The sequence below is a fragment of the Ruditapes philippinarum genome, unplaced genomic scaffold, assembly GCF_026571515.1.
Source record: "Ruditapes philippinarum isolate M1 unplaced genomic scaffold, ASM2657151v2 ctg2880_1_1_1_1, whole genome shotgun sequence".
In the NCBI taxonomy this organism is placed as follows: domain Eukaryota; kingdom Metazoa; phylum Mollusca; class Bivalvia; order Venerida; family Veneridae; genus Ruditapes; species Ruditapes philippinarum.
Genome location: NW_026858783.1, coordinates 1 through 57520, shown reverse-complemented (window position 1 = coordinate 57520; position 57520 = coordinate 1). Strand labels below are relative to the sequence as shown.

At 32.4% G+C, this 57520-nt stretch overlaps 1 protein-coding gene and 4 long non-coding RNA genes across 5 annotated transcripts in view; 4 read left to right on the top strand and 1 right to left on the bottom strand.

The window, feature by feature from the left end:
• The window catches only part of LOC132754265 (uncharacterized), an 8809-nt gene extending 1475 nt beyond the window's left edge, over nucleotides 1–7334 (top strand). Inside the window, exons 2-4 of the long non-coding RNA XR_009629053.1 lie at nucleotides 1907–2028; nucleotides 4026–4125; nucleotides 4361–7334. This is a non-coding gene — a long non-coding RNA (uncharacterized LOC132754265). The remainder of the gene's footprint in view (nucleotides 1–1906; nucleotides 2029–4025; nucleotides 4126–4360) is intronic.
• Nucleotides 7335–9010: 1676 nt separating this feature from the next.
• On the bottom strand, nucleotides 9011–11631 carry LOC132754266 (uncharacterized). Its single transcript, XR_009629054.1, has 2 exons — nucleotides 11081–11631; nucleotides 9011–9299 (listed from the first exon to the last, which is right to left on the bottom strand). It is a non-coding gene; the product is annotated as an uncharacterized LOC132754266 (long non-coding RNA).
• Nucleotides 11632–25922: 14291 nt separating this feature from the next.
• Nucleotides 25923–55066, top strand: LOC132754272 (uncharacterized; the record flags this gene model as incomplete). The annotated part of the gene is given in 4 exon segments (XM_060744887.1): nucleotides 25923–26040; nucleotides 53072–53702; nucleotides 54152–54310; nucleotides 54721–55066. Coding segments are annotated over 3 exon segments (1072 nt in total), but the record flags the coding sequence as incomplete, so codon positions are not given.
• Nucleotides 47692–49072, top strand: LOC132754271 (uncharacterized). Its single transcript, XR_009629057.1, has 3 exons — nucleotides 47692–48167; nucleotides 48642–48718; nucleotides 48933–49072. It is a non-coding gene; the product is annotated as an uncharacterized LOC132754271 (long non-coding RNA).
• Nucleotides 50041–50881, top strand: LOC132754270 (uncharacterized). Its single transcript, XR_009629056.1, has 3 exons — nucleotides 50041–50159; nucleotides 50383–50470; nucleotides 50737–50881. It is a non-coding gene; the product is annotated as an uncharacterized LOC132754270 (long non-coding RNA).
• Nucleotides 55067–57520: the final 2454 nt, after the last annotated feature.

The following is a 57520-nucleotide window of genomic DNA, read 5'->3' as shown; positions in this document are numbered from 1 at the left end:
AGGTTTATAAACTAAACAATCAATCCTAAAAGATTTTTGATGGTGGGCCGAGTCCACCAGTTCCAAGTTTGATTAGGGCCGAGTTGACCCTCTACTGTTTTCTTGCATTATCGTAGGGCTACTTAGGATTAAAATTACTTGCTTAGAAAACTTTGAAGCATTTCCATATGGTAATTCATTGCCATAAACTCAAAAAATACATATGTAGTAATGTACATCAAAACTATCAACTGTACAAAAAAATGCTGACCAACAATTTCTGGACTAGGTACTTTTTTCTTATATTATCTTGGAATAAGATTGCTTGCTTAAGGCTGGTTGTTATGTAATGATTTATTTCTACTAATCTACTTCACAAGTTTTTAAGTGTATTCAACAAAACTGAACATTGATTAAGTAAAACTTTACTTACTATGATTAAAATGAAACAATGATTTAAAATAATGACAACTGGTCATATGTTTACATTAGCAGTGGAAAACTGGAAACATTTAAGTGTTACATGAAAGTATGTATAAAACATACTTGGCTCTATATTTACCATTGATGGCAGCATAAATGGAATGCGCCCATCATTGACTTTTACAGTGAGCATTTTAGACATGCCCAAAATACTAGCTTTGCTTCCGTTTTCTTTTGTGATATGTAAACATAATAATGATGTTCATGCCAGCAGTCTGAACTTCCTTGTTTATAAACTCATCAGAAAAGACAAGCAGTCTTCATGTTTCTGCTTGTACTGCTTCATATTTTACTTGTAAATACAAGCCAACAAGTGTACTTATTGATCTGAAATTGTGAATTTCTGTATTCTGCAATCAAGTATTTAAAGGTACATACAATAGTATACATGTATTTGTATTAAAATTTGACTTTAACATGTTTTGTTGTCATGCTGTTCCCTCAACACCCCCTATATCGAGGCATGTGGCCCACTGGACCCTCTTTGAGACAAAGCTAGATTGAACACAGTCACTGGAATTTATTCAGTGATTTTTTTACTTTTTTCGCAACAACCTATACCCCTGAAATTGTGAATTTTTAGCGCGATAATCTGTCAAATTGTGAAAAAATAAACAAGAATATATCATCACCGGCTGTAGTCACTTTATTCATTCATTTTAATAATTATAGACATGACATAGTTTCAGCTTTCTTCTTTTTATTCCCTCAAATATATCAATCAAATTCTCAAGATTGTCATTTGTCAGTTTATTATTTTGTTTGGTACTGAAAAGCAATGCTGCCAATTGTGAATTTTTTACACATTTTTGTGAATTTTTTATGTGTTTTTGGCATTGTGAAGAGGCCTTATTTTGGGGTCAAAATCAACCAAAAAAAATCACTATTAAATTATAAACAATTATTGATGTACATGCATCAGTGAAATATAGTAAGTTAGTATCGACAATATTTGTCATGCCATATCAATATATGGTCAAATGTTCAATATCATTTGCATTTGCTCTGAATTACACTTAATTAGTTTGTAAGGGTTGTTTTCCACTGTGGCAGATACAAATTATTTGTTGCACACAATACATTTAATTCAAAGTAATATATTTACTATTTAAATATGTATCCCCTATTAAAATGTGGTTTGCCCATCATTAGCAATAGTAAAATGACATCATGCAAAAGTGGCAAGGTGATTAGAGTTTAGACAACAGACTATATACATAACTTCATTTAAGGTGTCCCTTTTTACTAGTACCCAGGAACATTTTAGAAAAAAAAAACATTGTGTCCAATGATAATGCCTTGTATTAACTTAAAACTTAGTTTAATGAAATATTGGGCTCCCATTGAGTAAGATCTGGTCTTGAAAAATTTCAATAGCTTCCTTGTATAATCTTAAAATATAATTTTTTCTCTTTTTACATCATAGATATACTTTTATTTTCAGGATTTGTTTGTTCATCCTGTCAGAAATTTCTTTTTAAAGACCAACAATGGGGCCAGGAATCATATTTGTTTGGAAGCATAAGCAAATGTCATGAGTCTTAAAACTTCTAGAATTTAGAGGAGGTAAGATGTTCACACAAAACTGCATGCTTTTGGGATATTTTGGGCACTAAATTACTGCCTCTGTTACAGAAAGAAAAATGTCCAGTCAGTGAATAAGTGACAGTGGCTTTCTTCTTTAGTCATATGAAAAAGTGACAGTGACTTTCTTCTTTATCAATATAAATGTAAAGTAATTAATATATTTGACCTTGATCTTTATATGACCTTTATTGTCAGGATCAAATATTAAAGTGAACTTTGACAGAACTTTGTTATTTATGTGCAGATTTGATTTACACTTTGGACAAAAGAACCCTTATTACCAAACTAACATGCTGAGGTATTCTGATATGACCTTTGACATGAAGAAAGGTTAAAATTAATTATTGAAATTTGCTTAAATTGTCATTACTTTGTTATTTATGTACATATTTGATTCATACTTGTACAAAGAACACATATGACAAACCTACATGTTGAATCTTTTATTTTGACATTGACATTTAATTGACATTAACAATCAAGGCAAAATTATTGAAATTTACTAAAATTGTCAAGACTTTGTTATTTGTTGGATTTGTTCATTTTTAGCTCATCTGTCACAAAGTGACAGGGTGAGCTTTTGTGATCGCTTTTCGTCTGGCGTCTGTCCGTAAACTTTTGCTTAAAATGATATCTGCTCATAAACCACTAAGCCAATTTCATCCAAACTTCACAGGAATGTTCCTTTGGTGGTCACCTTTAAAAATTGTTCAAAGAATTTAATTCCATGCAGAACTCTGGTTGCCATGGCAACCAAAAGAAAAATCTTTAAATATCTTCTTTAAAAGAACCCAAAGAGCTAGAGCTTAGATATTTGGCATGAAACATCTTCTAATGAGTGTCTACCAAGTTTGTTCAAATAAAAGCCCTGGGGTCAAAATTGGCCCCGCCCCCGGGGTTTATTGATTTTCCCTATATGCATATAGTAAAAACTTAAAATATCTTCTTTAAAAAAAACCAAAGAGCTAGAGCTTAGATATTTGGCATGAAACATTTTCTAATGAGTGTCTACCAAGTTTGTTCAAATAAAAGCCCTTGGGTTAAAATTAACTCTGCCGGGGGGGGGGAAGGTCATTGTTTTTCCTTATATGTGTAAAGCAAAAACTTAACATCATGAAACATCTTCTAATGGGTGTCTTAATTCCAAGTTTGTTCAAATAAAAGCCCTGGGGTTTAAACTGGCCCCGCTTCGGGGGCCTATATACAGGTGAGCGACCTCAGGGCCATCATGGCCCTCTTGTTGGCAAAATAACACATATGGAAAAAAACTGATATGATGATAATGATTCAAATTTGACTGTGACCTTTAAATGCCCTTGACAATCAAGCTCAATTAAAATTTGTTCAAGGAAGTAATGGTTTTCAAGGATATTGTTTACTCCCATATACTTTCTTCAATGTGTTTGACCTTAAAGATTTTAATATTAGAAAATATTGATAATTCTATACAGCCTTTTTGAAAATATAAAATAAACATGTTTTGTCTTAAAACAAAGAAGATATGTTTAAAATTCTATACACTGAAGGTGATCACAATAATAAATATGAATATATAGTGTCATTTAAAAATTTAAAAAATCCTGGCAGTTTTTTAAAGAAAAGACTAACTTCACTTGACCAGTTATTAGGAAAACACCTTCCCATACATAGTTTATTCATTCTTTTATTCAAATTAAACACATTCAGTAAGAATTTCAATAAATTGCTGTGATTAAAATACTTAACTCAAGGATTAGCATAGTTTATCTTTCAAGTAGGAAAAAGAAAAAGTCAAGCCTGTGCCCACCTGACAGTCACAATAGTTATAATTTCATGATTTTTTTAACTTAGTAAATATTAATATAGTACATGAAATGTATGTTCATTTATGTGGAAGCATCATAATGACAGGATGGCTAAACTTTCTTTTAATTAAACTACATATTATTTTATTTATATTCAGAATCTTGTGTTTTATATAACCTCTTTGTTTACAGTTTTTGCTGACAGTCATAGAGTGTGCACAACTTTGAGAGATTGGGGAAGTGTTTCTGCTTTTTCATGTTTTGGTAGTTTTGTGGAAAATATCACATACTGGTGAGTTAGGTCATTATATATGTACAGTTTGTTCTATTTAAAAGATAATTATGAATATTGTCACATTCAAGCTTCTGTGTTAAGGCTAAGTTGATAAGATGGTTAGCCACTAGGATCCAATTATTTTGAAAGTAAAAGGCATTTTTTTATGTATCACTATCTAAAAAGATTTTGAATTATCCATATCAGAGCTATTATAAATTGTTTACTTTAATGGTTCATAATTTTTCTACAGGTCACGTTATAATCTACAAGAACACAAGAGACATAGACAGTTTCAGAGTTTTTACTTTGAAATCATAGAGCTGCATATGATAGAAGAGATATTGGCTATAATTATGTATGTTTTAAAAAATTGGAAAAAGAGTGATTCTAAAATTACATGAAAAATGCAGACTTTGCTTGAGTCTATCTAAGGAAAAGTGCAACATCCCCTACACCGCCTAACACGGGCTATAGTGGAACTCAGTTCAAATCAATGATCCTGAAGGTCCAGAAAAATATAACAATATTGAAGTGAAGTTTGCGGCAACATTTTACAGCTTGGAATGTGACACCTGCTATTTTGAAGTATAAAACTGGAAAAGGACACTATCTCTCCGGAGCACTGACAACAACTTTCAGCTTGACAAAGTTTAAGTTGATTTAATAACTTGTGAAAAATGTGACTGTCAGCCTTTAACTGACTGTATTAAATCTGAAGTATTAACTGCTACATGCCCAAGCCTATCTAGCAAAGAATACATGCACTTTTACCAGTTTGGATAAAGCCATTTTCATGTAAAACATTGTTGGATTTGTATTTAAGTTTATTCTACCATACTTTTAAAGTCATTCTTATTATTGCTGACCAGTTAAGTTGCCTACCAGGAAGGGCATTCAATGTTACACACTATATTAGAACCAAAGTTCAGATACTGGTAATTTAATATATTAATATATAACCAAATTGCAACAGACATATTGAATAAAGAAAAGTGACAACTGTTTCTTTAACCGCATCAAATCAAAGAAAAACATTTTAAAACTTGTCTTCAAATATAGTAAGCATGTTTATATCAATGATTCTTGGGTGAAAATGGGGTATCTTTGGTAAAAGCTAGATAACCAGATTCAATCAAGGAAAAACCTTCTTTATATATTTATTTGATCTTCTTTAAACTTTGTTAGATTTTTGTATTTATGATATATTGGTTAGGTATAAATATTGCTTATAGCTAAATGTAAAGAAAGCTATACAGGGATTTTTTCCAGGAATTTGGGAACATGACCAATACCCATGGAATTAGGAATTCCAGCGGTGTTTTGTTAAAAAATTGAGAAAAAATGCATGACTGAAATTTTACAGTGATTAAATGGATACAAACATTTACTGTCTAAGATGGCATCTTCAAATATTTAAGGATTATTACAGTGGAGAAGCCCTTATTTTTTTTTTAAAAGATTTTAGAATTTCTATTCAATTTTTTTATTTTGTAACTTTCAATTGGGAATTTTTTCCTGTGGATTGGGAAAATAATATACTATTTTCAATTGGGAATATGACCCAATAACGGCTATAAAATAAGCCAAAAAATCCCTGGTGACAGTTTTCTTTAAAATTTAAAACTGTTTTTGAATTTGTGTCTTATTTATATTTTGGCAAATTTAGATTTTGGTAACATTTGGGAAAAATTAGGTCACAATGTCAAATCTATGAAAACAATGCATTCTTTCTGGGATCACTGTTTTGTTTGGATTTTGTCAAATTTTTAAGAAGAAATACATTTTTAAATAAATAAACAATTAAACTTGAATTTTGGTTAAATTGTCATAATTATCTTTTTCTTGTGTGGATTTGATTTAAACTTGGACTAAGCAAGCTTAGCTTTCAAAAAACATTGAGTAATTTAGAAGTGACCTTGACCTTTTATTGACAATCAAGATCCGATTTATGAAGTTCTTTTTTTCCCTGTAACTGGCTATAATTCTGTGATTTATATTCATATTTAGACATAACATCTTTTAGGTCAGGACCTTCATCTATACCAAACCCATAATAAACTTTTAGTAGTGGCATGGCCGAGTGGTTAACGCATTGGACTAGTAATCTAATTATCGCTAGCTGAATGGGTTCACACCCTGACAGGGGCAAGTCTTTGTTTCCTTGAGCAAGAAACTTTACACTCACTGCTCAGTACTGGATAGTTCCAGGAATGGATTCGAAAGTGTATTTGTAAGCTAATAGCTTCCTACACAATCGAACTAAAATAAATTCTGTATAAACCAAAACTTGAAGGTCAAATTATTGAATTTCACTGTGTATTTCTATGATTTACTGTACATGGCAATCAATGCATTATCTGCATACTTTGACAAAACAACCTTTTGGACAAGACCTTCAAAAAGGTTGAACTGAACTTAACCTATAATTGACCTTCACCGTCAAGGTCAAATAATTGAATTTGTATAATATTTTCTTAACTGTCATTTATTTATGGAAAAGAATTTCGGGCATATTATGTTATATCCCCTGGCGTCCGTCCGTCTGTCCGTTAGCAATTTGGTTTCCGGAGCATAACTTAAGTTCCATTTGGCCCACAATATTCAAACTTCATAGGATGATTGTCCATATTGGGTAGAAGACCCCTAGTAATTTTTAGGGTCACAAGGTCAAAGGTCATGGTCTTTATTACTTTAAAACTGAAAACAATTATTAGGGCATAACTTAAGTTCCATTTGGACCACAATATTCAAACTTCATAGGAGGATTGTTATTTGATTATTTAATTAATTATTTTATTCCAATGTCTAACAATGCTTTCATCTTTACTAAATAAAAATCATTTTCGGGCATATAATGCTCCGCCTAGCGGTGATCTTGTTTTTAATTTTCTAGTTAGAGGTTTGTTTAAACAGTTTGTTTGCTTTTAGAAAAGTAAAGAAAAAAGCTTAGCATTGCAACCACCTGGCAATGGCTCATGTTAAAGTTTGATACACTGTTTATTTGCATTTTCTTTTTTACATTTTTTAACTGTTTGTTTAAAACTGTTTATTTGTTTGAATTTAGAAAAAGTTAGAGTGTTGCCTCACATTGCACTGGCTTCTGTTTTGCATATTATTAAATTTTAATTGTTATTTGAAAATTAAAAATATTTTTAGCGATGCAACATTATATTTCTTTGTGATCAATAATTCTCTGTGATAAATACATATTTATGCAAGCTAAATGTGTTTTATTTTGCCAAAAACTATGACCTTATTACTTTGGTCTTGTTACTCTAAAATATTTGAACAGGAATTTTTCCGCCTTCAAGGACAAAATATGAATCATTCAACAGATTTGGCTAATTTCTTTCTAAAGAATATTACAAAGAGTTATCTGATGAATATTTCTTGTTTTTGAAAAATGCAAATATTTACAATGATTTCCCTTTTAAAATCAGAATTTTACTTAAGATTTTTAGCTTGTCTACCTCCAACAAAAAGTCGAGTAATTTTGATCACTTTGGCATAAATTTCATGCAAAAATTTTAATTATGCTCACAAAGAAGTGTATAAAATTTCAACTTGTTTCAAAGCAAGATGTCAAAGAAAATATCTGAGGTGGTATGCTAACTTTAATGTAAATTATAAGTAGAAAAAGGGGCATAATTTTGTCAAAAATGCTTGATAGTTACCTCCTGTCTACAGGTTGGGGTCATGATGGTGAACAAATGTGCAAGTTTCAAAGCCATATGTTAATGGACTTTGGAAATATTTGAAGTGTTACAAAAACTTAAATGTAAATTCCAAGTCAAAAAGGGGCATAATTATGTCAAAATGCTTGATACAGTTACCATCTTTTGTCTACAGGTTGGGGTCATGATGGTGAACAAGTGTGCAAAGTTTCAAAGCTATATGTCAATGGACTTTGCAAATATTTGAGGTATTACAAAAACTTTAACATAGGTGGTTACGCCGGCGCTCGGGTAACTAGTATAGCTCTACTTTTTCTTATCGAATAGTCGAGCTAAAAATGAAAATAAAAGCATTTCAGAGGCATAAAGTGCCTTTAAAGGTCAACAAATTGTCTAACTTGAAGGTCTTGTTCTAAAGGTTGTTTTGCCAGAGCATAAAGAAAATACATTTTGAAATTTAACAAAAAGATATGACCACTTTTAAAGTTATCAGACAGCAATGACATAACTGTAGCAAAATATCAAATTTTCCATTTAAAAAAAAAAAGAAAATTCAAAAAGGAAATGAAAGACAGAAAAGCTAACTCCAATAAACAATCTTCAAATATACCTTGTGTTGGGGAAGTGGTAATAAGAGAAGCAATATTTCAGATAACAAAAATGATGCCATGAAATACTAAAACAAATTTAATATGTAAAGAAAATTGCACTCTCCATATGTGTTTACAAAATATAATAAGTAATTGGTACAACAAGAACAAATATATATAAAGTTTCATTCAAACACAAAAAATATCTGTACATTATAATTATACATGTTTATCAAATAACATGACAAGAAAATAAATGTTAGGAAAAAGTCCATTTAAATAAAAATATTTTAAGTTATGAAAGTAAAATGTACATTTCTTGATCGATGATTACACTACTATGTTCTTACAAAGCAAGAATGCAAATACATGATTTTTATGTTATTTCTAGTCCTTTTATTGTAATTGTATGCTGGTGGGGGGGATTTACATTGTAATTGTTTATTTATATTCTGAGACGTCCTTGAAATTATTATTATACTAGTCACTGAAATACACTTAAATTTCCTATATGTAGGAATTCTAATAAATATGTTTATTACTCCTTGGCCTCTTCATTTGTTACTTTATAAAAAGACATAACAGAACTTTTTGCAAGAGGATTATCGGTATACTGTTATTGGCAAGGTGTTCTGAATGTGTCCCCTCATTCAAACTGAATAATCAACATAATCTCTAACAAGGAGATTCTGAATCCATTTGTTATGATTCATAAAAAATACCATAAACTTAAAAAATGTCAAAATCACTATAAGCCTTTGGTGTATGGTACAATTGATTCCTTGCAGAAATGTCTGACAGGAGGTTGTAAGTTAAAGTATGTGTTAATTAAGCAATTTTTGTTTTGTAAAGTCTTCATCAAGTTGCACATGTCTCGAAATTCTTGGATGATATTAACATCCATCCTGGCCCCTGAATTGGGTCCCTGAAAAATACAGAAGAATTGGTATAAATGTTAAAATTCTAAACAAAATTGCAATAAACTTTTTAAGACACAATATATTTCAGACATTCCAACATATTGTAAAAAAATGCACTCTTTTATCCACTTTTGATATATATCCAATACCTTGGTACAGATGATGACCATAATAAGTCATATTAGTCATAGCTACATTGTGATCCAAAAGGTTTAAATCATAATTTAAAGTGACTGCCCATCCAAGAAGCTCACATGAAAATTACTACATTTTGTCACTTTTGTTTTTCAATTTTATAATTGATCTCACATAAATAATCAACAATGGCTATGTCCATGAACTTCTTTAAATATCCTTCTCAGTTGTTACAGGTTATGTTCAATTTATAAAAAGAGGGGGGCATTTTTTCATATTTTAGGTAGTTTTGATATTTTTTCATCAACATTTGTCATTATCATTTATAATTCAATCACCACAACCATAGTAAGTCTTTTAAAATATGGAAATATACTCAGAATTGAAATGACAATTGATTTCCAGTGGAATTAATATTAGCTTGATTTAAGTTTAAAACTTTAAAATGCTTTTCAAATTTACATGTAGTTAATAATATACAATCAAGCATTCTGGAAAAAAAGCAACAAATTATTGTCACAAGCTATTGCTATAAACCTACATCAAACAATAACAAAAATTCCAGTCCCATCACCTAAAACACAAACCTAAGTGGAGTCCCTTTAATTTTCTTGAATACTCTACATTATTTCGAATAAAAGGTTTTTTTTTCTCAGGAAGGGGAAGGAAACTTCCCTTTAATTTGTTGGAAAAATAATATGGTGAGAGCTTCACCCTTTAACAGACCCTGCTACAGATGGGAAAAATCCCAGTATCAACCTGTTTGTTTTTTTTTTTTTTGGGTTTTTTTGTCCCCATCGACACAGTAAAAGGTCATATCGCGAAAGTTCCAGCTTTAAAGGTGAGGGAAAACCTTTAGGTGCCCTCCCTGCAATTTTTTCAGGCCCCAAAAAATGGGGAATTTACCCAATAAATTGGACAAATAAATTGGGAGAAAATTTATTTTCAAGAGACAGTGCCCCTTTTCCCTTTGTCACCTGATCAAAGTGTAAATTGCAATCCCCTGAATTTAAATTCAGTTTTCACTTTTGGGAAAAGGGTTTATATTCAAAAATGAGGGCAAATCTTTAAAGTCAAAAAAAATGTTTAAAGAGAAAGCCGAGTAAATGTAAATTAATTTATCTTTAGTTATAAAGTACAAATAGCAGATGTTGTAAATATTAATGTTAACACCAAATACATATGTTCATATTAACACTAAAACAAACATTGTTCAAAACAGAAAGAAATAAACACAAGTATTTCCTTAAATATATGATCATTCAACATGTTAAGCATTTTCGCATTTACTTTTGAACCACCACATTCTCTTTTTATTTGTTTTTATTTGGTTTTACATCACACCGACACAGTATAGGTCATATGGTGATGTTACAGCTTTACTGGTGGGTTACTACTCTTCCGTGCATTATTTCAGGAACAAACCCATACCCGAGTAGAACCAATAACATTCCATAAGCTAGCTTGATAGCTTCCTTACATGAGAGAATTCAAAGTCCCTGTCGGGACTCGAACCCACAGCGGTAAGGGGCAAGTGGTTTTGAAGACAACAACATTAACCACTCGGCCACGGACACTCATACCACATTCTCTTGTTACAGAGGAAATTATCTGAGAGGACATCTTCCTTCAAAGAAAAATTACGACATACCTGCTTCACTTTTACCTCCACAGTTCCCACAGTACAAATGACCTGCTGGTAAACCTCCTTTAAATTTGCTGTATATCATTTCCCCCACCATTCTTGAAAGAAGTTGCCGTCACATATGTAGGACCTTGCATTGTACACAACACATACTTTTACCTGTGTTTAAAATTCAAAAGTTAAATATCATTAGCATTACGCAAAGAATTTTTAATTTGTAAGAGAATTGCTCACCTTGAACCTATTTTGATTCTTCAATGCAGATGTATATGTAGGTCATTAGGTCTAATAACATAGGGATATGGGCTTTGAAGACTTTTTATCTTTTTATGGTCTCTGTAAGTAATAGTGCAATGCCATCATGTATCATTTAATTTGGACCAAATATGAATGCCATGAGTATTGAATATAATACTTATATTGAGTGTTTGAGTAATGAGCAACAGTATTTGCACAACAATGCCAGTAAATTGTTCATACAAGTTAACTTATTTTTCCAAAAAATGACAAGCTATAGATATGCAGAACATACCATATAAGTGTATATATAATTAGTTATAAAGATCGTTGACAGGTTATATGGCCCTATATAAACGGCTATTTGTAAATATAAACCCAAGCCTTAGGCAAGGGTTATATAGCAAACAGCCGTTTATAAACGGCCATATAACCTGTCAACAATCTTTATAACAAATTTATATTACAGCAAGCATCATGTTTATAGAGAAAAAGTAAGATTTCTGCATGAATCAACAGCAGCCGTGTATATAAAACTATATAAACGTCACGATTATCCAAAGAAAAAGGACGTTATAAACGTGCAGCAGTCTTCGACTTAACCCACTCGACCGACGACCGAGTCGAGTAAATTTACGGGTGGTCGAGTGAAAATTCCAAGCTGGTAGCCCGTCTGGTCGAGGGCTTTTTTCATATCCAAATTAAGAAAATGTTGGAAATATTCAGAGCTCCAGATAGCAATGTTTTGGCTTTATGAAAATACAATATATTTCTACTGAATTGGATGGAAAACTAAAAGTACTATTGTCAACACTGCTGTAAGTTGAAAACGAAAGTAGCAGGAAGTGACATCGAGTAAAAAGGGAAGGTAACTCTTGGGAGTTTCTGGAATGAAATTATTGATAAAGTTAAATTTGGTGTAATCATCGTAGGACTTAACCTAATATTCAATGGGTATAGACATATATTATAATGTTTTTGCTACAAAATAAAGAAAAATGTGTTGTACTTGCCACTTTATCTATTGGAAAACATATTTCTCCCTTGCCATCTGCAGTTTTGTACTCACTATTTTCGTACCAAGTTTACAGTTACGGACAATTTCCTCAAAGACTAATTCTTTGTGTATAAAAGTTTTTATTCTATTATATTTATTTTTCATTAATTCTAATTTCAATTATAAATAATCAAAACCAAAGAAAACTAAAATGTAGTCTGTAGAAATAGAGTATGAATAAAGCCTCATGCTGACCATGTAGCTGATTGGAAAAGAATGTGACACTTTCAAACAACAACATGTCAGCAACAAAAAAATGAGTCTTGTCATTAATTTGCTGTGTAACCTAAACAAACCCTAGTCTAGGGAAGCCTGTCTTAACAGAGCAAGTTTTGTATTATTTCACATTGAATCAATATTTTATTATATAAGTCAGTCTGATTTATGTAAAGAAAGGAACTTTTTAGAAGGCAATGAAATTTGATAACAAAACAATGCAAATTCTTTTTATAAATTTTACCCCAGAATTTTCATTTTACTCTAGATGTTGATGGGTAAACCACCTTGGCCCTAAAAATTATTTGCAGCTTTATTGAACTTAAAACGCTCATGAAATATTATTGATTGTTAGACATTTATTAGGCGTCATCTCATGCTTCACAATATGTCTTTTCTCTTGTATTTTGAAGGCACTAAGCCAAAAAGGAACACACCAAAAAAAATAAAGGTTATACGAAAAGGAATATAAATATGTTGTCAATGCGTGCATCAGCCGACATGGTTACAGTAAACGAGGAGAAGAGTTTTTTCAGTTTTTAAACAATTTTTTTCAGTGTCTGTGGACAATGCCACAGAAATATTTAAATATATCTTCTTTCATATGTAGTTTAACTCTTCTTATTTAAATAATGAAAGGAAGAAAAGTTGATTAGTTGCTATTTTAATAATGTTAAATGGTATATAAAACATATAGAAAGTGTTATTTCTGTACAAAATGTATGCAAAAAATACCATTTTGGTTCGGGCTAGTTAAAATGTGTTCGGGCTAGTGAAATTTGTAAGCTGCTAGCCCGACTGGGCTAGTGCTGATAAAAAATTAAGGCGAAGACTGGTGCAGTATTGTAAATATACATATAAGATGCATATATGGCATGAAGGACCAGAACCAGGGTTTCAGGTTCGATTTCATGTGTACCGAAATTCATTATCAAATCTTTTACAACCAAGGCAGCATTTATTATAGTCATTCAATAGATTTACAGACAGTTCACCCCTCAGACACTTCATCCTAAGCCATTTTTTACAGACACCCCAACCTTTTTTGTTGGAATTTGATTGAAAAACTTCAGTCACCCCTCATTTTTTTAGTGTTTAACATACATGTTAATTATAAAGTGAAATATGGAGATATAATCAATGGTGATTAAAAAAGGTAATTAAATATAATTTGAAAGACCCTGTGTGCAGCAACAAGAGCAGCACTACCAAATCACAAATGAACTAGTTATTTAGTTTGCTCATTGCTAGGCCTAATATAATATGACCTACATGTAATATTCTCACAGATAACGCAATTGTATTTTGTCTGGGACTAAAAATACAGTATTTTAAGTTCCAGATTTTTTATAAAACTTCAAAATAATCGTCATACCCCACCCACTACTTTGGTTCATTTTTAATTAAATTAAGCAAATTACAAATAAAGAAATTATGGATACTCACTTCCTCATGTGTAATAGAGCAAGTGCTTCTATTATCGACAGTCTATAGTTATCGACAGTTTTATTATTTTTCATTATTTAAAATTTTCAAATTAACTTGTCAAACACATTTGAGGTAATCTTTTCCCTGAAACACTATCTACACGTTCCTTTTGCTATTTTGCAAAAGTCCACGGAGTTTTGTCAAGTCAAATTTGCATGCATTTTATAACCGTTGCATCAATTTGTTTACTAGACAGGACAGCTTACGTCACAGGGTAAGGCAGTCAGTTACGTAATATCTGAAAGTTGTGATTTTCGCTTTATTTTTCCGAGAGTTATTCCACTTTGTTTAGTCTTATATTAGATGTGTATGGGTTGCAGACCACTAAATATGCAATATTAACGGTATTGATACAGTTGTAGGGGGGTGTCGATAACTACGTCCAGTAAACAGAAAGGTCTACAGTTATCGACACATTGCAATTTTTAAATAAAAATTTATGTTTTAAAAAGAATTTTATTGAAGAGTATAAAAATAATGTAACTATATAGAATATTAATGTTTTATTTAATTATCCATTCACATACAATGTTCAACAGTAAACATTTAGTTCTACCTCAGACAAATTAAAACCTTTAAAGATGATAGGTTTCAGTACAGTCATGAAAGAATATTACTCCTGTTCTAGACGTCATCTCAAAATCATAAGAGGGTCCAATACTTGCCACCCAAAATGAGTGGAAGTTAAAGTCAACTATGAGATGTAATGGGATGTCGAAGGTAAAGGCTGCCAGGCTATATGGGGTTCCAAGGACCACCCTTTTAGATAACCATTTGGGAAGAGTTCCTGAAATGCCAACAAGGCCCGGACTTCCGTCAGTTTAGACTCCTGCTAAGGAGAAAGCTCAAATAAACTATGCAAATCTGATGGCAAAAGTTCTATCTTGAATTTTGGAATATATACTCTGTTGAAATCGGAAAACAAAAATTATATGCTGAAATAATCTATGAAGTGCACCTTTTAATGATGTTATGGTTCATGTATTTCAACTACAAATGTATGTAATTTTGATAACTTCTTAAATAAAACGTTGCAAATCAAATTTCCTATATATATTAATAGGTTCTTCATCTATTTTAAACACATTTGCCATGACTATGAATCTTTATTTTATATTTCAGGTTATTCACTATCCAAGAAAGAGATTTTGACTAAGTTTTTTATGTGATCAGTCCTTTTCCCCTTAATATCTCCTGAAAGCAAGTGGGTCCATCTGACTCTGAGCTTATAGTAGCAACTACATGTACTTCAACTGTCTCAGACAAGTCTTCTGCCTTTAATAAACTCATTATCCCTGAAATAAAGAAAAGAAAAGTCAATTTCATTAGAAATAAAATCCCAAAAGTGTTGTAAGGTTCTGTTGCTTTGAATTTGTTAATGTGAGAGAAAGTAAGAGAAGACCAGAAGAAGAGGAGTAAGAAAGACAGAAAGATAAAGCAAGAAAAGTGAGAGAGGAAGAGAAAGAAAGAAAGGAAGATTTGTAAAAGATAATTAAGAAAGAAAATAAAATTGATAGAAAAGAAAAAAAGGTAGAGGCATATATATGCCAGCAATACCTCTTCTGAGGAAAATATACCATACATGGATTCCGATGATGATGATGGTGGTATTCAAATGTAATGGTTTGTTGAATTAACTATGTCAGTATGTTATCTTATACTTACATTAAATGTATGTTACCTTATACATGTACTTACATCACAGTGTTTACTATCTCTGCTTACATCAATATATCTGAATAAAAAATTGAAATTGGTTATTGACTTATCATTTTTCTTAAAATTTAGGGGTCTGCAACTTGGGTTCAAAGTTCAATTCAATTAAAAAAATAAATTGCAAACACATGATTTATTAATTTAAGTAAATACTTTTTGCAATATAATGATTGTCATGATATTATAAAACATAATTATTATCAATATGTCCATTAAAAAGGATTAGTGTCCTCAATTAAAAAGTACCTGTCGATAATTGCGTCCAAGTGTCGATAACTACAGCCTTAGAATTAGTAGTTACTACCGAGTGTCACGCTGTGTAAAAATAATTGGAACCGGGAAATACCCTTCTAAACAACCAATCAACGATTGTTTTACATAGTAGAATTCAATCAAATGGAAATAAACAAATCGATAATTGTACGATGGCTTTTTTGGGTTAACCTGTCGATAACTGTAGCACTTAGTTTTAGAATAAAAAAAACTTCTCACTTCCTCATGTGTAATAATTAAGAAACTTCTGACTAGATGTTTGACAATTCCCTAACAATTCAGATGCTGGCTTGTTGTTGTTGTTGTTATTTATAAATGTGACATTTGCATTGACCAATGAAAACATTTTACAAATCCCGCTCTTTGGATATGAATATTAATGAAGCTAACGACGGAAAATTGTTCAATTCAGTTCAATTCTGTCACTTCACCGGTATTGTTACTATTTTTAGTAACTTTCCGGCCGAATGAAAGTTTTCATTCGGCCGGAAAGTTACTAAAAATAGTAACAATACCGGCGTAAAAAAATCCGATGAAGTGCATATTAGAACAGAACAGAACAGTTTTCCGTCAGAAGCAAAGAGCGATTCGGCGTAGTGGTTTAATCGATTTTACGGTAGTTTATCTTATGGCGGGTTTTCTAAGGGCGGTATAGCGGAGTAGTGTTTACTTTACATTGTAACGGCGGGTCAATTCGGCGTTAATTAATTGAAAATTAACAGCGGATTATGGATATATCTAACGGCGGGGCGGGTATTTATAACGCCGGGGCGGGTATTTAAACGACAGATTTCCGTCAGTTTCATTTTAACAGCGGAATCTTTCGGCCGGACAAGTATACCGGCGAAATAGATAGCTTATGGCGGAGCGGGTATTTCTAACGGCGGATTTCCGTCATTAGAAATTTACATTGAATTATATAGTAACGGCGGAAGGGTCCCATACCGCTTTCCATAAATAACATCTTTTCTGCCCTCCAAAAAGGGGCAAATGCATCGCTTGTTTCCACCATTATAGGGAATAATTGTGAAATACTCTCTTAAGTATGTGATGGTACTGACTCTGGCGAACAGAACTTTTTTACAGAGGTATGTAATAGTTATAGTTCAGATTTTAAAAAATATGGAATCTATTGCAAGCGTAGCATAGCGGAGCGCAGCAATAAGTTCTATATTTGTTAAAATATGAACTATAACTGGCTTACCGTTTGACCCACTTTCGATGAATAAGTCACGTACGAAGCGTCGGTACTGCGTTTGATGTAATACGAGTCCCGTCCTTACTAGTATAGATTGACAGGACAACTCATGGTCGGAGTGTTACACTTGCGGTTATATGTATTTTGCATCATTAGTCATCATGCCACAATCCTGCGATCAGATTGTGTTTGACATAATGAATATAGCAAGAATAATATTTTTGAACCATTTCATGTGGTCACGGTTGCTTGGCTTGATACGCAGGTTTTATATGCAGACACAAGCAATAAAAGACAATAGCTCAGGTAAATATTTTATAAAAAATTATTCTCGAATTCTCGCAATATCTAACTTCATCATTATCTGAATGAAAATACAAATTGGAACATGACCAGCGCGCAGGTTTTCCACGCCCAACTAGTATCGAATCTCAAAATTGATGACATAAATTATTCAAACATAACATGGTTTATCTGCCTTAAATGCCGTTGCAATCATTGAAAAATCATATTTAAGTGATTTCTTTGATATTTGCATTTTGCAGGCCGATTTGAAAAGCTTTTGTCATCTGATGAAACAGAAATACCAATAATACAACAAAAAACAACAACTGGACAGTGCACGGCTTGAGGAAGTTGGCTGAAAACCGCAACCTACAACCGGAGACTAAGCAAGAGCCTGGTTATCCTATTCCCGTTTTTAAAAACAGAGCAGTTCTGTTCATGTGCAAAAAATGGATTTTTGGTCGCAACAATTCACGTGAAATTGAAAGGAAAAATGGAGAATTCTATCCTCCAACAACTTTACTAAACATTGCTGCAAGGTTAAAAGGGTATCTTCGAAATGAAAAATCCATGCACGTGAACTTTGTTAAAACTGAAGATTCTTTTTTTTAACTTCGCAGAATATTGGATCCACGCATGTGCGAGTTGTCTATAACGAGGGTATATGAGTCGAAGTCAACTGTTAAAAATGTGGAGTTTTAACAAAATGTGGAAAAAAAGTTTGTCATGTAATTATGAAAAATGGATATTCTGTATGTTTTTTTAAGATATGTGTTAGTTTTGAAAAATGGATATTCTGTATGTTTTTTTTTTAAGATATGTGTTAGTTTCGAACTTAGAGATTTCTCTAATTGAATTACTCCATGTCTATGATTTTCAGTGATCAGCCACAAACTGTTTTCTAATGTTTGAATTATAACCATGACGGTATAGCGGGAAATGATTTTTTTCACATTAAATAGTCTTTTCACATTAAATAGTCTTAATTTTGTGTATGTGATAAACAGAATATTTAATTCGTGTAGGTTCATCACTGAATTTATTGAAATCGTTGAATAAAAATAACTTTCCAGCTTAACTGGTGGAGGAAACCACCAGGTGCCCCTCCATAATTTTATTTAGACCCGAGCTGGCACCTGAGAAGCACCACCGACGTCCCCGATTATTCCCTATAAAATAAACATAGAAATACCGAAAATTTGTGCAAATATGACGATCTATATTAATACATGTGACGTAACCATTAGATATGCGACGCGCTGTAAATAAGTCTGGAAACAAATCAGGCTAAGTTAAGCTTGATATAAAGAACGGCAGCATTTATTTATAGTTCGTTTTAGAATCAAAATGTTTTATCCGAAGCAATCAATGTTCATGATCTATATTATTTCTTTATAAAGTGTACATGGTTGAATATGGAAAACGGTCAAGGTAACAATGAGTATACAGGTATCTATAGTTGATGACATTATCTAGAGATATAGATAACAGAGATGAGCAGGTCCTATATACTCCATATATACATCACCCATTACTATCAACAAAGTGAACAATATGCATATTATAGCAATTTAAACATAATGAATGCAGATTTGATGCTTTTATAGTATGCACCATTTGAAAATTAAATCTTTATGTTAAAATATTGGTAACTGGTTATGCCTTTCACTTAAAGCCAACCTTTCGTCATATGCATAGTTATGAAACATGAATTAATTAATTAATATTTCAAGAAATATCTGTGAAATTAGCCAGCCTCCTTATCAATTATAATAAGGAAATGGCACATTTTATAGTATGCCCTTCAATACGAGGGCGGACAATTGTTTGCCCTTTCTTGTAAGAGAAGGGGAATCATGTGATGCGTGTAAGTAAGTAAGTAAGTAAGTTAATATTTTATTAATGTGTCATATGTAAACATACAAGCAATGAACAAACAAGACATGTATAAACAATAGTATACACCCGGCCCAATGGGCCTATAAGACACAAACAACATGAAGACAATAAATCTGAAAACACGTGAACAACATAAAAGGTATGTTTAGATAAAAAAAATAGTCATGCAAGCGAAATCAAGATCTGCATCCGGTTATGATATGATCCCGTACGCTGTAATTAAATTTCCTAGCATAATAGCGGTCTTGCAGCAATTATTTCAACTAATTATGGATACTGGAATTATACCTTCACCCTGGAGAAAATCAATAATCTGTCCCATTTTGAAAGACTCAAATACTGACGCACGATTACCTATGAATTATAGAGGGGTCAGTCTACTATCATGCATTAGCAAGTTATATAGTGCATTCATTAACAAAAGAATTACGGTTTATTTGAACGAACACGATATTTTAGCCGACGAACAGAATGGATTTAGAGCAGATCGCTCATGTGAGGATCACATCTTTACATTAGATAGCATTATAAGGAATAATACGTCCGTAATGACAGCGTTTATTGACCTCAAGAAATGCTTTGATTTCATCGATAGAGACATGATGCTATATAAACTACTCTTGAATAAAATTGATGGTAAAATATATAATTCAGTGAAAAGTATATACAATTATTCAACGTCATGTGTGCGCATTAATAATAAACTCACAGACTGGTTCATTTGTTCAAAAGGTGTGAAACAAGGATGCAATTTATCGCCGACAATTTTTGCTATCTTCGTTAATGACTTAGTTAGGGAAATCAACGACCTTGACCTAGGAGTCAAGGTGGGGGACACATCAATATCAATGCTACTATATGCGGACGATATAGTCTTGATTGCCAATTCTGAAGAAAATCTACAAACAATGTTGAATACAATGCACGACTGGTGCAAGCGTTGGAGAGTCTTGATTAACTGCGAAAAATCCAAGATAATACACTTCCGGAAAGGACGAACGAACCGCAGTGATTATCAATTCAAAATCGGAGCTAATTATCTTGAAACAGTCGACAAATATAAATACCTTGGTGTTATTTTCCATGAAAAACACGACTTTAACTACAATTGTGAAACACTTTCAAAAAGCGCAGGACGGGCTCTTGGCAGCCTTATTTCAAAAGTACATGGGCTAAAACATTGTGGATTTAAAACATTTGAAAAATTATATTACTCATGTGTTGTTCCTATTTTGGATTACTGTGCTTCCGTTTGGGGTTTCAAACATTTTCAAGCGGCGGAAAATGTACAACATCGTGCGATTCGTTACTTCTTAGGCGTTCACAGATTTACACCTAAATTAGCATTGTTGGGAGAAACAGGTTGGATACCGTGCGCCTATAGAAGATGGATTTGTATTGTCCGATATTGGAATAGACTGGTTAAATTAAGTGATGATAGGATTACTAAACGAGTGTTTAATATGGATTACGATAAATCAAGCGCAACAAGTAACTGGTGCAGTGAAGTGAAAACCATTATGTCTAAGTTAGACTTATCCAACCACTTTGACAATAAATTAACAGTGAATATGGTTTATATTGAATTGAAAATTTTCGAGTATTTTGCAAATATATGGACAATCGACTATGAAAAGGTCCCTAAATTACGGACTTACAAAACATTTAAGACTCAATTTTCAGGTGAAAGCTATTTGTCACTAAATCTTAAAAGAAATGAACGCTCAATCTATGCACAATTTCGGTGTGGTATTCTGCCCTTACGTGTAGAAACCGGAAGATATATAGGAGAAGCGCCAAATCAAAGACAATGTACTTTGTGTCAATCAGGATTAATTGAAGATGAAACTCATTTCTTAATTGTGTGCCCAGTATATAATGATATAAGATCAATGGCATTTAATGACATTATTATAAATGATGTATATAACAACATGACAAACACGGAAAAATTAGTATTTCTCATTAAAAATCACCAGAACAAAATAATAAAATTTCTTGTTAAAGCATATGTGATAAGGAGAAATTTTCTGTATAATAGGTAATTGACTTTTAACTAGCCAATAGTGACAACATGATGATATATTGACTATCCATTTTCTGAAATGTGATACTGTAATTTACAGATCGAGCAGCAACTTTAATCTCATTTAAATGTTCCATTTTAAAAGATATGTACTGTTCACAGTTTGTATATTTGTATATATATAATAAGGTGACTTATAGGTCCAATGGGCCGGGTGTTTTTGTATGTATTCTTATAATGTATGTGAAATGATAAATGCACAATGTCACTATAATAAACAATTTACTTACTTACTTACTTACTTAAAAAAAAAAGAAAAAGAAGAAAGATCTTATTTATCTTCTAGCTCAAAAGAAATACTAATTTATTCTAAATAGTTTAACCACAAGAAAGTACTTTATAAGAAATTCAATGTTGTCCGTAAATATATTTGACAAATAAGAATCAAATGCCCAAAATTTACAAGTTACATTCAAGATTTGTTATCATTTGAATACGTTGAATTATTATGACAGATTTTTCATAAAATATATGTATCATGTGTATGTGGTCGCACTGTCACATTTCTTACAACATGTCCTTGATGCATGTATGTGGACGCATTGTCGAAAATCTATGATAAAATAACGTTTACCAAAGTTTATTTGGTACTGAACCAGACTTTTAGCTTTTTCAATTTAGCAGTCTTAAAAGCAAAAAAGGACTTCTTAGTTTTAATTAGAAGCTATAAAAGCCTAATTCCAATTTTTATATACCATTCACAACTAAATAGGATTGTGTACTAATAATTAGGAGAAATAAATGTAACAACAAATATGTAGCTCTAAATAAGAAGTTTTAAAAACCTAATTATGAGAAATAAAAATCATTGGAAGTTGAGAAATAAAAACTTGACTAGGAGAAACTTCAAGCTGCACCACGCCCGTTTAACTCACAACGAGTGAAAAATGTCCATCGGTTAAAATGTTGTGAGCAACTTCCGTTCCTCGTTGTGAGCACCCATCTTTGACGTGTGACACGATAAACAAGGTGAGTTTTTCATAATTTTTGAAGATTACAGACATTTATGTAAAAATATCGAAATGCAGTTAGCTAGCGATGTGTTTTCTGAGTATGCACATGTAAAGATATTGCCTGTTGGGACAATTTGATGGAAATACTGTGCGACGCAGTCACTCGGGGTAGCAGGAAAACTGGAGACAACTTCTCTTTGGACCTAATTTAACATTGAAAACGTCGATTCTGGTGACGTTTTGTGCATTCTAACCTAAAACAGATGCCCACAAGTCTTCAGCGAAAATTATTATCTGAAAGTCTTCATAGAAACGAAGATATACCTTTTTTTGCTTTAATCCTCGTTGTGAGCACCATAACCTCGTTGTGAGCGAGACAAGCGCAGTGCAATTTAAAGAAATTAAAAAGTATAGTCAGTTGTGGAACCGAGTGCCCATTGTAAATGCACTATCATTAATACTTTTGTTGATAGAATTAAGTATGGAGGCCGGTGGCATCCATTTTAAAGCCTCGAGAAATTTTACCGTCAGTTTATAAAATGTCGCTGAAAACTTTTAAATCAGCGATATTGTTGTCGAAATTGTATCAAATTTTGCAGCTTATAGAAACTATCGCGTCACACTTCTGTCTTGAACGGTTGAGTTTTACGAAAGAAACCGCGACATTTTGTGTTACATAGTAGACTAACCACGCAAACAAATGCCTCATTTAGATACCCGATTGCGGTCTTTTTCCTTACGTACCTTATACAAAGTCGAGTTTTAGCATAAAGCCTCGCTTTTTAAGGCCGGGAAAATCAATATTTAAAATTTTTGATTTGAAATTTGAAACTTTTTTTTTCATTTTAAGTCAGCAGGTGTATCAGGATATACTTTAATGTTCAAGAGTTATTGCATATGTTAAGACATTTACTCAATGATAAATGTCCTTTAATACCACCAGCTTACATGAATTAGATGTTTGAGATTGTTGCTTTTTTTACGGCAAAATCGTCCGACATTTAATTAACATTGTGACATATAACGGCAGAAGATTTTTGCGACATTTAGTAGCAAATGCGACATTTAGTTGTGTAGCGACATTTAACGCGCCGCAGTGTAACTGTTACTTTAACAGGTGTATGAGCAACGTTATAGTTGTAAGAGAATGCGTTGTCGCATGTTTGAAAGAGCAATACTAATCGATCAAGTGCCTAAGTATTTCTTATAAAAAACTTTTGAATTTGAAAACATTTGCAGTAATACGTTTTTTATACTTTCTTTCGGTGTCTGAACAACCGGCCTGACAAATAAACTAGTAGAATGTTTTTGTTGTTGTTTCGTAACGAACGGAAGTATCCTTATATACCTATATAAAGTAAAAATATTTGAACACAGGTGTATGGTATGACTGTAACACTGGCCTTTTCACAAACTCGCAGTTGCTATATATATAAAAATAGGTTTTGACCAATAAAATATGACTCACTTTTATATCTGAATACCTAATATCAAACCGATGAAATATAATGTACATAGTAATATAGAGACATATTTATAATGACTTAGAGAACATTGGTATAATCAAATCAATACTGAAATGAAAACCTTACTTTTTGCATGGCACATTTGAAGTTAAGTTCAATTTTAAATAAATTTACCAATAATCTGTAGTCTTTATATACTCTATCCCCAATAATGATACATTATTCAACATTTAGAAAGGATGGAGTTTGTGTTTGTCTAAACAATTCATAGACATATGTTTATAACTCTCTTTTGGTTAAACATGGAGCAATGAATGTTGAAAAAGGCGAGTAACCGAAGTAACTTCTAACCAAGAAGCTCGATCAAAGAAATACAGACCAAGGTGTGTATGGAGTTCATGTTATCAGAACGCTCACTTTTTCTTACCAACGTTTGGGTTTTTCTATACCGTAGCCTAGGAGAGACATAGATACTCCGTTTTAATATGGTAAATTAGCATACTTATGTCATTCATCTGCGGATGAGAAAGTATTTTAGTGTTACGGCATAACTAAGGTCAAATTCAGCGTTTTATAATTAGCCTAGGTATATAACTTGATTGTTGGAGCAATTACAAGTTCATGATAGGTACTATGTATCTAAATAAAATTATACAATACGTGTTCTAACTACACATGCGTTTATTTACATCTGTTTTAAACGAAGATATAATCCAAAGTATGTGTGACGGAATTGTCGGTAAAGAACATTTGTTCTATACCAGAATGTACTTGTTTATAGAACCAGTATTTTTCACAATCGTCCTTCATAACAAAGATTGTAGTACAACAATCTGTATCTTTGTGATATACATTATCTGATTATATACACTTCACTGCAGTATATGTACTATTGATCTTGAAAATTATCTAGATTATCAGAATATAGGGTATTGTCATAAATCATGTTAGTTATATCGGAGAAGGGTTTCTGCACTAATGGACATTTAAACTACATTTAAACTGTCACGTTTATAAGTTATCTACAATATAAAAATAAATTTAAAAAACAGCATCGTGTTCGTTAACGGCATCATTTGTTGGAATAATCATAATTAAAATTGCGAAAAAGGCAACTCGTGCATGTTTTCTCTTTTATTTTTATCAAAAAGCAGCTTCAAAATAGGTTTTCAAAATAAGTATACAATGTATATATACATATAATAATAGTTTATCTAGAATAAAGTGTGCATGCAAATGATGTTTGTTTTTACATACATATATTGCATTTCACCACCTACATTTTTTATTTGCTTTATGAAGAATAAATGTTTCTTCAATGGATTGAGATAGAGTCATATGCTTTTCAGCGTTGGTTACACGTTACCTTTTGATCGATCTGGGGTTATTTTTAGCCTCTCACAAGTCCAAAATTTTCTTGGCGATGAGGGGGACTGCCGCCCCCTTCAAACCCTCAAATAGAAGGGGGTACATTCCCCTTCTGGCAACCCCCTGATGTATCTTTTGGTTGAGTGGCCGCGCCGAAAAAGTAGTCACTTTTTTAAACAACATTTCTCAAACAAAAACAAGTGTTGGGGGCCTAAATAAGGCCATTTTTTCACCATTTGAGACAACAAAAAAGGGGGGAAAGGCGTTAAAAGGCGTGTTTATCGCGTAATGGGTTAAAAGATATGTTGAAAGATAGAAAAAATCTCAAAATATGGCAAATTAAGCCAAATAAAAAAAAAATAAAAAAAAAATATATGAACCTTATGTTTTTTTTAAAGTAAAATTCGTTATTGGTAATTATTGTGTATGAATGAAAATCAGCCGCCCTTTCTTATACATATTTAGCAGAATAACAACATTTATATCATAAGTTAAAGATTTATCAGATATTAAGTATCAAGTCAGGATTGGCGGACAAAGTCCTGTCACATGTCTCGGGTGTATGATGTATCACATGATATACACATGACTTGTCACGTGATAGAAGCTAAAGATAATAATAAATTGAATTTATTTCCCCCGTCAAATCAAAATTAAATGGTTTTTGTTTGTGAATAGAAAGAGGAAAATAACGTAATGGAGTAATTTTAGAAAGGCAATAAATGTAAGTTCATATTTCATGTATATGCTGGTAGATACTTACATTTAAATCATTTCGCTTATAGATCAATTAATTTAAGCAAATTGATCATCATTTTTCGTTCTACAGTGTTATACATTTTGTTCTTGTACAATCATTTGAATGCATTGCCTGGATTAAGGACTATAAAAGATTATTAAACAACTTGTGTTAAATGTTTTTACCCATCCCTTCCGAGTAAAACGATTTTAAAATAAATACAAATGTAAAACTTTTTTAATGTTTTTCAAATTTAACGTCGAAATAAGATTCCTTTGACCCGCAAAATGACGTCAACGGAGCGCAAGCGCATCTTCACAGCGCATATTGTTTTATACAAAAGGGAAAATATCAATTTCTTTCGGCGGATCAATATCCAATCAAAAAGATGGAACAATCTGGAAGGGTAATAAAGTACCCAATCATTTTAACTATAAAAGAATTACTTCAATCATACTGGCAAGTATGAATATTTTATATATGAAGATCAGAAAAAGTGGCCGATTTGAACGCTTTTGTGCGTCATGTTGTCGCTAGCACGTCAAAATGCCAAACGGCGCGTTGTCGGACTTTCGTATTGTCGTCCTGTCGCGATCTCACATTGTCGCTCGACTCAAGCTTGAATTGATCCCCGATATGCCGTGGTACGTAATAATTTATATGTGGTCATGTTTATATATATTAGTGCAACATGGCGTGTTTTATCATGGTTTTGATGGAGAAACTTAGAATCTTTACAACATCTGTACCAGACCATGTCGACATAACTTGTGTCTATTATAAAACAGAACGGGGACCATTTGAACGTCATAATTATTATTTGGAAAAAAAATCCCGCCCATCGATTAATGACTGTCCATTATTAAGAAAACAATTTGGGCTATATTAAGAGTTTATCAGTCTGATATTTCATTTGATCTGAATGTATCAATTGAGTTGATTTTTTACAATACAATCTGTTCATATTTCGTTTAATAACCTTATTGTAAATAAGTTAAATAACTTAAATACTCTCTTGTTGGACACTTTTGAAGATAAACATAACAATTATTTTTATGCATATACATGTGTACTCACATTCAAACGATTTTGTAGGCTTGTATCTATCTGGTTGGCAGTAAAACCAGAAACATATATCAGTCATTGTTTGATATAAAAAACGTATTGATATGCATTTACTACTGAAAAGATACCCGGAAACCATTGACAGGACATTTCAGTTAACAGCGAAATGTACTTTTTTGTCAATTATTATATTGATAACGTTGCAAATGACAGTAAATCGGTTAGGTATATTAACAATGTTAATGGCTTTAAAATGCAAAGGAACACAATAACACAGACGGACGTCTGAACACCTTTCAATGTTTTTCTATGCCACGGATTCACGAAGTGATTGGCGGTATAACAGTCACATAAATGTGTGCCTGTTCACGGTTGAAAACGTCATTTATGCAAATTAAGTACAAATGGGTTCCATCTGAGGGCCGTCTGGACACCAAACACTGTGTTAATGTATATAAATTAAGTTACTAATATATGTACAATACTATAACTCAGAATAGTACATTTGGCTGCAAGCTGAAATATCATTTTAAAGGTGTCCAAACGTCTTGATAAGTGTACATGTATATACGTATATAAAATATATGGTTGCTAACCAAGCACTGACTAAAATAATTTATCTGGTATAACTGCTAGTTAGATAAAAACGCATATACAAAATGCACTGCAGAAACGGACATATACCAAACTTATATTAAATCACAAGTGTCTACCAATATGTTCTTTAAAGGATGAACCATTCCATGTATTAAGACTTTGGTTTGGTGGGAGGGGTTTATTTTCCGGATATTAATTTGGTCTTTCCGACAGTGCCGATGATGTTAATACGCGGTGATATATTCCAAGAAGCAGATATAATAAGGCTTGTCGAGATGAAATACGTGCACTTAGCTTTTATCGATTCTCATCAAGTCCATTATTGACAAAAGATATGTCGACATGCCTTGAAACAAACGTTGCCCATACTTCTTCATTATCTCACCAAACAATGATAGAAGACGTCATGCCGCGTATATATAAGTCGACATGACGCACATGAGTAATCACGAACACGATATCTAGGGGTTCAATTCAAGCTTCCATAGTATGAAATCGAAAGATAAGCTTATTAGACAGGCGACAGGGGGACATCGCCACAACGCGCCGCACTACAACGAGCCGTTTGACGTGCTTTGCTAGAGATAGGACGACAAGAGTTTTGACGACAGTGCTACAACGCGCTGTTTGGCAAATTTCGCCATCGACAAGACGAAAAGGCGATAACGATAAAGATTAGGTTGTCGCTATCGACAACGCAACGCGCAAAGTGTACCAAATCAGCCACCATAGATATTATATGATTAATTATATGCGAAAATCACGATAATTATCAAAATATTGCTATTTATCATCCTATATAATATTATAGTGCGTATGTGATTTATACAATTATCGTTTACATACTTTTAAACGACCCTTATATATTTTGCCTCTAGTATTACATAACATAAGTATAACATAAGCAATTAAAGTTTTATTTAAAGATAAAGAGACAAAAATGATGTAGAAATGTGTCACCTTTTGTTTTTTCCTTTTTTACGCCATCTTCAAAACATGAATGCTTGGTGAGTAAGAGATTTGGCCATTGGCAACATATATAACAAAATAAGTCACTAGTCATAAAGCATTTCAATGCAGGCAGGTTCATATTTTAAGTTAGAAAAACTTTCTTTACATCAGACACTAACAACTTTTAATTTATTCAAATTTATTCAAAGTCAAGATTTTAGCCGTGTGAACCATATTATTTTGTCATTGGTCAAATATTTGACTGACAAATCAATAGTTCTTCTTCATTTCTATGTCATGAACTTAAACAGCTATATCATGTTTATGATACAGCATTATTATATTTATCTCAATCATTTCTTGTTTTTCTCATTTTGTGTTTTCTTTATTTAGAATCAAGTATTTTTTACCAAAAAAAAAAATCTAAACAAAAAAACTTGCACCACCACAATTCTTTTTGTTTTAGATGTACAAGGTAATTTATATTAAAATTGCATGGACCTTAGTAGAGTTCCTCTAAAGAGTCTGTAAGATATGGCAATATACATATATAGGTATATATAGACATATGAACGATTATAGTAGATTCATTAGTGGTATAGGAGGATATACGCTTAAACAATCGATTTAATATGAAAAGGAGCATGACGAAGCATTACAAAACGAATAAAAATGACACTTTAAATAGAGTTTTAAAAAATCGTTCACTCTAAATGAAAAAAGTTACTGCAGTTAAATGTTGTTGATTGGGTGACTTTTTTATCACACAATAATACAACTTTGACCAATGTTAGAATTTAGGACTACATTATGACAGCACACGTCAGATACAATATACCAATGTTTAAGTGTTTGATTAAAGACAACGTATCAATTTCAGTTGAGTGTAGTTAAGATAAAGCGGTGAAGATATCGGCGTGCTGACAAAGTGAACAAATATAGATCTGAAATAAAAAGTTCAATTCGGGGTTATAATACCACTGTTTATACATATATCTTTTTGAAAAAATGAACAGACATGCATGCCACATCAAAGCACTATTTTATTGTTGATGTTGCTTGTTTTATATTGATTAACAAACCGAGGGAATGACGCTGATATGAAAATGGACCTAATCTAAATATACACATGTACATGTACAGTAACTATAGTTATTTATTTGTGTACATATAAGTTTTTTTCCTCAAAAGCTTAACATTATTTTGCATAAAATGTCATTTGTCATTATGTATGAAATTTTAAAAAATAAGATATCATTATATTGTCTGCCCTTCAAAAACGGGACAAGTGCTTCGTGTGTCCCCTAAATATCAAATAATTGTGAAAAACTCTACTATTTGAAGGGAAATACCGTAGCTCTGGTGTAAATGACTTGACTTTAACAGACACATGTGTATGAAACTGCTCTCCTATGTTACAATAAGGATCTATTTTGTCTTTGTTACATGGTCGTGCCGCTTTGGCGACTCGATAAAAAAGGTATTGCACTGACATGCATATGTATTGCCGTGACGTCATTTCAGTTATACAAACAAAGTGTAAGGACGCGCTAAATGTAAAAGTTACACGCCAAATGTCGCATTTTTGCGAAATGTCGCACTGTCACTTAATGTCACATAATCTTCTGCCATTATTTGGTATATTGTCAACAATACATGATTCTTTGTAATGATGTCAACATACTTAGTGAAGCAATTTTAAATCATCTTTAACAAATACACATTTGTGCCTCTGTAAGTTGTGAGATATCGATTAAGACAGTCTAACAACATGCGTGTTTCTGTTCTTTTCAATGCAAACTTGATTCCGTCCTACCTATTGCCTTTTTTTTCTATTTTTAACAACCCTTTGACATACATTTCCAATTTTAACTGAACTTATGTATGAAATGCATATCCAGTAACATAGCTGCCAGCCTCTTTTTGCTTATGGCCTGATTACACTTTCATGGTTGATTTTAGAGTTTAAAACAAGAACATGTGTTTTGTTATGACACCGAAACTGAGAAGATTTTTTTAGCTGTAAAAGAATCTCAGCATAAACGGTAGATTAAACCTGTACGTTCAGAAGTGAATAAAGTGTGTTTTCAGCGGCAAAGGCATGATTTTTGCGGAGAACGTTAAAGCGTAATTTTAGACGATGGTCCCTGAATATGTACTGTAATATGCGTTATGAAAAACCATGATTTTGCATTTTTTCCTAGAATTCTTGAGTACAGTCTTTACAGATTCCCTATTTATGTTTTATAAATAAAGTTTGTTTCTTTATAAAATTAAGGTAAATCTATTACTGCGACTCATTTGACACTGACTTTTTTTACTTTATCATAGAAAAAAACAGACATATTATAATTCTTAATTGGATAATGAAAAATTTCTCTCCCAATACATATACAAAATTTTGACTTACATTTTTGGAAAAAAGAGGTCAGGGATATCTAAGTCAGGTAAATATGGCAGATGCAGTGTATATTGCGCCGGTATATGTGACAGCAGCGCTAAATGTCACACTTGCCACTTAAGGTTGCCCTATTGTCGCTAAATGTATCAAAATATTTTGCCGTTAAATGTCGCGATAAAGAACTTAATTGTCGCATCTTGTCCGTTACCGTTAAATGTCACAATACTACCTTTAAATTTTACTATATCTAACTGATGTTGGTATAATGACAATATTAACGTCATAACGTCACATTAAAGTGATCTGGAAACTAAATATCTGACAGAAAGTAAATGATTAGCAAAATGTAATAAACTAAAATCGAAGTCAACTTTGTCGGTAATATTGATTTACTACCACAATTTATTCCAAAGAGCCCCATTTGTGACAAACACATTTGTAAACTGTATACGTTTTGGTTGTTGTTGTTTTTTTTTTTCATTCGTAGTGGCATTTTTATTTTTTCCATAAGCAGTGTACCTGTGTCCACAATCCAGATCTAAACCATCATTTGTTAATTTATATGTTGACGGAAACAAATGTAAAAGTGTAAGGTGCATCTAAATAGCTTTTTACTGACAAGCAGTTACAGGACAAAACAAGATTCACTAAATTGTGTATGTGAATAACATGTTAAGCCACACAAAGGTGGTTTCGTTATATTTTCAGGTATTGAGAAATGGCATTGAATTGGTTGACCTTGTTTGATTTGAAATAACGTTTTCTCTTTAAAGCTGTAAAATGGAATGTGCTTAAAATTTGATTGAGCTTAGATCAAAAGCAATTGCGTAAATACCATCACTGTTAACTACACTGCAACATTTTACTGCTGGAACTATATTACCAGTATAGAAATACATGTTTGCCAGACTGAACATCCGAGCAGACTGACTTTGTTATCCGTTAACACATCTGTGTTATTTGTGCCATGTGGCGGCTGTAAAAAGTCTCCCCGTACATTTAATCAATGATGTTATATTTTCGATCCTAGAAGATCGTTCAGCACGACATTTTTGTATACATGTTATGTTATACTTTGAGTTTCATCTATTTGGACATTTTAAATTTGGGTGGTTTCAGTATTCCTACTTGAATACTGTATAATCACCTTTAGGATATGTTGCCTGCTTTTTAAATTTGTCTTTTGACGTCTTATCTGTGATATGCAGGCTTAATAACCTCAGATCCCCTTTCAAAATTCCATTTTATTTAGTTCCGCCCATCGTTTTCTCGTTTAGGGCAAAAACATTCTTTTACTTGGGGACCATACGCCGCTTTTCATGGAATGGCACGTTTCTGAAACTTTCACGTTTTGCAAATTAGCATAATTCTGTTAAATACATGAATACAGAATGAAAAGTAAAAAAATCTTCAAACTCAAAATGTACATGTATACTATACATGTCAAAAATACATGTATATGATTTTCTTTAAATATAATAGCGAACTAAATAGGACGTATACTGATACTCCGTTTGGTTTGAGTTAGTATTGTTGTATATAAACCAATTCAATACCTATATGTAATGTTAGTCACCTTATCAATAATCATCAGGCACATTCTAATTTGGCCCTTTAATTAAATTACGGACAAGTCTTTGTCCCTTTCCCGTTGGAGCAAGGGAAACCTATAATGAGTGTATTTGGTCGCTTTATCACTTTCTTAAAACATGTCCTCGATCGCATGGTCGAATATCTCTAATAAGATGACAACGTTTTCAAAATGCTTTTTTTAAAACTGAACCGGACTTTGCTACTTCAGTTTATAGAAATTAAAAGCCTTAACTGATTTCCCTTCGGCTTTTTTTTTAAAGGGTTTGGTAAACCCTTATTAAAAATGTGTAACTACAGTTTAAAAACGTAATGGGGATTTTTTTTCTAAAAAAAGGAAAATTTAAATATTAAAACCTTTTGTAATTCTTAATAAGAAGTGTATGTGGGTTTGTTGTGGGGAATTAGGGGAAAACAAAAAAATACATAAAAAACCATGTCTTTTTTTCGGGGTCAACATAAGGGGATTTCGGGCCGCCAAAAACGCCTCCCTTTATGTATTTAAATTGGGGGCCTTTTTTTTTCGCAATAATTCGGGTTTTGTTACTTGATTTAAACCTCCCCTTTTTATGATGGTTAAAAGAAATAACGGCGGGAAATTTGCTATTTACCCGGGGGCGGGGGGGGTTTTTTTAGGGAAAACCCGGGGGGATTTTTTGTGAGGGAAAAAAAGGGGTGCAGTTTCATAATTTTTACCTGACTTGTAGAATTTCTTTAAAATTTGGCAAAAGGTCGCGGAAATTATTTCCGTACCTCGGCATTTTATAGACAAATGATAGATAAAACGTAAATAGACTCTTTCGGCCAATCTGGAGTCAAAATTGATCCTGGCTGTGTTTAATAATATTATAAATATCAAAGTTTATATGTTCACCGAGGCTTTTTGTATGATTTCGACAGGAAATATCACGGTTTGTGAGTTGCCCACAACATTTTATGATAAAATTTAAATGTTTTTTGAGGTTTTGAAAATGGGCGCAAACGGCCATCATAATAAGGTATGATAACAAACCGTGAAAGAATTATATGTGGCTTTGTTTATTAAAAAAAATGTTGCTAGAACCATATTATTATTCATCATTTCAATGTCATATGAAAAATCATGTAGAACTATAAATATAGATTAGCATTTTGTCCAAAACATTTGCTGTATGAATAATTAAATGATACGCTTCTTTTGTTTTCATCAATATTTGAAATATGTATTGAAATTGTGACCATTGTAAACGAACCAACTTAAAAAAATTCTTTCATTTTGAGTCAGAAGATGTATCGGGAGTAAATTTATATGTACAGATATTTACTCAATATTAATCGTAATGAAAAATACCACTTAGTGCTTTGGTAATACTTATCATAACTTTTTGAATTTGAATTTTGCAGCAATATGTTTTTTTATATATTTTATTATATTCGTTCAGTGTCTGAACAACCTGGTCGACAAATAAACTAGAATAATTGAATGATTTTATTTGGTACATAGCGGATAAACCATCAAGTACATCTTTAAAGTTCAAAATGTATTTATATATAGGGTTAAGAACCTATTTGATATGATTCACTTTTTTTCATCAATCAATCAAATCTTACTGAATATCTTTACAAACCGATGAAATATAATTATACGAGGATTGATACAAAAGTTCTCGGCCCGATGTACGTTCGGTAGTCGGAGAAACCCAACTAATGGTTTAACTTTTCAATATAATCGTCCTCTACATCAATGCACTTTGCTCACCTGTGCTCCAACTTGTCATAAAAGAACTCATTGACCAATTCCATGACATCTTCATTGCTTCCAAAACATCCACCACGAAGGTTGGTTAACAGGTAGAAGTTAGAGCGGGCCAAGTCCAGATATATGGTGGATAAGGAAGAATTTCAAAGCCGCAGTCAGTTGCAGCAGCCATCGCAACTTTGGGTGTGTGAGCTGGGGCATTGTCGCAGAACACATCGAGTCAGTTTGCCCCTCATTTTACGCGCGATTTCTTGACACAGATGTCTCAATTTGTCTGCATAGAACAAAGCGTTTATGGCACGACCTTGCTCAATGTAGTCAATCATGATTTCCCCCTGACTATCTTAAAAATTGAAGCCATCACCTTCCCTGCTGATGGCTCCAACTTGAATTTCTTCGAAAGCGGTGAGCCAGGATGCTTCTGTTTTTCTAGATCGAAGTGATGGACCCATGTTCATCCTGAGTTGCGATCCAATAGATAAAATCAGGTTCATCCTCGTAGCGAGACAAAGGATATCTTAAAATATCAAGGCTGGTCCGTTTCTGGTCGTCAGTTAACTGTATAGGGACCCAACTAGCGGAAACTTTTGACATGACATAGACATCTGTCAGAATTGCCGAAAACTGAACCAAAGCTTGTATCCATTTCCCTAGCAATGCCTCTCAGGTCTCGCCTTCTGTCACACATGACCAGATCGTGCACAGCTTCGGCAGTTTCATCGATGTTGGCCTCTTTTGGCCACCCAGACCACTGATCATCTCCAATGCCTTCCTTGCTCCTCTTATATTCAGCAGCCAATTTTTACACAGTGCTATAAAAAGAGGGGGCTCTTTCCCAAGTCTTCATGGGGGCATTCCTTTCTTACAGAGGCTCCGATTTCAACTTTCTCGATTTGGTCTAAATAAAACTCCTCTCTACTGATTTGTTTTATGTTATTTAATCCTGGTTAAACCGTATGTAACTCGGTCAGTAACCTTTAATTAGGTATCGGTATCGACATATCGTGCGTAAATGTCAGATTAGTGGCTAAAAGTGTATCGGGCCGAGAATTTGTTTGATCATACATCTTATAATGACTAAAAGTACACTGGTATAATAAAATGGATAATTAAATGGACAGCACTTTTTACATGACAAATATAAACTGTAATTAAATATACCAATAAGCTGTACTTATGATATTGACCACCGTAATGTATGTTATTCAAGCTTTATTCCCTACCCACAACAAGGATAAATTTTTCAACATTTAGAATGGATAGAGTTGGTTGATGTTAGTCTAAACAATTCATTGACATATGTTAATAACTCTCTTCGACGTTAAATATGGAGCAGTGAATGACAATACTTTGCCAGTTTGAAAATAAGAGAGTAAGCAAAGTTAATTCTTACCAAGAAGCTACATCAGAAATACAGACCAAGGTGTGTATGGGGGCCTGTTGGAGTACAACACCTAGGACGGCTCCTCCGAAACGTTATAATATGGTAAATTAGCAAAGTATGACATTTTTCTCTGATTGGGAAAACGTTTAGTTTAGTGGTATAAAATAGGTAAAAATATACGTTTTATAAGTTGCCTAGGTAATTGACTTGAGTTTCGTAGTAGTTGGAAAGCGCATGGTTCCTGATCATTATATTTTAATGTATCTAAATAAAAGTACACAATTTGTGTTCTCATTACACATGGGTATGACTGATGGAGTTTTCCGCAAAAAAAACCTTTTTTTTTCTACACCCGAATGGACTTGTTTATAGAACCACCCCTAACAAAAATACTCGTCATAACAATATGTATCTTTGTGGTACGTAAACATTGCTTGATTTGAACACTATACATGTACATGTTATCTCTTTCACTAGAGATTATTATATAGGGTATCGTCAAAATTAATGTCATTTAAATCGGTGAAGGTTTTCGGTACCAATAGACATATTAAATGACTTTTGAAAGTAATTATAAATAAATTTACAAACAATTTAAAACAACACACTATTCATTTAAGTCATCGTTCGTTGGAATCGTATTTTTTAACCAAAATGTAATCATATATTTATCTATAATGAGGTGTACATACAAATCTATGTTTCACATACACTATCGATTGCATTATCCATTTGTATTGTGGTACGTTATAGGAGACAAGTGTTTCTTTTTATTTTTGATTTACGTACATTCTCATAGGTATGATAACTTAATTTCCAACGATTTCAAAATTATGTGATCGAAAATAGAGGGATTGATTTTTTTGTTAAATATAAATCACCCCTTTACTGATTATTTAATATTTTGTTGTTATCAACAAAATAATGTGTTATACAGTACCTGCGCTCATTTGAAATATATATCAAAACAGATAATTGTTTCATCCTTAAAATGATAAATAAGTATTTAGTAACAAGAGTCGTGAGTAGATATATTGAAGAAAAAAATATATTGAGCATTGAACCATATCTATTGTTATGTACATTTGGTTCAATTGAAAATAAGAGTCGTTATTGTGTACCAATGAAAATCAAACTTCATTTTCAAGCAGAATAAAAGCATAATCATCAACAGCAAAAGATTTATCATATATTACGTATGAAATAGTCAAGTTGATGTCCACAATTAAGAACAGACACGTGTCTCTGGTTTATGATATATCCAATGATAACAAATGGCTTGTCACATGATAGAAATTATAGATAACAATAAGTATAACACTATAACACCCGTCAAATTAAAGTCAATCAATTGTTGTTTGTGAATAGAAAGAGGGAATTATTTCAAAGGAAATAATGAAAAACCGATAAATGTAAGTTATATCAGCATAATTATATGATTCTTAATACTTACATATTTGTTTATGGTATTACAAACCTTCGATTATTGACCAATTCAGTTTAATATAATTTTGTAGTTATAAAATTCATGTTACATTAAATTTTATAATTTATACTAAATATGAAAGAAACTTCCAATTCCGATACATATTCTAATGAAAATATTTCATTCCCAATGTTCGGGTGAACATTTAGGTGTCAGATGCAATCACTCACAACTCAATTGTACGCATCTTACACAAACGCTCGCACACAAATAAACAAACAAGTGAATCGTTACATGCCATTGCATGGCAGTCGCTGCGGTGACATAACGATGATCATAAGGGCCGCACTAAGCATTAGATAACATTGCTTTCTGAATTAGTGGCTGTTGATATTATTAGGATGATTAAGTGCCGCTTTAACGACTCCGTAAAAATAGTATTGCACGGCCATGCATATATTTTGACGTGAAGTCATATTCGTTATATAAAAATAGCGCTAAATGATAGCGTTATGCTAGTACTATTGGCGAGTCAATGGAAAAAAGGATTTTTTCACTTACTTCAATTGGCCTTTAATTTTGTTTTGTTATGTCATAAAAAGAATATTAAATTCTTATACGTTTATTATTTAATTAATTAAACTCGTTGAATAAAATAATATTATGCTCGCCATAGGATTGCAAAACATAATTTTGTTAGACTTATTCAATAAATTCAGCATTAATCTTACACTCATTCAATATCCTCTTCAATGATGAAAAGACATTTAAAAGAAACTGACTTAAATTAGCCCCGACAAATAGAAACCGTTCAAGCTGCAGTTCGTAACCTGGTGAACTCTGGTGAATTTAAGAAAAAAAAATCTTATCTGAATGTGGTAAACAATTGATCCAAGTTTCAAAAAATCTTTAAAACTTTACTTTAAGCATTTTTTTTCGAAACCAGTGGGATTATTAAACCTATTGTAGCTACCATCCTCGCCCCGGTAGAGTGAGGGTAAAAAAAGAGTCGTGTTTTGACGTTTGCGCTGTTCCGGGGCATGGGACATGAATGTTATTATCTGTGTATCATCCGCAGGGCAAAGGTTTTACCAGACGTCGGCTTTTTTAAAAGTCAATGCCCCGGCTATTCTCAGCGTGTGGGTTTGAGTGGTACATATTCATGAAAAAATAACTGATCACCAATCAAGAACCCTTTCCAAATAGACACCGACATAATAAAAGTATAAAATAATAATAAAAACAATAATATTTGTAAAGTACATACAATTTAAGATATGGGCCGAATAGGGTCGGCCGAAACCAGACTAGGCCAAAAACGACAGGGACGATTCCAAAAGTGGGTCGAAAAGTGACCAAACCTGTTTGAGATTATTTACACTCGCCACCGGTTAAACTATATATTTTTGAAAGATAGTGCAAGATACAGATAAAGAAAGGTGCCCTAATTCCAGAAGCTTCTCCTAGTGCTTTAGCATGGAAAGTGTTTAAGCACTCATGCACGGTACCTCGATTTAAAGTCTAATCCAAAAGACTGATTATAAATTTAAATCGAACCCACAATGTCGAAATTAAAATTATTGCGCTCTTACCGATTGAGCCATGCGGGCTCGTGTTGTAACCGTGTTTTATTCTCAAATATTGGTTGTTATGAGATGTAACGGCTGATTGGCTAAAAGAAATGTACGAAAAACTTAAATAAAATATGTACGAAAAACTAAAATAAGATATGTTTGGAAAACTGAAATAAAAATGTATAAAAAACTAAAATAAAATATGTTTGTAGAACTAAAATAAAATATGTACGAAAAATAAAAACGTACGAAAAACAAAACAAAAATGAAAACTATTGCAAATGTCACTTTTATGACACCGTAGTTATCTAGTGAAAACTGCAATTTTTATTTCTTTGCCTAGTTAATTACTGTAAATTTCTAGATCCGCTTTGTACGGAAACGTATACTGACCCCCTTATATTTATCAAAATGAAGACAATATCAGTAATTTCAAGTAAGTTATGTAGTTAAACATATATAAAATGACCAAATCTATCAGAAATTTATAAAAATTCATTTATAACGCCCACGTGAAAGTAAAATAAATTATTTTTATTGAAACGATGAAAGCCCAGCATTTTAAGAATTTTAATTTCATTTGTGCTTATGTAAGTAAAATTCCACATCGTATTATTTAAAATTTGTGAAATATAATCATTGGATATTACCATAATATAATGAATTAATATTTAATTAAGTATTACCGGTTAAAAAGATCTATGTCTTCAAATATAATTAACAATCGGTACAATTTAATTATCTGCACCCAAATGTAACGCATGTAAAAATGTTGCAGTCATATAGATATCAGATATAGGCAAATTGTATGATTGGATGTTTAAATTTCCCTTTCAATATCATGGTGCCTGTACCACGTTTGCGAGGGACAAAACAAAAACGGTCCAGGACTGTTTAGCTATAGCTTTTTTAAATAAAACATTCAATGCATATGGTAATCACTAGAATGAGCGCGCTCTACACTTAACTCCATAAAATATGAAATATTAAAAAAAAATGAAAAATTGATAGTTATTTGTCTAACGCGAACCAAAAAAGTCACGTGGCAAAGGCACCGTGAATATGTTCAGATGTCCTTTCTGTTGTGCTCATCTGTATTTTACTCAATATATCTCAATATATAGGTAGACAATGGAGCAACGTCTAAGCACTGTTAGCTGTGTTTCTGCTAAGCTTAAAATAAGCCTTTACAATATAATAATGACAAGTAAAATGGTTTCCTGCGGTGAACAATTTTAATGATATAAAGATATTTCATTTAACTATTTTCAACATTTTTTTTTTGGGGGGGGGGGGGGGGGGATAAATAAACGTTTGTATCAGGGATTTAGTTGAATAAACGATCACTATGGAAGAAGGTCTTTGGAAACTGGTGACCGTTGAAGACCGCAGAAGGTCGAACATAAAACAATTATTTCTTTTTAAGAAAATGATTAAATAGGCCTACCATTTTATGAATAATTCCGAGCAAAAAATAAATAAAGTAAACACACAAGTTTACGCAGAAAATATCTCTATTTATTATGGCTGATGCCACTACGAATACTTTAATTTTGTAGATTTTCAGTGTAAACAATTTATTGTTTGTTATTATATTTTATTATCCCCCAAAATTGGAGAGCGTAACATATTTACAAAGTTTGAGATAGATATTAAAGAAACATTGATAATTTTCAAACATATCATTCAACTTTTTTTTCCACCTTAAACGGTAAAATAATTATAGAAAATTAGAAATATCACGTAATAGTTTTGTTGTTCTTACTAATTCTCTACAGGTAAATCCATAACGTACCGGCAAACGGTATTTAGCTAGGTTTTTGAAAAGGTCAATTAACCAAACATGTACGGTTTACAGATCACATGCTCCTCCGTGTACCGAAAACAGGTCACGTGCTCCTCCATGCCTCAAAAGTTAAACGCGTACCAATACCCTGCGGTCTCCAGACCGCAGGGAATGACAAGAATAGTATAAATGGCTGCAACCAAAATGTCTTTTCGAAGATTACCAGACTACCATTTACTTGTGTCTATTTAGAATAATACTTAAAATCATAACTATCATACATATATATTAAAATTATTATATTAAGGTTATTATCGGACGAGTTAACAGCTGTCAGATCTATATTGGACGAGGAGCTGGCCGCGTATGATGTAGCTTTTGTAGCTGTCCAATTGAATAAGTGTTGTAATGACCTCTTCATTTGGTACTTTATGGTATTTTTTACTTCAAATGCAATATCATGAATGAAATTTTTACCCTTTAAAATAAGCCTAGACATAATAATGTTTGCATTTGATATTTCTGACTTTGAAATGAAAAATGCTGTATGGAATGCAATATGGATTTGATGAAGTTTTTGGACTCTGAAAATGGAAACGCGGCTCAGGTGATAAGATAAGATCCGATAATGATGTTTATTGGAACATCATGTGGTTCAAAAGCTGAAAGTGCATCGTTCATATTTTATAAGGTGTGAAATAAATAATATAATTATTTATCTGGTTGTTTAACACGTTACGGTTAGGAAACAAAATGCAATGCATTACATAGATTAAATACATATTATAAAAGTTTACAGTCAATTAGACCGACTAGTGTATTACGATGTTTACTAAACTGTCCTTTCAACAGTAAAGAACATGTATGAGACTGTAATACAGGCAACAACATTGTTTTCAGTTACATATGCTGCAGATTCCACGATACGTTTATTTTGGGTGAGAATCTTGATTTTGAGACATGACTGTTTAGGTCGTTACCGGCAGAGATATTGCCAAAAACTAATTCATTGGGATTTTCTCAGCTTGTCTTCATATGAAAGATAGAAAAAAAAGGATAGTGCAATTAATTGTTAATTGTATTTTTGTTCGTGTTCTTTGGAATAATAATAAAATCCTTCCGACGGTGTCTCTTTCCTTCTTTTCAACTCATTGATTTATGTTTGTCATGGCACATTTCTCAATTCAAATATCATTACTTCATTTAAATTGATTAAAGTAATGATGTACCTTTAAAATAACTTTGGTTTGAGTAGTGTTTGCTTAGCCATTTTCAATGAAATAAAACGAAAATGTGTTTGTCTTTCATGAATCCGAATATGCTAAATATCACACACCAAAGTGCAGTGTATGTATATAAATCTATGCATAATGAGTTCATAATATACGCACTTAATGAGTGCATAATATACGCACTTATGAAAATATTTCAGTTTTCTCTAAATGTAACTAATGAAATTTCAGCGTTTGTACCTTGTGATCTAACAATTTAATTCACTATTGGTGTTATCATTTCAAATAAATACATATGAAATAATTATTGCACGGTATGTAACACATGTTATTATACTGTATAAGTTTAACCCTTATTACACTATTGGCAAGTTTGTTTAAAGGCACATAATGCCTCAGAAATGAATAATTGTTTACTTCTTTAGAAAAGGTCTATATGAACTTAATAACGTTTAAATAATGGTTTTAAAGCTATTAGATTCTTGTTGCTTGAGTAAAGCAGCACTAAATATGAGCTGATTTGTCATTTAGGCAGCAAAATGTAAACAAAGAAGTATTTTGACTTAAATACAGAATACCAAATCATTATACCAAAAGCGACAAAGAGAAAAATGATTCAGGCCATTGGCCAATAAATAACTATTTGTAAACTGTACGTACACCAAAAATGAAAGGACTTTGAGAAATAAAATAAGAGCAGCAATGAAGCATACTGGGCTTTTAATTTCACTGTTAAACGCCCAATCATTACGAAAAACATTTCATTTTATAAGTAATTCTTCGCACGTATTTTCAAACAACAATGCGCCAAAATGACGCCATTCTAACGGTGATCAATAATAAAGTGTGCGAAACAGACGCCATTAAAAAACACGTGACTTATCTGGCACCCCCGTGTTAGTTTTACGGAAACACATGACATGTATTTTGATCGAATTATCCGTCTTTCGGATATCTGCCAATTTCCAGCAACCCGGCAATCATCGTGACTGCCAAAATAGTCCGGATATTCTTTTTCGAACTGCAACATATGAAATTATTATCATGCATGATTAAGTCCTAGTTAAAAGAGTAATGCTCTAAATCACTGTTTCCTAGTTACTCATGCATGTAACTGCTTCCAAGTTAAAGAACCACAGACGGCATAAGACTTTTCAGTAGAGTTAGGACAAAATACCACACAATAGTGAAAGGACTATAGATTATATATGTATATCGTTTAATTTCAGTAATTTTAAAGGCAACGGACCTGTAAAACTTTTCCACTCTCTTCAATTCTCCTCACTACACTACTCACGCCCGTTTAACTCACAACGAGTGAAAAATGTCCATCGGTAAAAATGTTGTGAGCAACTTCCGTTCCTCGTTGTGAGCACCCGTCTATGACGAGTGACACGATAAACAAGGTGAGTTTTTCATAATTTTTGAAGATTACAGACATTTATGTAAAAATATCGGAATGCAGTTAGCTAGCGATGTGTTTTCCGAGTATGCACATGTAAAGATATTGCCTGTTGGTGGACAATTTGATGGAAATACCGTGCGACGCAGTCACTCGGGGTAGCTGGAATACTGGAGATAACTACTCTTTGGACCTAATTTAACATTGAAAACGTCGATTCTGGTGACATTTGTGCATTCTAACATAAAACAGATGCCCACAAGTCTTCTGCGTAAATTATTATCTGAAAGTCTTCGTAGAAACGAAGATATATTCTTTTTTGCTTTAATCCTCGTTGTGAGCACCATAACCTCGTTGTGAGCAAGACAAGCGCAGTGCTTGTCTGGTTTTAATATGTAATTCAAATGGCAAGAATACAATTCTCAATCTACCAAAAGCAATCAAAACGTTTTTGTACAATAGTTTTTCTTTGCAATAGTTCTTCTTTTACTTTTTTTGAAAATTATTCTTCATATTCACAAGTCATCATATTAACAGAAGAACTAATCAGTGGAGGTAAATCAGGTATTTTATTTCGTATACTCTAGTGTGGCACGAGTGAACATCATGGGATATTTATGAATATTTCAACAATTTCACAATCTGTGTGATACACACATACATGTGTTTATCCTGAGCTGAAGACTGACCAAGTTATGTAAAACAAGAACTATCACGGTAAGTTAACAATGCCCCTGAAGTGGTGCTTTGCCCTTTCATTTATGGACCAGATAGATTATTTGTTTATGGACAATTAGATTTTCAATGTGAAGGTAATTCAAGGTCAAGGTGAAATAAATATATGTCAGTGGGAAGGTCTTGTCCAAAGGGGCATTGTGTTCAAATATGAATTAATTCAACTTACTTATAAAGAAGTTATGACCAATGTTAAAGTTTTTGGATGTTCTAGAAGGTCATTCACGGTACAAGGTAAAATAAAATACAGATCAATTTGAAGGTCTTGCCTAAAGGGGTGTTGTTTCAAAATATGAGTAGAGTCCGTATACTAATAAGAAGTTATGACCAATTTTTAAGTTTTTGGACAATTTGACCTTCAAGGTGAAGGTCATTCAGGGGTCAAGGTCAAAAAAATATAGGATAGTTGAAAGGCCTTGTCCAAAGATGTGTTGTGCCTAAACATTATGCCAGGACATTATGGCCAATCTTAAATGTTTTTGGACAATTTGACCTTCAAGGTAAAGGCCATTCAGGGGTCAAGGTAAAAAAATACAGGTCCGTAGGAAGGTGCTAAGGGATTTTGTGTTCTAATATGAATCAAATCCGTTTACTTATAAGGAAGTTATGGCCAATGTTAAAGTTTTCGGACATATTGACGGACTGACAGACGGACAGTTCAAAACTAATATGCCTCCCTTTGGGGTATGCACAACGTCTTGCAAAGAAATGCTGCTGTGCAAAAACGTTTTAATTGCTGTGGTAGACTGAAAATTATATTTTCACCATCTGAATTACATATTAAAACCATACACGCACTGCGCTTGTCTTGCTCACAACGAGGTTATGGTGCTCACAACGAGGATTAAAGCAAAAAAGGGTATATCTTCGTTTGTATGAAGACTTTCAAATAATAATTTACGCTGAAGACTTGTGGGCATCTGTTTTAGGTTAGAATGCACAAAACGTCACCAGAATCGACGTTTTCAATGTTAAATTAGGTCCAAAGAGAAGTTGTCTCCAGTTTTCCAGCTACCCCGAGTGACAGCGTCGCACGGTATTTCCATCAAATCGTCCACCAACAGGCAATATCTTTACATGTGCATACTCGGAAAACACATCGCTAGCTAACTGCATTTCGATATTTTCACATAAATGTCTGTAGTCTTCAAAAATTATGAAAAACTCACCTTTTTTATCGTGTCACACGTCAAAGATGGGTGCTCACAACGAGGAACGGAAGTTGCTCACAACATTTTTACCGATGGACATTTTTCACTCGTTGTGAGTTAAACGGGCGTGCTACTCGCGCAGGTACGAATTAATAATCACCATCATCCCGATATGTTATATATTGTGTGAAATATTTGAAATCTTGTAAACACACTTTTATTTGTATCTGTTTAAATATAACTAACAAATACGAATTATAAGTATCATGTCAAATATAAATTTCCTTCAACATAGGCTGTTACTTTTATTAACAGTTATTTGATAACAATTATTGATTTATTTTATAAATAGGGGCCGACAAATAAAATGATAAAAACGTCAACTAAATAGCAACACATATAAGGGGGGTCAGTATACGTTTCCGTATATTTCAGTAAAATTCTTATGACATCAAACATTAATATAGATCATTTACTGGCATGGCCATTGGCAATGTCCCTTTCAAATAAAATAAACCAAGACTTATTCCATCTCAAGCAATGGTATGGACAAGGTTAACAGGTCGTTAGTAGGTACACACTGATCAATCCTATTACAGATTGGTCTCCACAAAAGGCCATAACTTAGTCAAAATTACTGTCTGATTTATGGACTTTGAATAGTTACATCCTTATATGATCTTTACAACATGTATCAAGTTAAAGTGAATTTCTTAAGTAGTTTACAAGATTTATGCTGCATGTACAATTTTAGCCAGAAATTTTCTAAGTTTAAGAACTTCATTTATATAGTGAACACTGATTGGTTAATTATCTCATTCCCACGACTTAATTATATCGTGTGCACGATTTATTAACTTGTGGCCACGACATAGTATCTCGTGCGTACGACTTTGTTACTCGTAGCTACAACATAGCATATCGTGCGCACGACTAAGTAACTCGTGTGCACGACAAAATATCTTGTGCTCGCAAAAATAGATAAACAAGAAAAGCATTGATGCAAAGCATCAAAGGGCGACGCCAAAATAATTTGATCCAGGTTTGCACCTAAATACTTAACAAAAGATGTGTACTTTATAACAGTACCATTACATGTGACCTGGAGGCTAGGCCCAGTTTAAGTTGAAACTAAAACCAAAAAGAATAGACTTGAAACTAAAACCAAAAAGAATAGACTCTGTCTTGCCAAGATGCAAAGACAATTTAAATCTTATAAGACTCATACTATAAGAAAGAATTTCTTCAGATTATTTTACCAGACACAAGGATTCCTTAGTCATCAGCATATATCAAAGGCACGAGTATCGGACCTTGGAAGAAAAAATATGACCAGATTGATAAAAAAAACTGTGTTCATAAAAACCAAAAAAAAAAAAAAAGAGTTTATAATGACCCCTTTAAAAATATACTATTAGCTTAAATTATATTTCTAAATGGGGTCATTATTTACATTTTATTTTGGTTTTTGACACTTTTAAGATGAACACAGGTTTTTTATCAATCTGGTCATATTTTTTCTTCTCAGGTCTGATATTCGTGCCTGTGAATATAATAAAAACTTATTGCTTAGGGTTGCAGTCATGTCATTGACATATATTAGACATAAAAAAGGACCTAAAATGAACATCAAGGGGACACCATAGGTACTCAGAGCAGTAGTTGAATGAGTACCAGCCACATCCACCAGCTGCTGTCTATCAGAGATAAGACTTAAACCATGTAAGAATGTCATTACATATGACAGATGCTTGAAGTTTCATGAAGAAGAAAAAAAGGAACTTCTTCATGTGCAGTATAGTGTGATCAACTGTATCGAATGCCCTTTGTAGATCTAAAAGTATCATGAAATACTGTCTTTATCCATTTCAAATTTAATGCAATCTGTTAAATGAATCAAACATGTGTCAGTTGAAAAAAACACTTCTAAACCCTTACTGAAACTGCCTGACCATGACTGGAACCCATGACTTTCAGAAGACCAACTGAGCTATCCGGCCGGCTACACATTTTCTCTTTGATAATGAAACAGTTCTAAACCACAACATATTTCCCAACTATATTGATTTGTGTCCTTGAATTTCTAATGTTTACAGAGCATAGTGAATTGAACTCATGCTTATACAAACTGTATGCAGTCACAGGATGAAAAAAACTTTGAGCTTGACCAGAACTCGAACATGTGACCCACAGAATAATGTACCGCAGCTGTAGCGATTAAGCTATCTGGCCGCTTACACATTTTCTCCCCTATAGTGAACAGTTCTAAACCGTGACAGATACTTTTTTTTAGATTTTTAAATTAACAGATAATTTATTCTTAATTAATAAATAAAAAAATACATACTCATAGTCTTATTTAAAATATAAACAATTTATAAATTATTGTATAATTATTTTTTATTAAAAAGGGCTTAGACAGTTATTGGTTGAGCCATTATTTATAACCCCTGCAAACAGATGACGTTAAAATAACGTCGGATTAATGTTAGATTTTGGTCACGACGTCGGCGACCAAAATTCGACGTAAATCTGACGTTAAAATACCGATGTCTAATAGACGTTTCTTTTTGACGTCGTACTAACGTCAGGTTATGGTCGGTGTCCTTACGGTAGGTAAAAAAATTACAAAAAATAATCCTTATTCGCTGTTGTAATCATTTAAACTTTTTTTCAAATGTTATTTGGATTACAAATGAAGTGTTCTTATATAAATACAGACCAAGATCGCGGCGCTGCAACCTAATAAAACATAAAGGTGGCGCTGTATATACGCAAGTTACATGTGATATTGTTATGGAATATATTTATAGCTACAGATCTGTTTACAAGTTCCAATCATTTAACGTTGTAATATTATCATTTGTGGTACATTATATGTATCAAAATGACGTGTTCTTAATAGTGCTTTAACATTTAATCATAGTGACAGAAAAGGGAAAGAAAACATAATTAACCTTTAATTCGAATTTAAAGTCACGTGGATGGAAATTCAAATTCGTAGGCGTTACGTTTTGGCTGTCGGTCAGGAATCGGGATGCATTGATAAGTGAATATTATAGGTTTTCTTGAACAAAAAGGTCAGTTCAATTTATTTAGATTTATTTCTACTTTGTTTTTGATAAATAATTGCATGATTGCAAGCACTCTTTAATTTTATTATCATTATTTGAACAGCTGAAGTAAAATGTCACACAAATTCGCGATAATGTCTAATAATAAATCTTTTTTAAATTGACATGTTTTAACTCTGCTTGTGAAGAGTTTATAATATGCCTTTCAGTACTACCAAAGAGAATGCTTAGTTTTCATATTTTTCTTAAACTGTGATGTTTTTGTCAGTTAAAATCTGACCATTCATTTAAGAATGAATTTGTACGATTTCGAGCATTTCGGACCAAGACGTTTCGGTCCCAAATAACCCAAAACGTTTTGGTTCCAGACTATCGGCATTAAATCTTTAATTTAAAACTATGAAATATTTTAGACTTGCGTAACTGTTCTATTTCAAACGTAGAATATATACATAAGTTAGAATATAATTTTCTTTTCAGGTAGTTTAAGTGTTGGACATGCTCTCAAAGGTCGGAGGGACGGAAACACATGAATATGTAAAAAGAAACATATGAAAGTAAGATTTTTGTAAATTTTATTACATACTTTAATCCATACTAAACTGGAGTTTAAAAGTGGCTTTTTAAATGTTCAGTATTTATGTTTACTTTTAATTTTTTTAAAGCTCTCTTATAAAAAGTTGGCAAAATTGTTCATTAAGTTAATATATAACCATGAAACAGTTTTGCTTGTTATTTTTATATGTTTCATAAATTTATTTTTATTTTCAGTGAAAATGATGTCACACACGCTATTGGGCGCTACATATCCTCCGGACAGACGAGGGGTGCTGAAAGAAGGTCATATCTTAAAGCATCACACCTCAAAATTCGTGCTAATTCTCATGGATATCTAAAAGTATAACTTTGTGTGAAGTAACTAAAAGACGGCAATTTATACATTACTGACAATTATCAAAGGAGGTCAAAATATGCAAAATGGCACTAAATGTTTTAGAAATGCTGTAGAAATATAGTTAAAGTACTGAAAATCTGTCATTAATTGCTTGAAACATTATTATTAGAATCTTTTAACTTTTCTTAAAATTATAATATTTTCATTGTTTTACTTGATAAGGCAAACTTTGATAGAAATGTGCATACATTGTTTTGTTTTAAATATTTGTACATGTTTTCTAAGTTTCATTTATGTCATTGTTTTTGTAATACTTTTTGTTTTGTATTTAACTTATTTTATGTTTTATTTTGTTTAATTTATGAAAATTATTTAACCTTGTAGAATTTACTAAAATTGTATGTATCAGCTTAAAATTGCAACTTTTATCTTAAATTAAAAAAACATGACACATATTTTTGCTTTTAGTTTTCTGTTATACATTTCATTTGAGGGAAAGTTACTTAATAGAATGAGTTACATTAAATTAGATCAAATCAGGATTAGCCAGAAAATATTTATGACGTGGTGAAACAAAAAGGATTAGGGGGATGATAAGATGAAGGTCAGAAAATGATCAGATTTAGGGCAGAAAAGGGTAAATATTTAGGTCGGAAAATGGTCAGATTGAGGTCGGAAAATGGTCAGATTGAGGTCGGAAAATGGTTAGATAATGGTCAGATTTTGGTCATAAAAAGGTTAAATAATGGTTAGATTCTGACGTCTACCTGACGTCAGATTATTACGTCAAAAAAACTTTCAAATCCAACCGTTTTTCCGACCGTCATCTGAAGTCAGAACCTGACTTAAATCTGACGTCAGTATGACGTCTTGTGTTTGCTTAACAGGTCAATTTGAAAGTGAACATAACTGTGCTTATGTAACAGGATGGATAATTTGAGTGTCTTGATACATTTTTGGTTGTTTGAGTTGTTTCCCTTGGTTTCCCGCAAATTTTGATCATGTGACTAGTTTTGTCATTGTTGAAGCGGCTTTGTAAAATTTAAGTTCAGACATTTTCTTGGTGTTTTAAATTTATTTAAAATTTGGATTATTGATAGTTGGTCAGTATGAGTTTGAGTTATATTTGGTTATTATCAGTGTTTTAAAGAGTGTATATCATAGATTTGTTTTTAATTAAGTAATGATTGTGGTCTTATTTGAAATATCATTAGTTTTCGTGATTTGAGAATTGTTTCAGAAAAAGCAGTAAATCTATCCTTCTATTAACTTAATATCACATTTCATTCCCATCACTTTGCACATTTTGTTTATTATAATTTGCAGAAATTACAGCACAGAGAGTTTGGAAGTATGTGTGTTTTGAAGAAGATGATGTAATATGATATAATTGTACATTCAGTTCCATAAACTGGTAAGTTTGGATATTCTCTATGATTGTTATGTATTTTATGATAATTTCATTAAATGGAATATTTATGTTAATGACAGCCAATAGAAAGCATATAACTATATTATATGTTAATGTACCTATGAGTAATTACATGTAATGTGTTGCAAATATCTATTTGTAATTGATCAACTAGATAAGGATGTTTTTATAATTGATAATTATGCTTTTCAGATATAGGAACTGGATTTTACTTTATTTTTATGTTGATATAATTTGTTTACTTTCAGAGTGTTGATCGATTCGATTGATTGAGATTTATTGAAGGTTTATTGACGATTCATTGACGATTGATTTTGTCGATATTTGGATATGTAAGATTGATATACATGTATGTGTCAGAACTAGAAGATAAATAAATACATTAGAACTGTGCACAGTTATTTGTTTGGAAAGACATCTTTGATCCATATTTAGACGCCGCAGCGATATAAGAATAGAACCCAATTTCTTGGTTATTACAACCTTTCAATTTCAACCAAGTTACACTTATACATGTACAATTTCTATTTTTTGCACAGATAAAAAACTAACCTTTTTTTCAATGATAAGAAGTTTTATGGAGGCTGATTTATATTTTGCATCAAGGGCACCGGGCGAAAACATGAAAATGTAACAAACGAACCGCTTTGTAGTATATTGTATTTTCATGTTTTCATCTGGCGCACGGTTACTTTTTTGTACTATGTTGGTTTTCATGTGGCACAAATCACCTACTATAAATTTAGTACACAAATTTATTCAAGGGCAAGTAACAATCTACTCTATGTAAAGTATGTTGTCGAGTTGACTCAGGAGACCTGGAGGTTGAGACCGGTGTCCCTCCATTACAAATACATGTAGATGTAGATCAGGTTAAATTAAGCCAAGTTCTCTTTTTATAATAAATACGGTAGTTATTTCCCTTAAAGGCCAAACCAAATCTTTTGTGGTGTTATGTGTTCATGTTTGTCTTTGTTCCTTTTGTTATGGGTGATTGAACTGGTTTTGCAAGTTGAGTGATGTATGATTGGTTTTGGTATGCAAGTTATTTTTAGATGATTTGGTTCTGGGATAGCTAATATTTCCTGGTAACTGACCACTCCTTTCATTGCATTCAAGGCAATAACATCTCTGACTTTCTAAAGATATATCATTTCTTTATAGAAATATTGATAAATTTATTATTATTTACACAATTATTATTTTGAAGACCTCATCTATTTAAAGCCTGGTTTCTTCTACACCTGAATAAATAAGTAAACATCACACACTGTTGTTTTACTAAGAACCCCACCACTACATAGATAAGACAGAAGCTGTCCTTTTCAAACTATACAAATGTTAGAAAAAAAAATTATAATAACTTTTCAGAATATGATTTTTTGAGACTTTATTAATTATATTGCTTGATGAAAGTTTAAGGGCATTTTCAATCAATACATGTATTATCATTTATAACTTTAAATGAAAGTTTCATCCCTTTAATAATAATGACATAACTGTAACTCTTTAAATTCAAAAATATTATAAGTCTCATCCTATCAATATACTAAGATATACATGTATGCACATAACATTAATAATTCCCAGTTTCTATTAAATAAATATAAAATCCTAACATTAACATGCTTTTGATGACCTTACAACTGGTACAATTTATACAACAAAAATAGTATTATTAGTAATACCTAAGATAGACAGAAAAGAATAAATAATTTAGTAAACATGAGTTACATCCCCTTAAAATACAGAAAACCTGAAACCCAAAAGAACACCATAAACAGCAAAATTATGAAATGTTGCAGGCTCAGTTTTATTAAGCCATGCAAATCAATGGTAAAGTATTCATAAAAAAAGATGGCCATGTGACAGCAGTAATTGCAGAAAATCGGATAGCTTTCAACATCCGGATACTGGTACACTTGGTAAAAACAACCATTCTGTTCAACAGATGAACGTAATAAGGATAAAATCAATAGGATAATCGTTTACAACAGTTCCATTACCTAGCCTTATACTCATTTGCAGGTGAACTTTCTTCTTGTAGGAAAATTTTGAAAATATATAAATAAATGAATGAATGAATGAATGGATACGGCATCAATGTAAACCACAACGATATTCGAAATCCGGGTTTTAGTATTGTCAATAAAACTAAAGGACAAGCTGTTAAACTTAACCTGCAATTACGTGAAAATGATATCACAATGCACGTGCTTTTTACATATAGTTATTAAATACAAATATAACAACATGTTTGTTTACTTGATTTTTACGAATCAAGTAAAACTAATTAAAACATGTGACTTATGTGTCACCGTATTTCTGCCTATATTGACAGCATTTATAAACTAAGGCATTTAAATTATTTTATTTTTATTTTTTAAGTTAATAAAGCAGTGTTATTTTATGAAAACAATTGCATTTATTTACAATTCAGAACACGATGAATATAATAAAAAAAACTGAGCTTTTTATTTTTGACATATCTAAAGAAGATTGTATTACAACTTTCAAGAATATACTAAATAATCCCTCTTGAAATGTTATAATATTCATTATTATTTAACATATTTTTTTCAGCTTTGAATCGGAGCTTATAAGACATGCCAGTGCTTTAAGTTGGAAATATAAAAGTTCACAAGCAATGGCTTCATATAGCCCTAAACTGTTAGAAAAGAAATACAATAACTGGGTTAAAGCTCAGTTAGCTGTGTTGTTTACTAAAGAAGGAGTTGAACCTTTTGTTTGTAATGAAATGCAACAATTTCAATTGAAATGTCTGCATGATATATGCTACTTAAATGGCTTATTTAGTGGGACTTGTTGTTCAAGTTGCTGCACGGAAAATGTTGTTCATTGCCGTACTGACAAAATTTGTAAAGTTAACCATGGGAAATGTACGTATCATCGAAATGTTGCAACACGGTACAATTCTTCTGGCTGTCCTAACAAGATATGCCATAACTTCAAAACTGAAATACAAAATGCACATAGGTACAACGGCCCGTCGTACAAAAACAGTGATGCTACCCAGTGGTGCAGTAATTTCTGGGAAGTAGCAAAGTGCTTCATGCCTCCAGATGGATACAAAGAAAAGACATCTGCATCAGAAACAGACTTCAATGGTATAATCAGCGTTATCCTTAATCACAAAGAGTTCCAGCGGAAAGTACATGAAAACCTCAGTAATAAGATAAATATATTTGAAGAGGTAAACAATATTCCGATACTAATTATGAAGACTAATGTTAAGCACTTTGAAATAAAACAATCGTTAATATATTTGTTTGAACTAAGGAATTTAACACTACAGTATGATATCTATAATAAACTAAGATTTTATCATGCTTTCTGGGAATCATTTAGTACCTTAGTAAGGATTGAATTTTAATTATTAATTAACAGTTTGCTAGTTTACAGAAAATTTCATTACTTACGTAGTAAAAAGCTAAATATTAGCTAAAAATATTATAGTTCTTTTAACTTTGAAAACGAATGTTTCTTAAATGACTGTATGACACAAATAATTATATTTCATTAAAAGCTAATGTAAACACTAATTCATTGCTGCACATTTTATCATTTGATATAGCTTCTTAAATTACTCTTTAAATCTTTTAGATAAAAATTATATGATAACCCTTATTCTATTTTGATCAGGCGAGAGTAATTGGAAGAAATATGAGACATTCATCAAAACTTGAAGTAGAAGATTCAGATCTCCAGAATTACTTTCAATTATTACAGAATCTACTTTCTGACCCCGTGTATTTAGGTACAAACACGCATGCGCAGAATGCTAAGCAGAAACTTATACAGGTAATTCATTTGAATACGTTACACATTTCGACGTATGACTAGAACACAGTGCTTTCGTGTTTAATCTACGTAAAATGAGTTAAAGTCTAATTGAATATTTTTTATAGAATTTTATAGAATTTTGAACAAATCATGTTGTTTCATTGATGGAAAAATACTGTTTCCGTTAAGTTATGGTCTATTCTCAAGATCATTGTAACATAGAAACATTCTTATTTAATGATCAAGAATTCAGCATGCAATTTACAAATTAGTGATGACAAACATTGCACACGTACTTGTTACAAATAAATACTATAGATTAATTATATCTTTGAAATGTACACTTTATGATTAAAAGATATTAAATTCTGAATGATGTACTTGTATATTTATTGATATTGTATATTTTATGGTATTAATAATTACAGTTAGAAAATGACACTCTTGTCATTGGTAAAGATGATATAAGAAAAGTACTAGACGATGTGGCAATAGTAATTCAAGACAAGATAAAGGCTGGATTAGATGATCAATATGACAAAATTAAACTAGAAATGATTAGAAAAGAACAAGAAGATCTTCTATCTCTTGAGTCTAAAACTGCCGTGGGAATGACAAAAATACAAGATAAAACTGATGCTTTAGTGAAACGATTAAATGAACAAGGTGCTAAAGAACGGACGGGCCTAACTGAATTGGGAGAGACGTTACAAAAAGAACTGAAGACAGCAAGTAAAGCCGAGAAAGAAGAACAGTATATTGATTCTAAACAACGTAAGTGATATAACATTTATTTTTGTTTATCATATGACATCATGGTTTCCATGTGATATAACTATAACGAATTCCTTTGTACTTAACACCTGATAAAATATAACCATTGAATATCATTGAATATCACCACAAGTCATGATGTTCTAAAATCATCCATTCATTATTCTTGAGTCCAAAAAATTGTATCAAATGCATACTGCACTCCATTTAGCCTCGCGTTTATTTTTCAAGCCCAAATCGAAGCCATATCAAATCCATGATGTACACCTTCAAGTATCGTTTTCATTTTCCGAGTCCAAAATGTCCATATCAAAAACATTCTGCACTCGAAGTGATCGAATGTGTGATATACATTTTTCTTATACTTAGACACCAGAATTGTTGATCTTAGGTGCCATCTTGATTTAATGTATTTTAATGTAAAACTTAAGAGTTCGTTATAAAGTGTTGAGTACCATACTTATTCTAGCCAATATAATTATATTTATTTATGTAGATATTTTCAGGTAAAATATTTAATTAAGTATTCTTTTGTGCGACTATAATGCCAATAACTTAGATATTTGACATTTAGCAGTCCTTGGCGGATATATGTTATCCAAATCATGCCCTCTTAGGTCAAAAATGGCCTACCCTTATGGCTGCTTGGTTTATATACTTGAATTGTAAATCTTCTTCTTTGAAAGTACAATGCCAAGGGTTTAAATATTTTCTAAATAGTATCATCATGTGATGCACTACAAATTTTTATATAAACAAACCCTGTTCGTGCTGTCATGGAAAGGGCACCGGGTATAATTGGGAAAAAAAAATTCGACATTTTTAGAAATTTCCGAACGTTAAAAAAATAACTTACACACCTCTTTTAATTTTTAACGCGTGTGTGATCGTAAAGTCTGTCACTTCTTTTGAGAAACAAGTCAAAACATTAACATTTTTTCTCACAAGTTGAAATATAGGCTTATAGTATTTATAATTCGAGCCACTGTTGTGAATTGTGTTTTCTGGCTCATCTGAGCACAAAATGATACAACTGTGTCCGTGGACCTCCAGGAAAGTATGCGGTTATTTTGGAGGACAGTGAAAGACTGACATATGTTTAAGTTAACTTACCCGGGACTTGAAGCCACAGCATAGATAAAAACAGAATCCCTAAAGAAAGCCCAACACGGCAAAATTGAAAATTTTGCAGGCTCGGTTTGATTGAGCCTGTTCATGGACAGTACTGGAAATTGCAAGTTACCGTCCACGCCCCCTAGCACCGGCTTAAGCAGAATTCAACATTTAAACGTGAAATAGTAAAATTTTGAATTTAGAAACATCCGTAGATGTGTTCATACGGCGGTTATCATGGAACCTTCAATGTGACACTTCCGTGCCATTCCATGAAAAGCGGCGTATGGTCCCCAAGTAATAAAAAGCGTGTGCCCGAAACGAGAAAACAATTGGCGGAACTAAATAAAATGGAATTTTGAAAGGGGATCAGAGGTTATGAAGCCTGCGTATCACAGATATGACGTCAAAAGACAAATTTAAAAAGCAGGCAACATATCCTAAGGGTGATTCAACATTATTCAAGTAGGAATATTGGAACCACCCAACTTGAAAAGACCGAAAAGTTGAAACTAAAAATACCACAAGCACAACAATAATGTCGTGCTGAACGATCTTCAAGGATCGAAAATATAACATCATTGATTAAATGTACGGGGAGACTTTCCACAGCCGCCACACGGCACAAATAACACGGATGTGATCATAACATAGATAAAAACAGAATCCCTAAAGAAAGCCCAACACGGCAAAATTGAAAATGTTGCAGGCTCGGTTTGATTGAGCCTGTTCATGGACAGTACTGGAAAGTGCAAGTTACCGTCCACGCCCCGTAGCACCGGCTTTAGCAGAATTCAACATTTAAACGTGAAATAGTAAAATTTTGAATTTAGAAACATCCGTAGATGTGTTCATACGGCGGTTATCATGGAACCTTCAATGTGACACTTCCGTGCCATTCCATGAAAAGCGGCGTATGGTCCCCAAGTAATAAAAAGCGTGTGCCCGAAACGAGAAAACAATGGGCGGAACTAAATAAAATGGAATTTTCAAAGGGGATCAGAGGTTATGAAGCCTGCGTATCACAGATAAGACGTAAAAAGACAAATTTAAAAAGCAGGTAACATATCCTAAGGGTGATTCAACATTATTCAAGTGGGAAAATTGGAACCACCCAACTTGAAAAGACCGAAAAGTTGAAACTAAAAATACCACAAGCACAACAATAATGTCGTGCTGAACGATCTTCAAGGATCGAAAATATAACATCATTGATTAAATGTACGGGGAGACTTTCCACAGCCGCCACACGGCACAAATAACACGGATGTGATCATAACATAGATAAAAACAGAATCCTTAAAGAAAGCCCAACACGGCAAAATTAGAAATGTTGGGCCA